The 62,505-nt window shown below is 40.4% G+C and overlaps 2 long non-coding RNA genes across 2 annotated transcripts in view; both read left to right on the top strand.

Annotated features, from left to right (window-relative positions):
• Window positions 1–82, top strand: part of LOC133218560 (uncharacterized) — a 10,454-nt gene extending 10,372 nt beyond the window's left edge. The window contains exon 3 of the long non-coding RNA XR_009727193.1: window positions 1–82. This exon is cut by the window's left edge and continues 956 nt beyond it. This is a non-coding gene — a long non-coding RNA (uncharacterized LOC133218560).
• A 25,512-nt stretch (window positions 83–25,594) lies between these two features.
• Window positions 25,595–48,113, top strand: LOC133218559 (uncharacterized). Its single transcript, XR_009727192.1, has 3 exons — window positions 25,595–26,507; window positions 47,329–47,430; window positions 48,040–48,113. It is a non-coding gene; the product is annotated as an uncharacterized LOC133218559 (long non-coding RNA).
• The last annotated feature ends 14,392 nt before the right edge of the window (window positions 48,114–62,505 follow it).

The raw sequence follows: 62,505 nt of genomic DNA, 5'->3' as shown, positions 1-62,505 counted from the left end.
CTTTATTTTTTTTAAATATTTAAAAGAAATTTTTAACATGATTGAATAACACCAGGAAATTAGTGCTTGTAAACCTGCCTAATAGTAATAAATTATTTATAATTTCAAATGATAACTCCTTGTATTGAATACAATCACAGCCATGTATGGGTGGGAATAACACTATTTCCTCTTTAATTTTTGAAGACGCATTTTTATTTTTCATAGTGCTGTCTCAGTAACTGTTAAGCCTATTTATCCAGCTCTTGAATAACCAGACTAAATGTTTTTCATGTGTGTAATTAGCGAAGGCAATGAACACTTTGTCAGGGTAAATGTAATTTATTTACCATACCTCCATGCTCAGTCAATATTTGCTTTTCACAGTAATAAAAAAGTGGTTGCCTAATACTTTAGTATCAGCAAATGTGCTAAAGGTGTATGATTTAAGGAAATATGGACAAGAAGCTATGTTTGCTGATAACTTGATTAGTGTGTATGGACAGTTTGATGTATCTGGTAAAACCTCTCTACAGGGACATGTTTATGGGGACAGAGTGTTATCTGCATTGTTGTTAGTTTGAGGATTTACAACCAAGCCTTAAAACTTTGATCACAGGTTTAAAAATACACTTTCAGACTGAGAATAATTCTGGAAGAAATTAATCCCACTGAAAACCACCTTGCATTCCTATGAGTCCCCTTAGACTCTAGGGAGTCATCTTTGGCCGAGTGTGTCCCAGAATATCCAAATGTGGCCCCAGATTCCTCTGGTCTGGCTGATTCCTTAGGGGCTGGGCTGGATGGGCAGCAGGACCTCAGCTTAGCAAAGCTCCTGAGCTGTCTCATTAAACCACTTCAATGGGCTGAACCCAATAAAAATACTGTGACTAAAGAAGGGGCAGCACAGGGTGCACGGGTGGGGTGGTTCCCCTGTGTTATGTGCAGGGCTGGGTAATGCTGAAACCTCTCCCAAATCCAGCGTTTATGTCTCCTGTGAGAGACATCCTGTGAACTGTGAGTGTGCCCATGCACTTGAGGCTGTTGGCTTTAGGTCATACTCCTTGGGATGGGCTGGGACTACAGCATTGCCCATCACTTGTTGATTCAGTGGGCTCAGTGCTGGAACAGAGCAAAAAAGCTTTGTACAGATTTTTAAGTATTCATTTTACATTACAATCAGTGTGTTTGCCTTACAGGGTTGAACATCATCTTTCTGGCTATTATATTTGGAAGCCCTTTGTTTACAAGAGGCTCTAATATCTGTGATATTTAAAGAGTTCTTGCTCTGTCGAATTTGTTGTGATTATTCATTTCGAGAAATGGTCAGTCTACAGCTATTTCTCTTCACACCTTTGCCTGATTGCAGTCTATCCCAGGAGAGGTCGAAAACAATAAAGTGCTGTCCAGGTGAGAAAAATTAACTTTTTGACCTTCTGTTTTCTCCAGAGATCTGGGTTAGGCTGAGGTTTAACCACTGGTGCAGAGGGTTGCAGGAATGCTGTGTGGAGGGCTGCTTTTACATAGTTTTGTTCTGTTTGGAAGGGTTTACAGCAAGGTCACTTTATTTTCCACACACAGGCCATTTCCTATCACTCAGAGTGATGCAGTAACTGGCTAAAAAGAAAAAGGAATAATAACTGCTATGACAGAGCTTATATTTTTGTGATGCATTGTTGGTGTCTCTTACTAACTGGTCCCATTTCTTCCAAGATGAGCTGATTAACTCTCTGACCTCCCAGCATAAATGTCAGTGGAGGCAATCCAGGTTTGCTTCCGTCTTGTGTCCCCCAGGGTGATGTGGTCCAGGATGGCAGAGGGATGGCAGGGGGATAGCAGGGAGCTGGCGCTGGTGTCCCTGCGGGCTGTTCTTCCCAGGGCCTCACTGTGTGCTCAGGGGAGCACAAGGAGGACAGGCTTTGCAAGAAGACTTAAGGACCTGGCCTGGACCATCAGTGCAAGTGGGGAAGCTTTTTTAAGGCAAAATTGCTATTCAGAAAGCCTGGCTCAATACCCAGCTTGCTCTGCTTGAACTTGCTTCACCATTGTCTCCCACCAGCATTACTTCTGCCTTTATATGGAGTTGGAGTTGTGAGCCTGCTGCATGGCCTTGGAGGTGACCCACCATGGGGCAGGGGACTGCCCTGGGTGGGACATCTGGGCTCAGGCCCTTGCCTGGGGACTGCAGAGCTGGCGTCACCCTTGACCTTGAGTGCAGCAGAGGGGGGACAGGGTCACCCTGTGGGGCTGGGGACTGCATTGGGGATGGCATCACACCATGAAGCTGGGTACTACAGTGGGTGCCAGAGGTGACCTTGTGGAGCTGGGGACTGCACTGGAGTGCTCCATAGGACTCCCAGCAGGTCTTGGGGCTCTCCCTACAGCACTGCTGCTGACCAATCCCTACACAAAGAGTACTGCTCTCCACCAAACCCCTGCATCCACCTAACCAGACCCTCTGGCCAATCCCAGCCCTACCCGGGGTATTTAATCTCTGACCCAGGCAAGCTCCTCAGTGTACTTGTTGTTGCTGTTCTGGGTGTTTCATGGCTCTTGTATGGGGATTTGTTCATCTGTGTTCTCTGCCTTGACACCAAAGACCATGGAGATTCTGTAGGTAGAAAAGCCTGTCCCAGCGCAGGAGGCTGTACACAGCAGCTGGGGCCCTAGGGAGGTTGTTCTGAGGGAGGGGTCATGGCCATGCAAGAGAGGGTCAAGTCCCTGTTGCAGCTTCTGCAAAATCTTTGCCTCATAAGATGTGCCACATGACGTGCTGTGCTTAATGCTGTCTTTCTGGTGGTACTGAGAAGCACCAAGCACCAAGCTTGCTGAACCTGTAAGTGATTAATCCTTTAACAAGGGGACAACTGCTGCAGGCAGCCCTGTGGCAAGGAGCAGGGGCCTGTGTGGAGCATCACTCAGACTTTCTTGCCCATTATCACCAGCTCTGGGTGGCTGGCTACATCTTAGGCTGGTAGTGCAGTGGTAGCCTGGGGCACAGAAGCTTTACTTGTCCCTTTCTGTAACATCACTAGAACCAGGTGCCATCTCCTACTTGTCAGGTTTCCCCTTACCATGCTCAGCATCAAGTATCTTCAAGGCCTTGTTACATGAAAGTTTTGGTTAAGTGAATATCAACAAGGTTGGCTGATGCCACCTTTGCACACACAAGTAGGAGCAGATTGCATACCACACAAACTTTGCCACCTAACAAAGTACAGGTGAAACAGTGTCATTCTTGCTCTTCCTCTCAGGGTTAGGGAATCAAAATAATGGTAGATCTCATGATGGCAAAAGAAGGAATTCAAGTGGAATTGAGTTGTCAATCCAAAAGTCTGTGTCAAGTAGTGAAGGCTAATACAGTGTGTCCTTGGTAATGTGGTCTTCTTATCTTAAACAAGGTATTTGGAATAACAGAGCTAGTTACTTCCTCAGATAAGGGAGGGAAAGGCAGGGAACTGCAGGTGAGCTATGGAGATCAAAATCACTGGCACTGAGCTCTCAAGTGCTCAGGAATGGGCCTGGAGACAGCAAATGGCCGAAGTGTTGATGTGCAGACACTTGTATGATTCCAGGCTGTTGAGGAGTACAGGCTTCCTAGTGAAAAATCATGGTGGGTAAATCCCCAAATCTCTGAAGCAAGATGGTGTCCATAACTACTGGATATGTATGGCCTTGGAGTAAATACTGGCAGAATAAAGAGGGAAACATGAAGAAAATCTGTTTTGAGGCAAAATTAGCAACTCTTTGTATTTCCATCATGTGAAATAAGTCTAGAATTCTGACAATATGTATGATGCTTTCTATAAAATCCCATTTTAATCAGTGATGACAGTTTGACATTTTTCCAGCTGCTTAGAAGCACTAGACAGTCAAGTATCTCAGTAGGGCATGGGTTGGCATGCTGGGATGTATGCAAGCTTTAACTTTCCTCCCACTCACTGACTTACAATGGTATTCGAAGAACAGGAGGGGGAAAAAAAGGCTTTTTGCAGGCTTCATGCTAGCTTGTGCCATCTGTGGTTTTAGTCTTGCCTTGTAGAAGTAAAATTTTCACTTTGAAAGTGTATCCAGATGCTGCCAGCTAATATTATCATTCTCAGTAGCAAGTGAGGATTTTATTTATAAAGTGTCCTGGCCTTTGCTGAACAATTCATGGTTCTGCACACTTGAGGGACATATAAATAGCAATTAAAACACAGTTTAGAGTAATGCTTAGGCTCTTAAAGAAAGTGACATCAATTTAAAGGAAGGGATAATGTGCTGGGCTGGACATCAATCAAAAAGAGGAAAAAAAATGTTGTCTAAAGCAGCATTTAAATGATGGGATAAAGCACCTGCGAGAACAGGCTCCACAACATGGGGCTGGCAGACAAAAGACACCTGGGTGAGGACTCTGTGCTTGATGAGAGCACCCATCTCACATGTGCCTGCTTCAGAGTTTGTTAGAGGCAGCTCGGCTTCTAAAAAGTACTGTTGTAAGTGTGGTGTTATAGCTGATTTCCCTTGGAAAGAGGTCTTTGGAAGTGAAGGAACAGATGTAGTCTGCAGTGAAAGGGAGATAATTTATTAACAAATATTTTAATTTTTAACTTTTAAATTTAATTTTTTTTTAGCATCTCCTACTAATCCTAGTTAAATTTCGTATCCTAACCTATATTAATCTACCTTAGATATGTCCACATCTTCGGTCACCATTGCCATTCTTTTGTCACCACCTCCTCTTTCTTACTTTTTTAATCTTCTCAGTGTCATTCTCAAGCAGGAAAACACAGAAAATCCCTTTTTATAAATGGAAATCTGACCTAAAATGTGCCCACAGTTCCAATGTTCAAAGTCTTGCAGTGTATGGCATTACCACATACCTCCCAAAGTCTCCAAGTCCCAAGTCTTCATCTTTGCTGTGAACTTTCATGTCATGTGCATGATTATTTCTGTTGCACTATGCTCAATCCCTCTGCCTTACAGCTCCTGTCATCTCTTGTTGTTTGTTTTGCCTCCTTTCTGCTTGTTGGTGAAGACCAGTCCACTCTCCAGTGCACAGGTATTTTGTTTAGTTTGCAGTTTCTGTGGAGCAAGACACAAAGTCTTAACTCAGCCCGCTGTGTACTTGCACAACATTTTGTTAGTTGTACAACCAACGAGAATAAATTAGATTCAGATTATCAATATTGTAGTAGCACAAAGGTTAGCACATAAAATCGATGCTGGGGACCTAACCTGCATGCATAGTTACTGCAATTATACATAGAACTAATTGTTTTGTGGATTGGTAGGGACATTTAACTTGACATGCACTTGCACAACTAGTTAGTGTTCCCATAGGTCTAAGAACAAATGGCCTGTACAATCTGTATGGCACTGAGGATGCTGAAACTGGACTCTCAATCAGAAGCTGTTTGTTTATTTTTAGTTACAGAATTGTGTCACTGGGTTGTTTGGGAAAAATGTAAGTGTTGTTTGAAGAGTATTAAAAACTCACTTCTCCACATATAATCTTCCAGTTTCAGATAGGTGATTTCATAGAGTAATGATAGCACTAGGATATATTAATGCTAACACTATACTTTTATGAAAGTATGCATTAAATTGAGGAAATAGCTATAAATAAATGCAGAATTTGCACCTGCAGATGAAAAGCTTGTTTGAGAAATCAGGAGTATGTTTGTTGTCTTTGCTTATTTCTGTACTCAGTGCATTTTTAAAACTAGTTTTATGTAGCAGAATGCATGAAAAAAACCCCTCAGACACTGAGATCAAGGAGTTAGATCAGAATGTGGATGACTTATTTACAAATGTTTTCTCAGCCACATTGCTTTTCTTTAATTTCTACAGGATATCCTTTTCCTTCAGAGTCTCCAGAAATTACAAGTCAGGCTGCTTTTTTGGGGGCTATTTGTAAGGAGACTGACAAGATGAATTAGTTAAATAATTGCTGCTAAAATTATACAGTAACTGCTGTTTTAAGGTGTTTAGTCTGGATAAATTGTTCACTGTAAAGGCACAATCATTCTCTCTCCAATATATACAATTTTATACATTTTTATCTCTGTTCAGACTTCTTATCTAAACTTTCCATCTCTTCCCCAACCCCCCAAATCCAGATTACGGATCTTCATGGTGCAGGGGGGGGGGGGGGGGAAGTGCAAATCTTTTATTTGAAAATACTGATTCTGGGAATAATTGTTAAATATTTAATTCTTTTGACTTTAGATGAACCATTGACCATGTCCCCAGCTTGTAAATCCAGTTGCTAATGAGAATCTGCATAAGTAGTGAACTTGGACAGAAACTTTGGTGTATGTCTTCTTGGGTTTTTCCAGTGAGGCTGCAGCAGAGCTTGTAGTAGGAGAATCCCCAGGGCTCTGAAGATGATTGATGATACCGAAGCTTTCCTATTGTGTTAGAGGATAGGAAGGAAGGAAGAGTACTCTAAAAAGAGCGTGCATAGAATTTCTGAGTATTGAAGTTCAGGAGTAGAGTTTAACCCCTTAAAATGGTTATAAAATTTCTTCCAGTTATACGAGGAGATGAAGTCTACTTTCTTCACCTTCATAAAATCTGCCTGCTGGCAGCATTAGCAGATTTCTACACCAAGTACATGCAGAGGGAAACTGATGCACTGAGATGTAGCAATGCTTTTGGATGAGTTGGGATACTTGCAATGTAACAAACAGGCACACCCACAATCCACTTAGGTTTAGCTTTTTGAAATGTGTTAGAGATTTCTGCTAATGGGTTTTCCCTGTGGGCAGCATTACCAACCTGATTATACAGGTTTTAGGAGACTCTCTTAGGAAGATTTTTTTCATCACAAGTTTTGACATTGACCTACTAAACTGGGTAATTTAGCATTTTATTTTCTAAGACTGAAAAAGAAAATTGAATATTTCATGACAAGAGAGGGATTATAGTAACGCTGCTCTTTATAGGAAACCTGTCATGTCCGGGGGCCAGATAGTGCTTCTGAGACCTGTGCATCTACATGAAGATCTCAACATCTGCTTTCAGAACAGCAATGGAAGTGCTTTGGTTGTGATAACCACCCCAGTCAATTTCTGTGGAAGTTTCTACCATGTGCGCTTGTGACTATAGCTTGGAGATAAAGCTGAGAGGTGTATAACATTCATCTTCTTACCAGAAGGGTCTCAATGAAAAGGTGATAAATTTCAAGCCATGTTAATTTTTTAGGGACTTTCTATCTTAACAAAAGCAGGGAGATCGTGGCAGGATGGCTCTAGTGGGCTGTGGCAATGTGAGATCTCTGAATGGAGAGCTTTGGCATCCCAAAATCTTGAAGTTCCTCCAAGATTAGGAGCAACTTTCTGAACAGAGGCAGAGAGCAAACCTTTGTCTTTTCCCCCTGTGACACATTGCAAGAGAATCTTTGTGAAGAAATTCTGGTGGAGATTGCATCACAGAAAGCCCCCTACTAAAGTTAATTGGGAGGATGTACGAGGCCTTGGGTGATATGGTTTAGAGAGGGGTGTCCCTGCCCATGGCAGGGGGTTTGGAACTTGATGATCTTAAGGTCCTTTCCAACCCTAACTATTCTATGATTCTACGATTCTATGATTCTATGTGGCAATTTAGCCCTAGTAGTTTAATTGCTGTGCTCCCTTAATAGCAATTGTTCTTTTCCATTATGGGGTACCAAATACAACCTGATAATTGGTTGGCTGAAAAACAGGAGTGCTTTGTTTTACTATGACATGTTACCTGATACACTGGAGATGGCATTAAACTAAAAAATATACTGTGAATTTTTGAACTGGTTTAACAGCAGGTAAATTTTCTCAAAATATTTCCTCTAAAAATTTTCAAATGCTGTAGTACTTGGCCAGCTCTCCCACTAATATGTTGTGATTTAGAATAGTTGATTTGCCCACTCCGACTCTCCAGCCTCATGTATTTGGGCACAATTCTTGTTGTCAATCTATGCAAAACAGTATTTTATAAGAATGTCATTTAGTATCTGCCTTGAGCTTTAGAGTAAAATTTTCAAAGTTTTACTTGCAAGGAATCCATTTGTAGTCAGTGTATTACTGCATTTACTGATTGTTACTAATTTGTTGCTATTATTGGGCATGGAGTTAGAAGTGTATTACTAACCCTCTAGCTGATCCCAGAGAAAAATGGCTTGTTGGGATTGTGATATTTGATAGTTTCCTTCCTCTTAGTCCCTTCATCTTTCTATGTTCTTCTCTTTTCTCTGCTTTACACTCCAGAGTGTCCAGAGCTGGAGGATGTCCAAGCACAGAAGCACACTGTGAGGCTGTGTGGTGATTCAGTGGTCAACTAGGGAAGGGGGAGGAAATATCTCCGAAGAACAACCAGAAAAATAAGAATAATGTGACATTCAATCTGAGTGTATATGTTCACATATGACCATATGTCTGAGTGCATTATTGGTGCATGTGTGGAAAATACAGTGTACATGGCAGACGTAGAACATCTTGCTCTTCAGTAATCTAAAAATAGCCTGGAAAAAAAAAATACTTAGCATTTCTGTGATGCCTGTTATAATGTCTCAGAGCACTTCTCCAATGTGTCTCAAAGTAGGATTCAGGCAGGAGCAGCTGAGCTGAGATTTTTTTTCTACTTTGGAGTTTACATTAGTACCAGTTACCAGAGCTGCTGCTAATAATTGAATCCCACATGTGGCCAGGTCCTTCGTTTTGCAGCATTCTCTGCCTCAAATATAGGGTTAAGATTTCTTCCTGTGCTTTGACCCCATTATGGTAGGTAAACAGGCCGGAGCGGCATAAAAGGGCTGGAAGCTCCATTTCTGGCTGGGGGAGAATTCCCTTGGCTCAAGCCCCGCAGAAGACAGCAATAAGGCACCGCACAGACTCTCCCCCAGATGTCTGGTACCTTTGGTATGCAAATAGGGGGGACCCTGATAGGCGGCCAGCATGGCTCCTTTTAAGTCCTCCTTTAGTTCCCGCTGTGTGTCTTTCCCTTCTTACTGCAGAGAGAACACTCTAGTTTTGTTATGTTTGAATTACGCTATCATTTATATTAGGACAGATCAAAAAGTAACACCCAAACTATTTTCAGTTCACATAGCTGTATAAACAACTGCCTCATAATTAAAATAATTAATTAAAATGTACATATGCCCTCAACAAAAGCAAAATTTTCTGTAGCATTGCTTCAGAGATTTATCAGTTGCTTACTATACAAAGCAGTTCCAATCCCACCTTTAAAAAAGCCCACAAAATTCTTCAAATAAATAAATATTCCACTAGCATAATTCATAAATTACTTTGGTTAAAAATGTTAAATTGCCAAAAAATCTGACTGCAACTGGTCTGGTTCTTCTTTTTTACATACTTCTTAAAAAAAGAAGAGAATGTTGAAACAGCTGAGGTTGGTTTGGTTGAGGGTTAATGTTTGGGTAAGAAGCCTCCAAGGAAAACTGAAGCGCTGAATGAACACCACTCTATGGTAATTAGCAAGTGGTATTTTTCCCTTAAAGTCAGTTTCTGAATCAGTGTAATAGCTAGTGATGGAACTGAGAGGGACACCAGATGGAGAAGATAACTTTCTCAGTGAGATGTAATTTTGAGATTGTGGCTGTTTCACGGAAGATATAGCGTCACTTCTAGTAGAAGAAGGAAGGCAAGTTTTGTTGTGTCGACCAGAGTTTCAGTGATTAGTTTAAGTTGCAGCTACTTCTTTTTTTTTTTTCCCTTATTTTTTTCATATCCTTTACTCATATATGGTATTGTGATGCCATATTAAATTGTTGCTGTCTTCCATTCTTGAGATAACATTTCACCAAACACTGAATTCAGTTCTCAGGTTTATACAGTTCTGTCTGTAAAGTCTGCAGAGCACTTTAGGATCTCTGGATAAATGTTGGTCATTACATTGAACTTTGAAAAGTACTTTCCTGCACATAGACTACTTTTCTTCAAAGATCTGTGAAATATTATACATCCCAACTATTGTTATATACTCTTAAAGGATTTGTCAGCATGTATGTAAAGAGATCAAAAGATAAGACTTTGCTTTATTTAGTTGTTTGGCTTCCACTACAAACACATATATGGTATCAGATCTGATATAACAGTTGTAGAAAATGGTAAAGCAGTTGGAGTTCTTCTTCTCTTACAGCAATTGCTTGGACATGTTTAAGGTCTGATGAAGTGCGGAACTTATTGTAGGTTCATTTCTTTTACTTAATTCAGCTTGGAAGAAATGAGTATTATGTCTGTGACATGAAAAAGGTGACGGTCTTGGTCAAGATGCTGTGAACATTGGAAGAATCACTCCAGTGTGCGGTTCTTTGGCTTCTAATGTGGGAAGCTCATGACCACAGAGAATGAGATTCATAGTCGTAACTGTGATTAAAGGTTCAGACTAAAATATAATTGGGGGAATTTGTCTTCAATCTTGATGGTTTTTCTTCTGTTTTGATAGTTTCAGTTTCTTGCTACTTCAAAAACAACTTGCTGTTTAAATAATACATAAGTAGAATTGGCTCTCAAGACAAATATAATTTACTTTTTTTTTTTTTTTTTCAGAAATGCCAGATGGCTGCGGCAGTCACCAAATTTCAAAATGTGTAACTGAATATGATGCGTTTCATTTCAGAATGGCTTTAAAATGGTGCAAATGTGTAATAAGCCAATGAGTTAACCAGTGAAAGACCTGTGCCTGTCTTTCTCTGTTCCTTCCCAGAACTGCCAATCAACTAAAGGCTCAACATTTTTTGCACAGAAAAATTTGGTTTTTGAAAGGAAAAATGTTTTTTCATTAAAGAGAAATTTAAACAGAACTTTATTTAAAATGTTGGGATGTTTGCTGAAAATCTGAACATCCAATCATAACCTCTTGTGAAATATGAGTGTTTACAAATTGACTGTATAGTGGGAAATTACAGCAGAATACAAGTATCATTTTCTGAGTTTTCTTTTTCCAGACTTGCTTCATGAACAGCTTCGATGCAGGGAAGACTCAGGCCAGCCCAGTGTGGCAATTTGGAGGCTTCATTGGCCTTTCAATGATGATAGAGAGTGGCTTTAAAATGACGTTAGCCACATTCTCCAACAGTAGGGAACACATCTGAGTTTGTTCTGTGGACCTGTGTGAGTCTTTCTAGGACACTGCTGACAGGATCCTAGCTAGAAAGTCTTTGATATTGTGTGGTGGTGGTTTTGAATAGAGCCCCTACTTTAGCAAAATACCAATAGTCTGGGTTAAAGATGGCCATGGTTTGAAAACTTGAAAAAGCATAGGATCATAAAATGATTTAAAATGAAAGAAATCATTACTTTAAATGGAATTAGCTAATTTAAGAAGATATAATATGTGTGGGTTCTGGGGGGATGTCAGGTGGGTTTTTTTTCATAGATAGCATGTTGACCCCTGAAAGAACTGGTTCTCTGGAGCAGAGCACTGAAGACCTGTGGATATCGTAGAGGTCAGGTTTTCTCCAGAATGTTCTCCTTATGGCTGTGACAGCTTCTCACCATTTTTAGGGTTATGTCTTTGTTGCTGTTCCTTGGGATTCTGTATTTACTCCTGATTTTTTGGAGGTGGGCTGAGATTATATACTATGGTACGCCAGGCACAGCTTTGGTAGAGTGCTCAAACTGATGCTTCCCTTTTAGGTCCTTTGAGGTGTTTGGGTGTCAGTGGCTTTTAGGGAAAACGTCACATGCTTGAAACTAGGCATATGTGCAGCAGTGGGTTAGCTAAGGCTGCAGATCAGATTTTGTGTATTGTGGCTGTGGACTGTTCTTTCCATCTATTAAAGTGATATCCTGTTTTCCCAAGAATATCATATTTAGGGGAAAGCTAGTCAAGAATTCTTTTAAGTAAAAGACCCTTTTTCTGTACTTCACATAATAGCAGTTCAGTGAGATAAAAATAGTACAGAAAACAAATTAAACTTACAAATGAGAGGATATTAGAGTTTGGTCATCTTAAAAGTTAGTGTTGGCCTTTTTTCTGAGAGATTTTTGTTGTTTTTTTTTTTCTTTTATTGATCTTCTCTTTTCTTCATGTTGCCAAGGTTTCTCGCTGTTTTGTTGTTGCTTTCTCATGAAACTCTCCACAATTCTTAAGGGAAACATTCTCATTAAGGTCACGGTGGTAAAAGAAATCTTTATGGCAAGGTTAGGAAGTATTTCTAATGATTTGGAAGTATTTTTTTGAGGCAATTTATACTTAACAGTGGTCATTTAAAACTAAAATAAAACTCAGAGGAATAAGACCCATTCTTTTCCACCAAACCGTGCAGAGTTCTGGACTTCAACAGGGAATGATACATGAAACCATTTAAAATACTGTAGAAGAATGGTAAAACCAACTTTCCTCATAGAGAAGAAAGGACTTTTAAAGCCTTGTCTAAATGTAAGTTTTATTACTTTTAACTCTGCTGATAATTAATTTGATACAAATGTGCTGATATTTGCCATATACAGGAGTGGGAAAGTGCTTACCCACATGGAGCAGCAACTGCCAAATAGCTTTGATGTTTACCCTGCTCCCCTGTGCAGACACTTAGGCTACATTTAGACTAGGAAACTAGAGAATGCTGGGGAGCTTTTCCAAGTGCTGGCATGTGGAAAGCCATGCTGGGAAGCTCTCAGGAAGGTTCTCTGTGGGCTTTTCCCCACCCACCAGCCACCCTGAAGGCCCCTGCCTGTGGCTGGGAACTCAAGAAGGCTGGCGGTTTGCAAGCTTCCAGTTGGCTCTGGTGATGCAGAGACATGAGCTCTTTTGGTTTGTCCAGGTTTGCTGTCTTGGAGTATCCCCTAGCACACTTTGTGTTACTGGTAAGGTTACTAGATATAGCCTCAGTGAACATTTGGGAGTGCATTTGTATGAAGTGGTTTGCTCTGTTTAAGCATAAGCGTAAGCTACCTTTCCTCATATGAACATGCAGTTATGTATGGAGTTAATAGTATATCTGAACACTACAGCTTATTATACAGCCATGTTATCATGTAGATCAGCCCTATGTTGTATAAAAGTAGGGCATGTGTATGCAACTGTTACTGTATCAGTGCTACACCTTGTACTACACAAGGTTACAAATACCTATGCTATAGCAGATATAACTAGATGAGCATGCAAACGTCTGAAGCTGGCATTAGATACAATGGGTTGGGAAGAGGACAGTGGAATATACCAGTGATCAGTACAAAACAGACTTACCACCTAAAAGGCCAGCAGATCTGCAGTGAACCAGTATTATGTTAGTTTTGGGGGGTTTTCAAGTGTTCGAAGCATCACTTAGTATGTTAAGGACTTTTTTTTTTCCCTGGACAAATTAATTTGTATTCACAGAGCAGCTTTTCTATTGGAGACTGAAGTCCAGGACAGCACAGATTTTTTCACAGTATGTGCTATACATTAAGGTGCCTGTCGGAACTTTTTTTGCTCACTTTCTCCTGGTTCCCACCAACTGAATGGCAAACTTCTCTTTATGTGACTTCCTTGTATAATGAGCTGGTGAGGTATCCAAGGAAGTAGAAATGAAATGTCATGGCTGTGTAACCATCCGACTCCAAATGTGCTCAAACCACAGCTTGGGACTGTTGCTCAAAGGCTGAAAGCCTACATGCTTTAACAGTGAAATTCTTGAAAGAATTATAGCTAAAAACCAAGTAAGTGTTGTTTAGATGTGTTTGTGTGTGGACACAAGGATATGAGGTTTCAAAAATCTGTAGGTCCATCTAAAGCAAATTAGTCATCTTATAAGTGGTTATAAAGCAGGGAGGGAATAGCAAAAGTACACAGTCCCCTTCACCTGAAGCTCTCGGATCACTTTATAAACATGACTGATCATACTTCTTCACATCCTTGTAAAGCTGGTACAAGAAGTGTGATTCTATTCAACAGATTGGGTGATTCTGTTCAACAGGTGGGTGATTCTCCCTAGCTGGGTGTGACAGTACTGAAGCTAGAGCTGTGGCACAGTAACTGTAAAGACATGGTGCTCCTTGCCGCATACTATACTTAAGGAGCAGCATGCTTTTCCAATACAAACCTGCTGGTGGATGAACAGGCTCTATAGAAGCTTTCTAAGAAAGAATGAAAAGAAAATCAAAATGTGAAGTTGCTGTAATATAGGTTTATCTTGAGCAAGCTGCATAGATACTGATTGTAGGTTTTTTGAAGCTTTATGTTAAAAAATGGTGACAAAATATTGTTCAGAATCTCTGAATACATTTTCAGTATTTACAGTATTTACTATTGACATAACTTTGAATATATCTTGGTACATATTGGGTTTACAAGTCATCAGTGTTGATTTTGTCTGTGTGTTAGAACAGAATTCATATACACGTAAATGTGGTCAGAAAGTATTCTCTAGACATTACTGTATCAATGAGATTTAGTGTTTTCAAATTTAGGTCAAGGTCAAGAGTGTCAGAGGATGGTAAAAATAAATTTGACTTGAGGACAATATGACATCACTGCAAGATTATTAAAAAAAGGAAAGTATTTTCATCCTGAAAACACTGTTTAACTTTTGGCTTATTCACAGACTTACACTGAAAAGAGCATTTCCTGGAAAACTTAGTGATTCAGGTGGATGACTATTTGCAACCATCATTTTGAATTTTCTCTTCTATGAAGCACAGCTGTTAATGTTTTAAGCTCCCACTTTTTCCTTACTTCTGCAGAGCAAGGTGCAAGGTTTAAGCAATATACATGGATTCATTAACCTAGTATGATGGCAGAGCTGTCAAAAAACCCAAACCCCAAAAAATTTCTCTTTGAGAATATTACCACATAAGAACCAACACGATTCTGGGTCAAAGGAGGGGAAGAAAGAGAAGATCTATAATATCTTTGACTTTTGAATTTCTCTGAGATTTTTTTTTAATTCTACAATCCTGTTTGCAGATGAAACTTATTTTCTTGACACTAGCAGTCTTACATCTTGCCTCAAAGGTAATCAGAAGTGTTTCTATTTAACTGTCATTGTGGAAATGCATATTTATCTTTCAGTATCGATGGCATACACATATTTTTTTTCAGTAACTGCAGCAGAGCCTGCTTAGAATCTGACAACTGGCTGGGAAGCTTTCAATTTCTTATGTTTTGACTGCCAATAAAGGCTTTATCATCTGAATTTACCTCCAGTTCTGTTGACAAGATGTGGCCTGTCTTAGGTTTTGCCCCTGCAAAGCTCAGTGGTTCTGCAGTGCCAGCTCTCATTTCGTCTGTGCAGGGGTGACTTTAAGGTGTGCACTAGCTAGCTGGCACTGGTAATGGGGGGATTTTTCCTGAAGAGCTAAGCAGATCTGTACAGTTGGAGTTGGTTGAGATCTGAGGTTTCTAATCCAAAGTCTGCTGGCAACAAGAAGAGTTCCCATTTAGGTTGATGAGATTGAGATCAAATGTTGATGATCCAACTCATCATCGTAGTCACTGTGTCAGTCTGGTGATAGTAGTGCTTTGTCTTCTTCTTCTGTCCTTCCTCACTGGAGCAAAGCGGTGTGTAGGAACAGCAGCACTTGTATTTATTTAGACACTTGAAATCATGGCAAGGTTGAATCCTTGCAAGTTCATAAACTGCAGGTGTAATAATAGATCAGCATTTTACCAGGTTGGATGGAATCCTGGCTGAAAAGCAGATAATCTCGGTATGGCAAGAAATAGAGGCTGCTTTCAATGACCACCTGGTTGGCTTCTGCTGTTGTCTGACATGTTGCCCAACAGTGAATATAGTGACTGATGTCTCTGTGAAGGATCTTGGCAGTATAGCTCTTCCTCTGCATCATGATGTTATTTTGCTGCTGATTGTCTGAATTTACACTTGCTATTTAGGATGGTAAACAAACAATTTTTTGGTTGTAATTGCCAAATTCCCCTCCCCTAGAATGGACTCTGTCTTCTCTTTGGATTCAGAGACCTCTGATACAGATGCTTTTCTCTTGATAGTTACAATATTGCTTGGAATTTGGATTTAGAGCTACATCTGTAGGGAGAGGCTTTCTTGGTAAGGATTTATTCAGTCTGTCAATGCACATGCTGGGAAGCTGCCTCTAGAGCAGTCACTTGTTAAAAGGCATGCCCAAAAGTGACTTTGTGTTCTTTTTGGTTAAAATACCAGATGACTGTCTGGGCAGGATATGCATTTGCTTTTACCTCAGAAGAGCCACAGAACAGCTTTTTAGGTAGTACATGCTGTGTGCTAGCCAGACGTGCCACAGCTGGGCCTGAGAACTATTGTTGGATGACAAGCTGGAGGCTGGCTTAAAAAAAGAAAAGTGTGATCTTACACTCAACTTCTTTAAGGAGAGTGGCTTGATTGTGCACCATGGGAAGCAGAATAAAAACAGCTCTTCAGTGTCAACAGACCACTTGGTTATGGATGGGATAAGTTAAAGCCTTGTCTGAGACTATTAAATAAGAGAATAATTATAGTTGTGCTTTTGGTAGCTTAGTGATTTCATTCTTTGGCTGTAATCTGTGAGGAACATCACAGTTGTTAAAACATATTGGTACCCTGCTAATAGTGAAGAATTGAACTCCACTAAAAATATAGTGTTGAAACAATAGAACAATAATTTATCTAGTGTAGTGTCTCACGGGTATTATGGTTGACTGTGTTTGTTTCTCATTTGGAGCACATTCACTGAAATTTGCAAATGCAGATTGCAAATGGCTACAACAAACTAAAAACGTCTATGTCATATGCACTTAATTCATGGATTGCTATGTGAGAAGTGCTTGTTCATGGGCATACATCAAAGCTGATATCTATCTATGTTGTAAAGTATTCCTCCACATGACTATATCCAATACATGGTACTTATTATTCCATTAGTACTCAAAACACAAACGCTTCCCAATATCCATCTGTGAAGATGCAAATAGCTGCATGCTTTGTTTTATTAAGGATCAGCCATTAGGGGGTCACTGGTTAAAAGTCTGAAGATCATTAGAGGGATTTAAAAATATAAACAAACAGCTGTTGTCATATATCTTGAAGAGTTTCTGTTGTACCGATGCAATTTTTGTCTGTCATGATGATGTTGTCATGGGAACATATGCACAAGGGAATTATGTGATGTCAGGAAAAGTGTAAATGATGCAAGCACACCTCATTTGAAATGTTAATTATCACCCTTCCCACTACTCTAAAGAACAGTTCAATTTTATTTTATTTCAGATGTAGGGAAAAATATGACACTTTTGTCTAACAATAAGTAGCTTACATTGTTGTACCAAAGTGAGTATGAGTCAGTGACTTAATCTGCATTGGCAGCATTTGCACTGGGGACCATCTGCAGCCCTGCTTGTCTGAGCATCAGTAATATTCCTCTGTGAATATCTCATCTTGATGGTCAGGGGAGGCAGGCAGCCTCTTTAAAGAGTTCCATAAATGCTTATAATTGCTGCATTAAACTTCAGTTTATTATTTTCTCCAGGTGCAGGTATGCGGATGATATGAAACCCCACTGCATTTACATACAAATTGAAGATTTTTATTAATCAGCCTGGTAACAGGAATCAAACAGCAACACTCCATCAGGTCTTTAAATACATTTGGTGACATTTTTACCATGCATTAGCATGATAGGGCAAGCAGAATATAATGTACCAATGATTGCTTTTCCATTGAAAGCATAAACGGTTTCATTTTTCCTGTCATCTCAAATAAGTGTTAAAGAGGGTTTGGAGGCTATTGTGTACCTTCCGTATGCTAGGGACTAACAAACACTGATGGCCACATTAAATAACCATTAGTGGCTCGGCTTAGATCATTGCAACATCCCTCCTCTTCAGAATTTATTCTTTGATTTTAAGTGAAAGCAATCTGTGACTGCTTTCATAAAGTCCTTTGGCTCTCTCTTTTTTTTTTTTTTCCTCAAACAAAATGCATTACAACAGTAATTTTATGACTGTTAAGATAACTGCCGTTAACAAGCACTTAATTAAAATGTACAATAAATAGCAGGCTGCAGTCTTATCTCCTCTCATGAGCTCCCAGCAGCCTGAGACTCCAATGCACAGCCCTGCTGTTCCTCGGCTTGTTTGCAGATTAATTGCTTTTCTGTCTGGCAAAAGCTGCTTCTCCTTCAGCCAGATCGTAAATGACCAGATAGGGACTTTATCAATCAAGCTACTACTTTCTGTGATCACTTCCATTCAACACCTTCTGAATTTTGCATTGAGAGGAACAGAAGTTATAGAGATAGGATTTAACATCTTAGTTTTTGTGTGCTTGGAATTTACGATAGTGCTGTCACCATTTGACACTGTTAATCTTTACATACAATACCCTTGGAGCAAGGCTGGGTTTGTTCCTGAACTAGAACTATCCCTTGTAAGAATTGTGAAGAATACATACGAAACGTTACCGAGATGCTGTCTGGAGTGCAAGGTTGCATCTCTTCCATAATCTGTATGCACTTGGTGATGTGGCTCAGCATTGCTCTGTAACCTTGGATTCTACTGAGTTAGTGGTTTACAGTTATAATAATAGAGAACTTTTATTGTGATTACTTATTATTTATATGGGGCAGTTGTCTGGAAGCCTCAGCCACGGATAAAGGCCCTGATATGATAGGTGTTTAATGTGCCTTCAATGCAAACCTAATTATGCTCAAAACAGATTTTGTAACATCAGTAGTTTCTCTATTTAGACTTTGCCTATCAGCAAACCCCTAGTGCATACAGATTTTTGTGAACTGCATCTGTTTGCAGACAAATTGTGATTCCTGAATTTCATCTGAACAAGTCTGATCACTGTAGCAGTGCTATTCTTTTTACTAAAAGGCTTTAGAGAACAACTACTCCCGCTACTTGCAGGATACACAAGAGTTACAAATGTAAATATGATACCAGAGTGCAAATGTGCTATAGTCCACTTTTGAAATTGTAATCCTTGAACTGCAGTTTTCTTGTTGCCTGCTCAGAATATAAACAAATATCTAATTTGCTAGGTTTATCTTGCATGCTGAGCAAACAGAATGGCTTCCATTTGGAGTTCTAAACATGCACTGTATAGTAACTTTGAAAATACACTGTATTAACTTCAGTCTGGTTTCTGAATACACATGAAGCTGCAATGTTACACGTAATTTGTGCAGTGGTGTCAGTGTCATCACTAGGGTCAGTCTTCTTAAGCTAAACCAAAATGCTTGCTCCCCCTTCTTGTGCACTGTTCACTGAATGCAGCAGCCCTATGAACACTGGGGGTGGGGGGGGGTGTGTGTTTGTTGTTTGTTTTGGTTTTTTTTCCATCCACCTCTCAGTCAGAGAGGCAGGAGACTTTCCTTGTGGAACAAACTTACGCCCAAGAGAGCTGAAACACAGGGGTTCCCTGACAGCAGTGGGCAGGTTTATGTTAACAGCCTCTAAAGACACTTGGAACATCTTTGCAAAGGGTCTTTTCCCATCTGATGCTAAGTTCTCTTCTCAGACCTTTATTCTTAAAACTCACCACCAAAAGCTAATTGTACGTGAATGAAAAGGAGAGTAGCATTTAACATGCCATAGCAGCCTCTCCTGTTGGCAGATGTGCTCTCAGATAGTCCCTGAGCAGATCCATCAAGTCTGGAGGAGTCAAGAGTGCTGGGGTGAGTGACACACATGTATCAGTGCAAGAAAACCCCCAAAGCAATGGAAGTGTTCTCAAAGCACAGGAATGGAGAAGCTGCTGATTAAGAGTTGCTATAAAGCTGCTAAAGGAGAAAATATACAACTGTTTGCAACCCTCCAAGCTATTTGTCATGGTCACTACACTGCTACTGCTTAAGTAAGCAAACAAACAAGCACAAAAGATAAAGACAAGAAATAATCACTGAGCATATCAACAAGAAGAGAATGAAGCCCTGAAGACAGTGAAATTGCGTACATAGGTCAACCAATTTGCACTGTAACCCTGCTGCAGATGAATAGCCCCAGTAAACACGTGCATGCATGGACATTTGCAGCTCTAATGTGGTTATGACTGAAATGTTATTATCAAGGTATTTACGTGCTCTAGGGTCAGAACAGCATTTACATCTCATACCTGTCACTATTAGGTGGATAGATTCCCAGAATACCCCTTTTGAAGGAGGGAGAAACACAACAAACTAGTGTGTTTCAAAATTTTTTTATTTAAAGTGGTATTCTTGCAGTTACTCAGCACTTAGTTTCCCATGGCACCTGCATGTTTGAAATTCTGAGTTCTTACTGGTTTCCCTCTGCTTTTATGCAGGGTACAACCATGGGTGATTAATCCAAATCATCTCACTCCACGTGCTATAGCATGTGTGTTTTAATTTTTTATTACTTAAGAATTTATTTGGAAATTATGCTGATTAAAAAAGGTCATATTTCCATCAGTACCTACATTAATTCAACCTTGTAATATTTACTTCACCCACTCAGCTGGGTGGAGTGACTTTTTTATGGATGAGCAGATGTTATAGCTGAGCTGTCAATTTTATATTATTTCATTAATTTATTCCCAAGAAATGTTTTGATCCCAAACACTCCACTGTGAACACGTGGCAGTATTCTTGGGTTCTGTGACATCCAGCAATTCACAGACAACTTCACATTCTAAAATGGAGACATTCTCAATCTGACACAAGCAAATGTGCTGTGTACTGAATATTGTATTTCAACATTGAATTTGGTGTGATGGTCTTTGGTAGTTCAGCTGGGTGAAGCAGTCTTCACTTGTGCAGATCAGTGTCATTCCATGTATGTGAATGAAACAATTCAGCAGATGAGGTTTTCTTGTTCTCTTTCAATATTCTCAGTTTTAACCCCTGTAATGATCTTTATTCTTTCTGTCTCTGTCATAACATAGAAAGGGTACAATAAAGATTTCTAGTTACGCTAATTTGTTTGATACAATCCCATGGATTTTTTATTACTCTTTAGTGAATATATTCTCAGTTTGTGCAAATATCTCATAACAGTTATGGTAGGGTGTGCTGAAGGATTAGATATTCAAGAACAAATGAGAATTTGGAAACTTGAGGGAGGAGAAACAATTCTGGACTGTGGAATTAGCATATTGACTAAATACTTTTGCTGCATGGAGAAGTGGGTATTGGGAAATACTGGAGATTCTTTAGACTTTGTAGTTTTCAGTGAACATGTCCTCCTGTAATGTGTATTTTGAAGATGATTTTCACCATCAAAATAGCCAAAATAGCTATTTCTTGGCTCTATTTTTAAAAAATAAAGAAAAAAATAAAAAGAAAGCTCACATCCTGGATTAGAGTTGTGCTGTAAGTAGCCAGCTTTGTGATGGGTTTTGCTGTAGAGCAATAAACAAACGTGATATAGCACAGTTTGTGAAACCTGGATGCATGGCATACTAGGTATGGTGATGACAGCTTTTTTAGCTCTACAAGTACAGAACTACATACTGCACAACCTCCAAGTACATATTCAGAGCCCTACTCAGCACTGCTGATGGCATTGTGAAACAAAAAAATACCCTTCTTAATGTAGCTAGCGTTGATATTTTTATTTCCTTAAAAAGAAATCTGGAATACTTCCCAGATGAGATATGTGTGCCTCTAACTTCAGAGAATATGACTGTTCTAAGAGACTGTAAGTAAAATTAATACTAGAGGACTTTCTTGTTCTCTTAGAATATTCTCATTTTAGTTCTCCTATTGATCTTGGTTCTTTCTGTCTCTATTAATGCATAACAGGGATAACAGGGGCACAAATCCAAAGCAAAAATATGTTTATTTTTGTGCATTGATTCTTAATTGGCTCAAGATCATGTAATGATGGACAACAAATGGTGAACTTGGGTAGGCTAATTCTAGCTGAATGCTCATTGAAAAAGAAACTAATAAGAATATTTAAATTCACTTAACTATATAACTATTTCACATCTTAACGGATTTTTATTTTAGGAGATTTTGTGAGGATCAGACACAGACAACAGTGAAGGGGATATTTTAGAGACATTTATGACACAGCTGTATGTAGGAAACATTTTAGAGCTCTGCAAGGGAGTCCGTTTTACAAAGGCTGGACCAGACGAGATGTCTAATTTGGAATGTGTTGTTTGTGTTGCCTACAAAGTGAATTCAAGATGTTTGGTGAACCTCTTATCACTGGTGGTTTATCAGATATAAGTCAATTACACTGTACTTTTCAAAGATTGTTTTTCAGTGAAGGATGTAAACATGTTACTTGCTTTGCTGAGTTAAGAAAAATGTTGAATTTGGGATAGAAATCTGGTTTCCACATATTTTCAGATTTTAGTGATAATTAGTCTTTATAAGGAACCAACACCTTTCCCCTCAAAATGAGCAATGGCAAATTTGGGGTGATCAAGTTATGTATCTTTTTCTGCTTTGGTGGGTTGAAGAGTACTTGCAGAGTGCTAATTTGTGAAAGATTTTTGCATTTCATCAGTTCTTTGGATGCTTTTTTCTTACTGGAAATCTTCACTGTGGCTTACATTTAATCTGTATTCAAATTAATTATTGCAAGAGGTTTTGCCCTTCTACATGACTTATTGCTGCTCTTTGGCTGACCAGTGGTCCATGGTCAGCACTCAGATCTCCAAGAGGCCTAAAACATGTAGAATATGTAGAACACTTTGACATTTGGGGAGGTCAAATTGAAGAGGTTGGAAGGAGTGTTTTGACTTGCAGGAGAGCATTTAATGCCCATTTACGTTCAATTGTTATCCACATTCAATTGTTAATGATTGTTATCCACTTTAAAAAAAGACCTGTTTTGTGCTACTGGTATCTACTGTGTAGCAACCAAACAAGAGTCATCTCTTAAACCTTCTCAGAATATTGGCTTCACTTCCAGTTCTTTCCTTTGTCCTGTCTTTGTGTGTTTCAGAACTCTGAGATGCTACTCCATAAGCTAATGAGTGGTAACAGAAATCTTATGGTAAGCAGAAAGCCCTGCTAACGTGACACTTGAGAAAGTTTCCGCTAACAAAGATTGGTCCAGAGGCATGATTTCCAGGTGACAGGTACTTAATCATCTTCTAGGGTAAAGAGAGGGAAGCACTAGCTTTCATCTTCATCTCATGCTGAACTTTTGGGAGTGGACATGCATACAATCCATGAGAACTAGAACTCAGGATCTGAGGGAAAGCTTTGAATTGATATCTGAATTTTGCTGTCTTCCTGCTTTCAGATTTGAATGCAATAGGGTCTGCCACTGGTGTTTCCAATCTGGCAGATTTTCAGGCCAGATTCAGAACCTGTGTTTGGTGTGAACACTGACTTAAAGACCCAGGTGAATTTTCATCTGACTAATCAAAGTGATTCACTCTACTGCATTCCTACATGTGTTGTGGAGATGAGTGGTCTCCTACTCACAGTAAAGTAAGGTTGTGTGTTTTCTTACATGTCTTTTTGCCATAACAGACGCTACCTGATCTGGTATACTTTCATCTGAAAAGTGTTAAGCCAAAATTCATGTGTTTGCTGTGGACATATATAGGTGGGATGTAGCTATAAATTGGTATTATATGATGACATTTTTTTTGTCATGCATTTTTTTTTTTTGGCAGAGAAACTGGTTGTAGTAGTTCTAAGCTGTTTGATGTGATATTCTGGGAAATTTGAGTTTGATTAAAACAGTCTGAGGATTACAGTGGGTATTAGTATTAACCAATTACAAAAAGAATCCTGACAAATTACATGTCAATCTCTTCCCAGCTGTGGCTGTTGAAATTCAGATCCAGATGCAAGATTGGAGTCTTGCTATGCTGAAACACAGTGACAAAAACCAATGGTATTCTCTGTCTCTTAGCTAGCAGTTAATTGAGCTCTGTGGTTCAAGTATCTCCTCAATGATCAGGAGTTCTTAACTGTTCACATTTTTCATTCCTCCCATCACCTGAGAAGGCTTGTCTATTGTTAAACCAAGCAGCAGTGACTTCCTGGTAAAAATTGGATTAAACAAAGCAAAATCTTGTTCTGTGAGGTCTTTTTAATTCTGTTGCAAAAGTTTTTCTAGCTCAGTTATGAGCAGAAAAGCTAGTGTCACTTTGTACAGCATTTCACTGCCAAGCTCTTAAAAGCAGTGCAATTGGAAATAGTAAAGACCTGGGAGGTCACCTAATAAAGGCTATTCCCAAGCAGGATTTTTCCCTATAGTCTATAGTCTCTAGAGTTTTTAAAAAAATCCCTCCATTAATAGGGCTCTACTTGTTTCTCTTGGGAAATTTTTGCCTGTGGAAAAGGTTTCACAAGAATTTTTTCCTATTACATGATAAATCAAAATTCAAGATTCAGTTACAAGTGCAGAGATCCTTGGTGAAAAGTTGTGCTCCCTTACACAAACTCTTGTATAGGAAAGATAGCTTCATCTTTCTGAGCACTGTTGCTGCTGTTGGCATGTCTGATGAACAGTTCTTTTCTCAGTGGGCCTGATCAGAAGTCGCTTGAATTTAGCATCCATTTTCCTGGAGCACCGAGCTGCTTGGGGCAGAGCAGAACAAACCCCTGTTTTTTAGATCTGCTGTGAGAAGTAATCTCTCTCTGCTTCCAGCCACAAACTACGGGCCCAGGCTGCCTGCAGAGGTGGGTGCAGGATAGACAGACTCACACTTGGCTTCAGGGGAACAGTGTCAGGCCCTGAGTGGTGCCTCCCCCTGTCACTTACTATTGTCTTTTCTGTTTATCCTTTATTTTTGTTCTAATATCAGCTGTCATAACAAGTTTCCTTCAATTCAGGGCCAGTCCTAGGACTGAGTATTAGAAGATGCACATTTTGTAATTCATCGGAATTTGGTATTCAGATGTATCTCCTATACAGAAGAAAAAAAGATCAGTAAGAATATAATGGAGAGGCAAGAGCCTAGAGAAACTTAGAAACAGATCTGCAGACTAAGCATGCGACAGTTGGCTTGTACTGGCATTTCCTTGAAATGAATTTGAGCTACTAAACTACTGGGTTCACTTCTGTTCGCAGCTGGTATAAGAACAGAGGACTGTAAATGAAGCCAGTGGAGTTATACTGAGTTTAGGCTAATGTTAAACATCCTGGGTAGTGCACCTATTTAAATAATTTATTATGTGATTCCTTTTTGAAAAGTACTCCAGTTATTTCCCCCCCAAAAAAGTTATTCCATTGTGTTCTTCTTCTAATAGTTTTATCCTTCTCTTTTCTCTCTCATTTATATTTTTTAAACTTCTCAAACCCCTATTGTGTGCTTCAAAGGTGTAGCCAGATTTTCAAATTTGTGCAGATTATTCCACTTTACCTACCATCAAAGGGCAGCCCCTCTGGCAGCTGCTGTTGCCTGACTTGTGAGTGTTCAGGGTCACGATTAGAGAGGAGCTGTACTTCTCTACCCTCGTCTCAGTATCCTGTTTCAGGTATCAGGTGTACATTCACCCCTGGAAATGGGTTTCCATTCAGGTTGGATCAGGTCCTGGCCTGACTGCTTGAGCTCATTCTGACAGATGTTTTCTTCAAGAGTCCGTCATCAGCAGTACTAGGAGACCAGCCACCCCAAAATCCATTTTGCCTTTGATTTAACAGAAGCTAAAGAAAATGCTAAAGCATCAGACACTTCATATATGTTTTTGTTGGTGGTTTTTGTTGGTGGTTTTTGTTAGTATTTTGGGGGTTTTGGTTTGTTTTTTTTCTTGTTTGTTTGTTTTTCTTAAAGACTGGCACTTCTTCCTCTGTGGTGATTCAGTCAGGCCTTTGTTGAGGTTTTAGGGTGTTACAGATCTCAGACTACCACTCTCCAAAGAGTTGCTCTTGCTAAAGGGAAGCATTCTTATTTAGCTTCTTGGGTTCCTTTCAATCACTCTGCAGAGAAGTGAGTTATCTTGCCTCATTTGTTACTGTTCTGTTCAGTTTTACAAAGAGCCTTCATTTAAGGTAAACCTAAACTGTAAGTACCTCAATAATCATGTCAATATTCAATGTTCTTTAATAGTTGAGGGATAAAGCCAAGGCATTATACTGACTGCTTCTGAAAAAGCAGACCAGGACATGAGCTGATGTTTCCAAATCAGTAGATGTTTCTGAAAAATCAGTTGCATATTTCCAGCTTCTTTTTAACCTTGCTGAGTGTTGAATATTAGTCTCTCTCCGAGACAGTCTGTCAGAAGTAGACAAGTATCTTTGTATAGCCATGTCCTCAGGAAGCTATCACCATACCTTTGAAAAACTCCTTGGCAAAGTGAGTGTTAACATTAAATGCTGGGCATTTTAGAAGGTGTCGTCAAGACAAGCGTAGGACTGAATTCCACACCTGGGATATAGAAGATGCTGCGAGAGGCCAAAGGAAGCGAAGACAGCAAACCAACAGAGGAATAAAATGAATCAGGTGTAGGAGGAGGAGCAATGATGATGACTGAAAATAGCGCAGGCCCTGGTTGTGAAGGTAACTGTGACAAGACATAGCTTACTTTTTATTCCAGAGGGACCTCTAAAAAGCAGCTATGCATAAGCATCACTAAAAGACCAACTCTAAGTCTTAATCTGATCCCTTGGTCCATGTGCCTATAATTAAAACCAGAAGTGAAATCTCTGGTGCTTTGTGGACAATACCTAAGCCTGGTGTGCTAAGTCTGCATCCTATATCTTCTAAGGTGAATAGGGTAATATTCTTCCTATAATTTGTTACTTATAGCTTGGATCAAGAACAATTCACTTTCTAAAGGTTTGCTGTTTTAAAAACAACAATCACAAAGCATTAAAGAGCTTCAGATTACAAGATTCTGTGAAAAGCTTTGTCTGCTTGGTGTTTTACACAGACCAGTATAGCTTTCCTTGTGGATTTATAGCAACCACCTCTGAGGCAAAGACAATGAAATGACCAAGGTTTTCCCTGTAGTTCCTCTTCCCTTGTGCTATGTCTCATACGTAAAGATCATCAGACTTCAGGTTATTAATTGCTTCTCAATTAGTTTGAAATCCTCTGGATTCATACCTCGTTCTTTTTTAATGCTTAGCCTTTTTTTTTTTTAATCTTCTAGCACTATAAGAAGTGTGGGCTTGGGGGCTTTACTCAAAGTTAAATTAAAATCTTGTCTTTTCATTGTGGGCTGTGTTCTGTGCACGAGCTGTCTCATTGAATGTACGTCTGTGTAGCATTCTGTGAGTGGGTGCCTGGCACCTGCTGTGTATCAGTAACTTTATACAGGGGTGCGGGCTGTATCATGTATCCCAGCTGGTATTTCAGCCTCTTCTTAATGTCTGAAGAGTTTTAACTGGATGGAAAGCCAACTTCAAGTTTGACAATTTCAGTTTACAGGAGCTGATGCTGAACACAGAGCAAAGGGCACACTGGGCTTTGTGTCTGTGCATATTCAACAAACGAGCAACATATTTTCATAGGTTAAAAATGGACATTTTCCACATCCTCAGATACAAAATAGATAAAATATGTGAGCTAACCTTGAACCTCTTCAGCTTGTCTCCTATGCCTGTGCAGAGGCTCTGCTCCTCTAAAGTGGAAAGGAAGAGGTGTCTATGTTACTGAAGGCTTCCAGGACATTGGAGTGGTGTGGACTGATGTAGGTACATTTTTGTTTAAAAAAGAATCTATCTCTCAATGTGTTAAAACTGCACCTCATCCTGTGCTCTCACTCAGAGGAAGGAACTGGAGTTCAGCTGGCACTGGACTCTACTATTTTGGCTGATAAGGTTCAGTGTAAACAAAAGCAGGTCTGTGAATTATCTGGCATGAGAATCAGTTAGGGGTGCTGTCTTCCTATAGCCTTAATCTAGTTGGCCTAAATGATTTATAAACTGGCAACATGATAAATGTTGTTTTAAGTGGACAAATCACATAGAAGAGGTGTAACTTTCTGTCAGTATGTAACATGACCACCTTTCTAAGGGGAAGAATAACAATCACAAAGAGCAGTAAGGGTAACAGGATCACAAGTAGGCATATTCCTTCTCTACAGCATAAATCATTACAAGGGTACTTCTTTCTTTCCTCTTTGCTTCTCCTTCTTTGTCCTTTCCTTCCGACCCCTCACTCCACTACCCCCCCCCCCTTTTTTTTTGGTGGTATTTTCTAGCACCTCCATATCATTTTGGAAAGCTAAACCCTCCACTTGATTTGTGCTACAGTTTCTTCATAAATCTATGAAGCTTGTCTCCATCAACCTGTATTTTCCATTAAAATATGGTTCCCAGGTGATTTCCAATACTATGAAAAACATGTAGCCATAAGTCTTTCACTGATTGTTTATTATCTGTTTAGGTGCTCCTGAGGATTTTGACAGCTAGGACTTGTATCATATGTAATGTAATAAAAGTGGATGTCTTCAGCATAACAGGGATAGCTGGCCTTTCATTTCTGTTTGCCAGGGCTATATTTGTTTTGTATATGTTTGAGGTTTTTTTAAATGTGAAACTTTGAGTCTACTCCAAATCAGGTCAGTTTAAACTTTGTGTTTTCTTTGCTATATAGTTGAACAAAAAACTCTAACAAAAAGCCGAACAAAACACAACAAAAGCTTTCCTGCTATAAACAGCACAGGAAGCAGTAACCACAAAGCTAGTATTTACTCTGGTGGAGGAGTAGACTTAACTTGAGCTGATTCCCAGCATGAACATGCTGTTCCACCTCTGCTTGCCGGAAATGAAGCAGGACATTCTGTATGTCTGTCTTGGATATGTGTAACAAGCATGTTGTGGGACACAATGTATAAACCTCCTCATAGCAGATGCAAGAGGTTAATTGCTTTAAGCTACTGGTTTGTGGTAAGTTTGTCAAAAGTGGTAGGAACTGGTTAATAACGTCTACCTGTAGGCAAAAGTGCCACTCTTTTGCAGGCAGTTACCTCTGGCCTTAAAGGGAACTTTGTATTAGGATTACAGGATCAGCCCGTATGCAAGCACTGATTATCTGGTGGTACACAGTAAGGCTGGGAAAGGAATAAAACCTTACCTAAACTCCAACAGCATACTGTGAGTTCAGTTTGTTCAGCCTGTATATACCACCTCTATTACCAAAAAGAGGTGTTGCATTTTCCTGACCTCTGTGCTGGCAGGTTCAATACATTGCAAGAAAAATCGTAGGTAGCCTGGCAGAGGGGGCTCTGGAGGGCTCTTGCTTAGGGAACTTGTCAGGGATGGTCCCATCAAAGAGGGAAGGGAAAGAAGAGACTGTCTTGGAGGTGGGCTAGTATTGAAGAAGAGGGCTAGCATGTCTTTGCTGATCCTGTTCTTAATATCAAGGCCAAGCTCATGTGTTGCCTCATATTTTACCCATTGGTAGCACAGGGAAGTATTGATTAGTATTATAAGCCTGTGCGGGACTCTGAAGGAAAATAACTAGTAATTATTAACAAGGTTTATAATTTAAAGGTTGGCTTTATAATAAGCAAGCAAAATTATTTACTATGGCTAGAAAAACTACTCAGCTTGGATTCCAGTGCCTTTATGATATGAAATGTGCTCTCCCTGCCCTGCAATGAGATGTCCTTCCCAATGGTATTCATGCAGTGTGGTTAAGTAGATTTGATGTAACCTTGGGTTTGCATTGTATCTTCTCAGTTGGACCTCAGAACTGGTTGTCCAATGAGAAACTACCGTTTCCTAAATGCTTGGTAAAGCACTTAATTGTGAAAATAACTAGTTTACCTCACAACATCAATTTGAAAAATTACTCATTAATTTTTGAGGTGCAGCCACCTTCCCTGGAGGACAGAACTACTGATCTCATCTCTGCTTAAAAACCTTGGCTTTGTTTGCTAGCAGGCGTGTCTGATCTGCAAATGAAATTTGGCTTACCGTCTCCGTTTCCTTATAAACACCCTTGACTGCACCTTTGGCAGAACACATGACAATTAAACAGTTGTGGCTTATACTCTGTAGGCTGAGCAGAGCTGGCAGGGAAGAGTTTAGATGATTAGCACACCACACAGAAATGTTTCCCTCTACTTTCCAGTGGCACTTGCTAAAAAAAGTAAAGTTGAAACTCTGAAAGGGCTAAGTGAACTTAAAAGGTTTGGAGTTTAGGTTTCTTTCTTACTATTTATATATATTATTATTAATATATCATTGTTTAAGCCTAAATTATCTATTCAGCTGTTAGACAAATAAGTCAACATAAATGGAGCACAGGGATTTGAGGAGATGAAATCTGAATCAGAACCACTACCTGAGAAATGCTTTCTTTGACTACAAACATTCTAATTCATCCCAATCTTGTTTAAATATACTGGATGGTCCAAATCTGTCAGAGGCAGTTAACAGCAGAGTGCCACTGGTGGAAACCCCATTGGTTAGATATGCTAGACACGTTTTTTTGCTCTTTGAGATTATATTTGCTCAAAACTGAACCTTAACTGCTGAAACATGATTTATTTTTAGTAGGGTTTTTTTTTTTAATATATTTTGTTTTCAAAATAAAATTTTGTTGGATCTTTGTTTCCACTGGATGCTGGCCATCACTAGCTAAGTAATTCCACATGGAGACCTCTTGTTTCCTCAGTACTTATCTTCTGTATTGCTTTTAGCCTACAGAATTGCCATTTTCTACTCTCAGTCTTGACTGCAGGGATTTCATCTTCTGAAAGTCAGCCCTCTTTTTGTCCACAAAGTCCAAGAAATGTTCCAAGGCGTACCAGGGAGATTGAACAGGGATGTCCTGAGATTTCCCAAAGCTGTGCATAAAGTGTACAAAGGTTCTTAATTCCATTAGTTGAATGGCTTCCAAATTTACTCCCAATGTGTTCCTTCATCCTTAGTTTATAATTTTAGCACTGATTCAGTCCTGAAATTAAAACCTCTTAAGGAGCAAAGGCTGATGCAGATAAAACCCTCTGGGTTATGATGCATTCATTTAGAGCTAAATGGCCCGCTTGTTAATGTCATTTGCCTTATGACCAATTACTAGATATTTCCTTATTAAGGAGAAAATCACTTTTTTTCAAGTGTTGTAAACTAGCTTAATAGCACTTCACCTTCTTATGCATTAGAGTAGTTGGAAAAAGTAAGTTGGGAACAGAGGGTGCACTTACTGGCCATTTCAGCATTTGAGAGGGTCCTTTTATTTTATTTTTAAATGAAAGTGGATAGTCAGATTATTTGTATTACCTCAGTAGGGACATTAAAACCTCAAGATGTTGGAGCCTCAGCTCTGACCCTCTGACAGGATATTATTACTGAATGTCATGGTGATCCTGTTTTTGGGCTTACAAGACTGTACCCACCAGCTCTGGAGAAAGAAAAAGCTTCAGTTTCACTGGTTGTCTTTCTTGCCCTGACCTTCCTTTCTAAACCAGGCCTATAAGGCCTGTTCCCACCTGTCCTAGTGAACCAGTCTTTCTTGGCTGGAAAGGACTACACAAATTTGGAAGCAACCTGCTTCATCCAGTGTTGAGCATCCACATTATACCGTTCTTTTTTTACATAAGGTCCTGGGATTATATGGCCTGCACTATTCCTCTTGTGTCTCCTGGGAAATTGTTTTTCTCAGCTTTCCCAGATCACTTACTGCCCTTTTTCTCTTCACAGAGAAGGATAGTTGCTTTATACTCTGGGTGTTTGCATGCAGCATTCTGTATTACTGTATATATTCGCAATTTTAGACAACAGCCTTCTTTTTCTAGTTGAGCAAACTGTATGCTTTTAGCTTCCTGCCCTAGAATGCTCTTCATGACCCTGAACGTCATGCTTTCCTTTTCCCGTGCCTATTTCAGTTTGAATTTGCTTTTATTCTGATAACCTTAGTTGAGGGGATCCAAACCCAGTTCTCCAGGCCTGTGTGGTACAGAAAATTAACCCATCTTCCTGGGGCTGACATGCCTTGCTTGTATTCTAGGGCTGTGTTTCACTTCTTTATGGCTACATCAAGCTTGCTTGCCATCCTGTGACAAAATATGCCAAGGTCATGCACTGTCACTGCCAGCTGAGATGTTCACACTTCATTGCAAAGTTAGTATTGTCACTAGTGCCTAAAAGTATTCACTTTTTACACTGTTGTTTTTTAAACCAGTATTTCCAAATCTCTAGTTCATCCCTTTGTTCTTCTGGAAAATGCCCAGCCTTGTCTGTATATTTACTTGTTATATTGCTCCCTTGTGATGAAGCACACTTACATTCTCACCTTTGTACTTCTCATTTGGAAAAATAGATCCATTACCCCAGTGAGACTGTGGTCTGCAGTAAGATAGCATATGTGTGGTGAGAGAATGTAGCAAGATCTCCATAACTGGTTATCAGTATGAGCACAGTTACTTCCAGATATGTGTGGACATTTCCCAGTGGCAGTTTATAACTAATATACTCTGACAGTGACTTTAAAAATATCCTGTGCTCTGAACTAATCTATCTGATGGAATAGGGTGAGTTTCAACTACTAAACCCTCCCTCCCGAGGCCAAAAGCTTTAAAGTAAAATCTGATGCAGATCCTTATCCTAGGACTGTCAATGTGTCTTCAGAGCACGTCACCTCTTTTTCCTTTCAAATGCGGTTTATTCATTTACTGATGTTTCCAAGTCAGCCTGCAGTTAATATACAATATTGGGTAAATTGGCTGGAGCTGATTAATTAATAAATAGCACAGAGTTTAGTTAAAAATTGACATTAGTATTGCTAATGTCAGCTAGTGAAACATCATAACCAGGACCCCTTTCCCCATGCATGCACACAAAAATGAAGAATTTGGTTATAAATTTCTCAAAGATCAAAACTGGAATTCTTTTTTGTGTGTCTTCTGACTCTGGAGCTTTCAAGTTTCAGGCTTTTCTCCACTTTCATGAGCCCTAACAGAAACCTCCTTTTTTAGAATGTTAATTGAGATTCTCATGTAAGCTTACTTGGCTACAGGGATTGCAATTTTTGAACAAAGTGAAACTAGCAAAATCCAAGAAGATGCGGTGAAAATCATGAAATATTACTTACCCCATCAATAAAAAGTTGATCTTTGCATAGGTAGATCTGGAACTATTTCTCTGTGTTTCTTACCATGGCCAATTATTTCCCCAGCTTGTGATGCTTCTGAGAAATGTGTGAAGTGCTGCACAGTAATAAGTTGGTCTACCTGTCACCAAACATTTGAAATGTGGGTTTAATGCTGCAAAGGGGTTCAAGCACATGGGCACTACCACCAACATGCAGTTGGGACTCCAGAGTTGGATTTAATAAAGGAGATATGTCCCAAATTGTGGTAGGACTGTGGCTGCCATTGTTCAGACTCACAGGCTTCTGCATTCTTTATTGTATTTATGAAAATTATTTGATGCTGTGAATAATTCAGGAAATTTTGAAATTATTGGGCTGGCTTTTTAATCTTGTGTTTTCTTTTGTTTTTAAATACATTCATTTTCAAACTTGTGGTTTCCAAATGGTAACAACTGTCATTTCTCTCAGTCTTAACTCAATTAAGGAAAGTCTCATGATGCTTCATATTTTTTGGTTTATATGTAGAAATTCCCTGTCAAGAGTAATAACATTTTCTAGCATGAGATCTTGGGTTTGCAAACTTGGAATGTGTTTTCTATGAGTCCTCATCATTTTTCATACTAGGGTGAACATTCCTGGTCTGCTCTTTGAATATTTGGTAAAGTAAACACACACACACACACACACAAAAACCCAGACGTGAAATGCTAATAAGTGTAGAAATGGGAATGTTACAAGGAATTTCCATGTATTTGCCTGGCACTGGCTCTTGAACATCCTCTGCTTTGACTGAGCAATTGGTCTTACTTTAAACATTCACATTTGAGCAGCTGGATTCATTATTGACCCAACTATCAAGAACCAGCCCTTATCAAATGTAATAAACCTTTGAGGACTGCAGAAAAAAATACAATTTTCTTTAAAGATCTCCCTGTTCAAATGAAAAGTAAACAGAAACTCGGATCAAATTCTTGCTTGTAGATGCATTGTGAAAGCCAGCTGTTTGGTGTTTTGCAATAGAAATTAATAATTTTAAAATAGCATTATATTTCTTTTGATGCCCTATAATATTCATTTTCTCTTTCAGCACCCCCCCCCCTTTTATTTTTATTCTCCATTGACATGGAGATCAGAATGTGGCCTATATGTTGTAATATGCTAAGAGAAGTATACAAATACAAGCATGCCTAAATATGTCAATACAAGTCAGGGTATTAATTCAGAGAGCCTTCCGCATTTATTAATGTTCTATGTTATGAATTAAAGCTATAACATAGAGTTATGTGAATTATAAACATCTCTTTAGCAAGTCATATATTAACCATAATAATTTCTAAAGGGTGGAGTATAATTTATTCAACATTGTAAGGAAAAAATAAGGTAAATGAGTTAGCTCAGGGGTGGGGCGGCAGCAAACTGCTTGTGGAGACTCTTACTCCCTGAGGTGATAGAGGTTAAATGCATTACAGAGCTTATAGGTTTGCTCCCTAGAGAGAAAGGGGGCCAGACGTTTTTAGCTGACATGTCAAGGACACCACACATTTGCCCTTCTGACTAATGGTAAGATACTGAGCTGATAGCAAGGTTGCAGTGCAATTTTCAGAGAGAAAAATGGAACACAATAGGTGGCTCCTAATTAAGAGAGGAGGGCAGTGTGCTGGGACAATCTCAGCATTTCAGAGAAATGCTTCAGTCCACTAACTGAAGGCAGTAGTGAGCCTGAGACCACTATTGCAAAAAACTTTGACTATTATTAAAGCATTAATATCCAAAAAAGGGTTTTTAGGTGAATTTTCCACAAAAAAAACATTCTCCAGTTTAACCTTCATAAGGAAAGCTTGCACAGCAAACTCAGACCTGGTCCTGCATCACTGAAACCAGTGTGCTTCTGGCAACTGGTCATATAGCTGGATTTTCTCTTGTGATTTTCCACCCTAAATCATCTACTTAAGAGAGGTGGAATAGATTTGGACAAACAGGAGGGAAGGATACACTGCAGTGATGGAGAGGGAACATGCCAATGGCTATGCACATGAAAGAAGATGCCTGGGAAATGGTGTGATTAGTGTGCATGACAGAAAAAGTTGTAAAGTGATCAGAGTATAACAATGAGTAAAGGGAGGACTTGGAGTAGGCAGGTGGAAGTACAAGGAGGGAAGGGGAACTGGTGAGGCACAGCCTAGTTGCTTACAGTCTCATGATTCAGAACAAGTTATTTCATACTAAATTTCATAACTCCAGACTCTTTAAAACCCATGACCACTTGTGTGGTGGAAGCAGAGTTCTTCTAGCTAGCAGATGCTGTACAGTAACATGTTAATGAGGGCTGGATCTAGAGAAACACAACAAGTCTAGGCTGTGATTCCTATTTGCAAAGCTATTTTATTGCAGCTATTTTAAGTCTCATTAGAAAGTGATTTGTTTCTTTTAATATCCTTCTAATGTAATTCTTCATGAAAGTCACAGATATAGTGGGGATTACATAGGTAAGCAGATATTCTCAGAATATGGAGCATGCTTAGGAAAGAGATACTATTTTTTTTTTTTTTTAAATATCTTGACAAGTCTTAGACGTTGTCCTGAAGAGCTTGATGAGAAAATGCAGATGTAATAGATAACATGAGGTAAAGAAGGACTTATAGAAGACCAGTGTTCCAGTATTTTCTCCTGCACCTTCTAACAGGGGAAGTGAGAAACCGGAGGTGTGGGTTTTGCAAGTTGGCTCGAACTGGTTTTGAGCTTAGCTGCTTGGTCGCAGATATGTGCAAAATGTTGCAATAGATCACACTGAAAGTTAGGTGTAAGGAAGTGTTCCACTGATTTAGCTACACAACACTCACACAGCAACAAAAAGCATATACATGCTGCTCCTTTGCCAGGCTCCTGCCTTTCCAGCTACCCATATTGCCCAACAAGCCTCAAGAATGCACACTCCCTTAATCCTCTGCTGGGAGATTTGGGGCTTGGTGGAAGAAAAGACCTTTAGCAGAAGGAGGGAGGGTTGTTTGGAGACTGAAATTCAGTAAACTCCAACCTCTAAGTGAACCTGCTGGGGCTGATTTGCTGCCAGCCCTTGGGAATGAAACTGTAGCGCTCAGCTCCTGAATCCCATCAGCTCCCACAGCCTGGAGGGTTCACACTGCTCTATCTGGCACCTCTTCCCATGTCAGAACAAGGCATTGTGTGTGCGATTTCAACATGCTTCTGGTTTTGTTCTAACTGCCAAGAAACACTAGTTGTGTTATTATGAAATGATTGAGGAGTATTTGCCCATACAAATTATTTGTTTTAAAAGTTTAGTAATTAAATGTCAACACACAGTGTTGGTGTCTGAAAAGGTCTTGGGTGAAAGCCCTGCTTTAACTTGAAACTATAATACACTGTTTCTCTTCTCTCAAAACAGATTTGTTTGAAACACTCTATTCAGTAGAACGCATCTCGCTGTAACATGCATGGTCTTTGGCCTTCAAAGACACTCTTGTGCGAAGGGCGTGTTGCGTTAATTTGTTCAGCCAATTTAGGGTGTGTGGTATTAATTTGTTTGGCCAATTTGTTTAGAATTTGGCAGTGAATAGGCACCTAGTGCAATGTCTGCGCATAATGCCTGTGTCATCTCTACACCAGATCTCGAGAGCATGAGATTTACTGTGTGATGGCTGGCCACACCTTGAGTCCATGCTCAGGAGAAACAAAGGTAGGAACCAAAGTGACAAGGTGCTTGTGGGGCGAGTATGAAATGCTTTTATACTTTGAATTACTGATTTCCACACACAGTGCCTGAGTGGCAAGAGTAAGCTATGCTAGGAGTGCCATTCAGTGCCACCGCTGACTGTGGTCACCAGGGATGGGGCAGGTGATAACCATATCCACAGGAAGCCCCACTTTAACTCAGTGAAAAGACATACAATTCAATATGAAATTATCACCTTTTGGTACAATAGTGTGTAGCTTACCGTGGAAGCAAGTTTGCCAATGACACGAAGCTGTGTGGTTTGGTTGATACGCTAAGGGGAAGGAATGCCATTCAGAGGGACCTTGACAGACTTGTGAGGTGGGCTGATGCTGACCTTATGAAGTATAACCATGCCAAGTGCAAGGTCCTACACCTGAGTCAGTGCAATCCCAGGCATAGCTACAGGTTGGACAGAGAAGGGATTCAGAGCAGCCCTGCAGAGAAGGACTTGGGGGTGCTGGCCAATGAGAAACTTACAATGAGCCAGTTTTAGTGTGCGCTCGCAGCCCAGAAAGCCAACTGTATCCTGGGCTGCATCAAAAGGAGTGTGACCAGCAGGTCAAAGGAGGTGATCCTGCCCCTCTACTCTGCTCTTGTGAGACCTCACCTGGAGTACTGTGTGCAGTTCCGGTGTCCTCAACATAAAAAGGACATGGAACTGTTGGAACAAGTCCAGAGGAGGCCAAGAGGATGATCAGGGGACTGGAGCACCTCCCATATGAAGATAGGCTGAGAAGGTTGAAGCTGTTCAGCCTGAAGAGAAGGCTGCGTAGAGACCTTATCACAGCCTTCCAGTATCTGAAGGGGGCTGGGGAGGGACTCTTCATTAGGGACTGTAGTGTTAGTGACTGTAGTGATAGGACAAGGGGTAACAGTTTAAAACTTAAACAGGAGAAGTTTAGATTGGATATGAGGAAGAAGTCCTTTACTGTAAGGGTGGTGAGGCGCTGGAATGGGTTGCCCAGGGAAGTTGCGAATGCTCCACCCCTGGTGGTGTTCAAGTCCAGGTTGGACAGAGCCTTGGGTGACATGGTTTAGTGTGAGGTGTCCCTGCCCATGGCAGGGGGGGTTGGAACTAGATGATCTTAAGGTCCTTTCCAACCCTAACTATTCTATGATTCTACAATCCTATGATTGTTAATGCTGTACACATTGGGCTTTTGATTTGCATAGAAATAATACATTTTAATCCTATATATTTTTGTATGCAGCTTCTCTTTTGTCCTTGTTTCTTGTAATGCTCAAGATAGACGGTAATGTACTTTCCAAAGATTTCTTTGGAAGGACCAGTTAGTAATAACAAAAAATCACAAAGGTGACCAAGGTCTTATTTAAAAGTAAACAAACATTTTTCAAAATGTGAACATCCATGGACTTCAGCAGGAGCTTCCAGACATCCAGGAGTAGGCTTTACATTGAACCCTTGATGAAAATCCTTGTCTTAATTTGTTTTTCCTAGACTGGGATTAGGGCTGATGGGCAAGACTGTAATATGTTATGTTTCCCATTAAAATCTATTTTTCACAGAAGGCTACAATACCAGCTAGCTTTCTTCAGAATTTAAGATAAATGACTTGAGACTTGTGCTGTCATTCTGAGAAAGACTGGCAGTGAGGGCAGTGGTATCAGAGCAGCACTTTTTCTTGACTGCAGTCAGCTTTTTCACCCTGTGTGTCTACACTGGTGAATTTAACAGAGTAAGTAAGTGCAATAAAGCATTTACCTACTAGACATGTATCCACCTAGATCTTCATATAGACGAGTATTGTTAACTGCTGTCAAATAATGGAGTAGGGTGCAAATTCTGTGAAGTTTGTAAGGAAGTCCTTACACAGTGGTTTAGGAAAACATGTACAAAGTCACCAGGCTTATTCACTGGGCAGCTGGGAATGAGTTCTCACTGAGATGGTACAGACTGGAACATGTGCTTTCCACAGCATGGGTGAAAGGCTGAACAAAAAACAGGTGTGTGGAAATGTTCCCTTTTCCCAGAATAAGACTTCACATTTCAGGGTGTGTTAAGGATACTAACGGGTGACCTACAGCAAGCTATACACACTGTGCAATTTTAAAGCCAAGGGCTTTATGTCAGGCTTAGAAATTCTGAATGGTAACACACTTTTCAAAGAGCCTCAAAGTAATTAGCCTTTCACTCCAAATTGAGACACTTACACTTTTAATATCAGGAATAAGGAAAAAGACTAAGGCTTCTAACCTCAAATCCATAGCAGCTTAGGTACTTTCACCTCTCCGGTTTTGTTATGACAGCTCTTTGTTTGGCTGATAGTGAGTGGTGTTTTGAATAGAAGTGCTTTTGCTGCGTGCTTTGCTACTTTCCGGTAATAAGGGAGGACTTGGAGGTTATGCAGCAAGGTGCTAATTGACTTTAACACTCAAGACAGGAAATGCTGACACAATTTAAAATTAACATCCTGTCAATATACTGCTGACCTGTGTTAAACGCGTGCTTTGTCAAACTTTCAGAATTAGATTTTAATACAGAAACAGTGTAATTCTGGGACTATTGCTGGTCTTGAGAAAACTAAATTTGACAGCAAGAAGTCACCCGATTGTTTTCCATGTTATCTTACCTTTTCTCAAAGAACAAAAGTTAAACTTTGTCCCCAAAGGTCAAATATACCTAAAGCAGTCTAAGAGGGAAAATATGATACAGTGTTTGTGATCAATTACTAAAAGAAACTTTCCTTCAGTTCTCAGTTTATTTTAGATGTTGCCTTAGCAATGACAGTGATTGTTGGAAATGGATTTTACAAAAGACTGTAGTGGGTATACTGCATCATGTGCCAAACCAGGCTATCCTGGTAACCTACCTATAAATTAAAATGAAAAGAAGGGTGACAGAAAAAAACATACAGCAGTGGACCGTAACAGTGACTCATTTGCAAGCACATTATTCCTCAGCAAAGCATCTACGGGGATGTTTCCACTTCCTAGTGACTCCTAGGAGAGTTGGAGAAATGAAAACGGTATCATGATACTAGTTCTCAAAGAAAAAAAAAAGTTACCAGGTGATGTTTAGATTGGATATAAGGAAGAAGTTCTTTACTGTGAGGGTGGTGAGGCGCGGGAATGTGTTGCCCATGGAAGTTGTGAATGCTCCATCCTTGGCTGTGTTCAAGGCCAGGTTGGACAGAGCCTTGGGTGGCATGGTTTAGTGTGAGATGTCCCTGCCCATGGGGGTGGGATTAAGATCTTGATGATCTTAAGGTCCTTTCCAACCCTAACTATTCTATGATTCTATGTGGTGGTATTTATCAATAAACATTAAAAGGTACATAAGTAATCTTAAAACACAGGAGAGCTCGTGGATGATGCTGTACTTCTCCTTCTTTGTTTATGGATGATAGTGGCTAATTTCATACCTAAACTGTCCCACTGACTGCACGCATAAGAAGCTCTGGTGGCCCATTCACTAAGTGTTATGTAGCTCTGAAGAAACAAATGGTGCTGTTTAATGTCAAGCAAGGCAGAGCCTTCTCTTTGGAAAGGTGGAAGGCACGAGTTAGGATAGTGCTGAATAAGAGAAACAGCATGCTTGGGTGTGGTCTGATATGTGGAGGAGGCTCTTTGCTGAACATTAGTCAGAGGTTGACCCAGGCATTAGGAACAGCACAAAAAAAAAAAAAAAAAAAAAGGCAGGAAGCCAGGAAAAGGTGATGAAGAAAAAGAAAGCAATCAGAAGAGAAGACTGGGCTGTGTGAAAGGAGCAGGAGGTGGAGCAAGACAGTTTAAAAAGAGAGATGTTGGTGGGGCAGACCTGAGCAGGGGGAGTGTGGAAATGTTTCAGAAAGGTGGTGCAAGCTACATGTCACTCCTGGCAAACTTTCTCCAAGAAAACAGTAAGTGGGTGGCCTGTTGCTATATGTGCTTCCCGCTGACGGTTCCTGGGATCAGGCCAACATTGTGTGTTGCAGTTAAGGTTACAGCAAGACTGGAAAAATATTGGCTGTCGCCCTGGTTCTGCAAGTTATTTGCACAGGTCATCTATTGCCATTAACAACTGAGTGCTCTGAAACATGGCCGCTCCAGACTGTGTGTGTGAAATAGGGAAGGTGCTCCTGTGGGGAGATGCCGCTCTACTGGAAGGTGATTCTTTAGAGCAGCCAGTACATTAGGTGGAAAATCTCAAAGCAACAGCCACTGGGCCATCTTATCCCATACCACAAAGTACTAGCTGGGCTTGTAGAATGGGTGCTCTGAGCTGGAGTGGAAAAGTATGAAAATTAGATGGAACGTACATTAGGGATTTGGACCTTTTCTCTGAAACTGTTTGTCAAAGGACTGTCAGAGCAAAATATTAACCATCAAATGGGCTGTCTTTTGCTCTGTTTCGGTCTTATAAAGGATTCTTATTTCCCATTTTTTTGTGTACAAAAGAATAAAGAGCAATTTCTTTGTAAGGAACTCAACTATCCTGGTCACACTGTGCTCTTGGGGAAGAAAAAAATAATTGCTTTCCACTACAAAATGTTTACATTGGATGCCAAGGTTTCTCCTGATTTCCTCTGTTGGGAATGAATAATTAAGAAGTGAACTGAGAGGTGAAAAAGGCCTCTATGTGTTTAAGTCTATTGTCGCAGCTTTCCAAGGACAAAGCTTTTAGTACATAGAAAGGTTTCTCTGCCAAGCAGATGAATCCAATAGCTAATCAAGAGGCCAAGAAGAGGAGTCAAAGAAAGCGGAGAATTCCCTGTAGGAAGCTTTTAGTATGCATTTACAACAGGTATTGCATGAAATGCATGCAGAGCACACATATATGGGACACACACGCAACGCACATAAGGTGTTAATAGTCTAAGCTGATGCCAAGGAAGAAAAAGAGCAGACAGGGTCAGCTACTGTTTCCTGAGCTAAACGTTCCTTCTCTTATGGTGGTCAGAGCCAGGAGTAGTTTTACAATGTGCAAAACATGCACATGTAATTAAAACAAAACTCACACTGACAGAAAAAGGGGATGGCGAATGTTGACCTCACATGCTGCATCTGTAGAGCATTTAAGGACACATTCTTCAGCAAAAGTGTTGTTGGCTCTTGATATTATTTTTTAATAATAAGTGAACAGGAGTAAGTTCTGTGTTAATTTATATGCACTGCATGAAGCCATTTCTCAGGAGAATGCAGCACTGATGGTACTTAAGAATAGAGAGCTACTCCTCTGTATTTTTTAATTTTCCATCCTTCTATTTAAAAGCAGGGATGTTGCCATTGCTTGTAAACAGTGGACATTAAAACAGTAAATAGGAGAAAGAAAAAATAGAAAGGTTTTGCTTATCTGTTCTGCTTGTTTTCTGCCGTTAGACTTTTCAATATTATGTTCACATAGCTATTTAAGCAGGTAGGCTCCCAGTGTACCTTACGTTCGACTTGTAAATCCCTCTGAAGTCTGCCCTTTTGAAATAAGACTTGGAATAGGAGTCTCTGAAAACTACGTCCACTTTCAGATGCTTCTTGGTTGATATAGGTGGACCTACAGAGAGAAAAATGTGGAATTTCAGTGTTGGAACTGGCCTGCCACTGACGTTCCTCAATGGTGGATGGAAAGGCACTCTATGAATTCAGATGCTCAGATCCTCAGTTGTTGAGTCATGGCTTGAGCTGTGCTTTTCTGCTTGCCTGGTGGAAAATCTGTCTCCTGATCTTTTGAATTTAAGATTCCTGGGGAGGACAGGAAAGTCTGATCTGTGCTCCCAGCCCTCCTAGACTTTTTAATCTCCTGCACTAACTGAAGAATCAAGAAGTGTATAATCTTCCTTGCAGGGAGATAAGATCCTTTGAGAAGCAGAGCACTCTACCTTCCAATAAACTCGTTCAAAAAAGGCCAATTTAGAGCATGCAGATATCTGTCTATGTTGGGCAAATGGAGAGTTGGAGGGATTCTTTTTGTTCCTCCCATTGTCTTAGCGTTGGTTAGTGAGTGCAGGTTGAACATATGACTTTACATTACAGAGCACCTCTCCATCATGCAAGCCTTTTGTCAATTCACCAGATGTGACAATTATAGCATTTCAGAGATGAGACTTTCTAATCCTATTACTTATTCATCAACCTGCGAATGATAGCAGAAGCCAGATTGAACAGTGCCAAAAGAGCAGTGAGGAGCCTTCTCCAGTGCTGTGAAACTAGGCTTAGCTCAGGCACAATAGGTGTGTAATTTAAGGTTTTGTTGAGCTGAAATCCAATCACATACTTGGCTGCTGGATCACAGAAAGACACAGACAAAAAGAATGAGATAATTCTACCTCACACAAACACTTGAATCCGGCTTTGACTTAATAACAAGTGTGTGATCAACCTTACACTGTTTCTTTGATTTTTTTTTTTTATTTGAACCTAGAGATGGGATGGCACTAGAGTCTTTATCTGATACTTGGATATCAGGCGGTAATACTAAAAAAAGAAACAATAGCAAACCCTAAACAACGAATCAAAACAAAAAAACCCAGAATGGTGGAACTTGGTTAGACAAATGGAAAAAGTACAGATGTTCATTATATAAAAGATAATATGAAAGTTTAACTTCTGAGCCTAGCTTAGTGGTATCTTGCCAGCATCTGGTACCTGTTGGTTTCCCAAGGATGTGGAGGATCTAGCAGAAATATAAGGATAGCAAAGCTAAAGAAGTTAAACCTTGACTGTCGAAGTATAAGTCCTCTGTTAAAACCATAGTTTTGGTGCCCACTTTGAGCTCTTTGAACAGGTTAAATGGGATTAACAGTGCACGAAATTTGATACTAATTTGTAGGTGTCATGACACTCAGAAATACAGAGACCCCAAACTAGAGGAGACATTAAAACATGAATGCAAACCCAGTGCTAGGAAAAATAGCAAAGAGATCTAATGGTTCAGGCCTGGCAGAAGAGTAAGTGCTCTAGGACAGTAGTTGAAAATGTGGTTTTTTTTAATTAAAGTTTGCAAATCAAGAAATGCCTTCAAGCCACATGACTTGAATGTATATGTAAGGCTCCAAATGCCTTAGATCCAGTTACATGAGTATTGGGTCACTAATGTGCCATCAGCCCAGTAGGCAGCCCATGAACATGAGCAGGGTATAACTCACATGGAAGCCAGTTGTCAAAGCTAATCTACAGCAACAGGTAACACTTGCACTGTCCTTGTATCAAAACAAAGGAGCCAAGCCCTGGTGTCAGTACTCCAGTAGCTGGGAAAAAAAACCCAAGGAGCTCAGAGAGATAAAAAGGAAGGGAAATCCTGAGGATCAAAGAGTTAAAATGAAGTTTGAAGCTTGGCATTAGTCATAAGAGACCAAAATCCAGACAGTGTTTTGCTAAAGAAAAAATAAATAAATTACCAGTTTGCAGGATTTTAGACTCAAAAGCATACAGAAACAACATAAACTGAATTTTTTTTGTTTATTTAATAAGTGAATTAGTGGGCGGAAAATCCCACGTCAATGAAACTCATATTCAGGCATGATACAGAGATAAATTTTCAGTGGTTCATAGGAATAAAGGGAGATTGAGAAGTGCTCCAAGCAGAGGGAGAGGAAAAAGAAGATATCCACAACATGGTATAATCTGAGAGGCTCAAATGGAGTCTAATGTGGCTCCCAAACTGCAGAGATCTCATAAACATAGAGATTTCATTCAGCAATATAAACTCTGACATTTGACCAGACAATTGCCTGCGGGGCATTAGCTAAAATAGCCTCAGCTTTAAAATTGAAACATGAACTTCTGAAGGCTTTGGTGGTTGCTTTCCAGTGACACTGAGGCAACCAATAGCAATAGTGGCTGCTGGATATATCAGCATCCCTAATTTAGAAAGAGGCTGGAGATTTTGGCTATGCTTAGTTGTGATGCCCTGTCATCTAAAAACAATCTTTCCCTTTGGTTTGCATAGGTAGGTCAGCTGTCTTTCACCAACATGAAGTCAGGTATAGTTTTCATCACCCTTTTGCCTGTCAAGGAGCCAAACAACACAGTTGTTAATGGTGCGTACCACAGTCATTGCATGGGGCCAGTGGTGCTGCTCCTGGGTTGTGGCATTTGCAAAGGTGATCCTGGAGAGGCTGAATCCTTCCCTGGCTTGGGGAGTGCCTGTGCAGGGTAGAATGGAGATTACTGTCATCTTCCATCCTTTGGGGAGGAGGTACCAAGCATTTACCCTCTCCACACGGCATGTGGGTTTTATAATTAATTTTTCTAGTTGAACACAGTTTGGGTTCCTTTGTACTGGGAACCTCAGTCATGAGTGCCAACCCACTGTGGAGAAGACCCTGAGGGTGAGAGGCAGTTGCTAGAATAAATGCAATTGTTGATGGCCTCTGAGGGCTGCAAGTGCTCTCTGTGGGAGCTGTTTGATGTTGCTGACCCCACACTGAATTGGGAGGAGTAGGAAACTGTGTTCAGCACTATCTGTATGAATGCATCTACTAACGACCTGTGCCTGGTAAGGTGTTAACACAGGCACAGTGCAGCCCTTCAGTAAGTGCTCTCCCTTTATAGATGTGTGCACCCTGCTACTGTATTTTCAATAGTTATGCTCTTTTCATGATGTTGAACAGCTTCAAAATCCTACCCAGGTTAAAAGTGAGAAAGTAAACGCTGTTTGTTGCTGCTGGTTTCTCGATATCCTGGAGGAATGAGAATCATACCGGTTTTAGTTTGCTTCAGACTACAGATCAGGAGATTCTGACCTGACCCATCTCTCCTTTAGCTACGAAAACAACTGCCAGGACAGCTATGTGACTTTCCTGCTTTTATCCAGTACAACAACAACAACAAGCTAAACCAGGTTACAGCTCTTGCTGACCACAAAGCAACTTCCTTTGTGTGCTCCCAAGGAGAACTGGAGTTTGGTATTATTAGTATGGTCCCTTAAACTCCATGGGTTCGTTCCCTCTCACACCAGCTCTGTGTCACAGGTCCCTGCTGACTTCAGCAAGACATCATGTGGGGAGGAGAGCCAGCTTAGTAAGATGCCTACGTACTACACATCTGTACTGGTTGTCTGTGGTCAGGTGTTGATAGCAGGGATGGCCTCTGCTAGAAGAGACTAGGGGCTGCCCTGTGCCAGATGCAGCTGAAACTGTCTCTGCAGTGGACCCACCGCAGGGCATTGTTGACCCCATCAGTGAAGCTGGTGGCAGCTCTTTGAAAATGTTATTTAAGAAAGGGCAGAATGTTGTACAGCCAGGGAGGAGTGAGGGGAAAATGGTGTGAGAAATAGCACTGAAAGCACCATAAGTCACAGAAGAGTGCTCCAGGTAATGGAGCAGGTTTTTCCCTGCAGCCTATTGAATGGACCACAGTGGAGCAGGTATTTCCTGGCAGCCCATGGAGGATTATGCCAGAGCAGATACCCGCAGGACAGCCCATGGAGCAGGTGGACATTTCCTAAAGGAACTATAGCCTATTGGTAGCCTACATAGGAGCAGGTTCTCCTGGCAGGAGCTGCAGCCTCAGTTGAAAGCCCATGCAGGAGCAGATTTCTCCTGAAGTACTGCAGTCCATGAAAGGATAAACACTGAAGCAGGGGGAAAGTGTAAGGAGGAAGGAGTGGCAGAGAGGAACTTCTATGGACTGACTGCACCTCCTGCTCCCCATGCTGCTGCTTGTGAAAGGAGGAGGTAGAGAAGTTGGGAACAAAGAAGCAAAATTGAGCTTGAGAAAATGGGGTAGCATGGGGGAAGGTGTTTTAGGTTTTGTTTCGTATTATCCAAAACTATTTTAATTGGCAAATTATTAGATTAATTTTCCCCACGTCCAGCCTGTTTTGTCTGTGACAGTAACTGGTAAGTGATCTCCGTCTTTACCTTGACCCATGAGCTTTTCCATCATATTTTCTACTTCTGTGCTGCAGAGAACAGGGAGTGAGATAACAGCTGGGTGGGCATCTGGCCAAGCTCAACCCATCATAATACAGGTTTCAGTGAGTTTCAGTAGGAAAAGCAATGTGAAGTTGAGTTGTATAACTTTAACCAAGAAGCATGAATTATATTTTGTGTCTATCCTGAGTGTGCAAAGTGTTCAGTTTTGGCAGACAGTAAGGCAGAGTGTGTATTATAATGCAAAACATTTGGTCCTTCCCTAACTTCTCAAATCAAAAGAGCCAGAACAAACAGTGCTTCTTCCCCCTTGCCTTTCTTCCACCCTCCCTTTGCCCTGATCTCTATGGTGCTTTGGCAACCTGTGCAAGCAGTGGCAGACCCAGCTACCTCACTAAAATCCTGCTCTCTGTAGTAGTCTTTAAAAGGTCAGCCACCATGGGCCCATGGTGGATGTTTTTACATGATTCCTTTCTTTTTGTCTTTGTATTCTTTTCCTTGGTTCCTTGTCAAACTTCAAGAGAACTCTTGAAGGCTACAGAACTGGGGGCAGGTTTGGCCTGAAAGAAATTTAAGTGCCGTGTTTCTGTCTCTGTAGATCCCTGATCATTGCTGTCTGTTGCTGTGAAGTGTCAGACCCTGTATTGGTTGGTCACTAACAGCAGCAACACTTAACGAAGTTGAGTGAGGATGATGTTTAAGCATTTCTCATCCTAAGGAGCTACCATGGCAGCTGTGGAAGGCTCCTACAGTCTGGGTGTGCTCTGAATAACCTCTCTCACTATGGTTCACATTAAAAATTTTGATTTTCTGTCAGACTGCTGCTCCCCTTCTCCTGAGCTATCAGAGTTGCAACACTCTGTAGAAGTCATTTACTTGCCAGCGGTACTGTTAGCCCTTTGTGAACAATTAAGCTGAGGTCGGAGGTTGTAATATATCAAATTTGCGCACTGTATTAAATTTTATTTTTACTGAAAGGAACTTTTTGTCTCTTTTATCAGGAGGAAAATTAAGCTGTGAAGTGGAATTCCATCAGGCTGTCTACTGTGAAGCCCTGTGGCTTTAGCAAAGGGGCAGCAGTGGTCAGAAATGACACTCAAAAGGTAAATTTATTTCTTTTTTATTAAAAAAGATAAGTTATGACCTGTACAGTATATCTTAAAGAAGGCGGGAAGTTAACACTGTACACTGTATTTTCCCATTTCTTTTAAAAAGCCTGATCTTGCAATGTGTAGAGAAGTTCTGAGCGGGAGGAAAGGGGGTGTGGAGCTACCACTGAAGTTGCATGGCACAGATGTACACACCCTCCATACCTGCCTCACCAGCAGCAGCCTCTCATTTTGCTTACTAGATGAAATGTTGGAGGCTCTCTTCTGGGCTAAAAAAGGCATGGAAGTGTGAGCTAAATATTCTGCCTCTCTAATTACAAATGGACAAGGGGTTCAGGGTAGGCTTTTGAAAAATACTTTCTGTTTGATTCTGGCACTGAAAATTGCTCAAAGTAGTTTTAAAAACCTTTGAAAAGACATCTTAAGGGAGGGACACTTCTTTCACCAAACCCACCAGGAGGTTTGCTAGTCTGGGTCAGTTTCAAAAGTTCTGTTCAAATTTACAGTCTTTGTGAATTTTTGCCATTGTAAAAAATTGTTATTTAATAAATGAAAATAATTTTATTATAAAACCAAACTACAGTGTCATTCCCTGGTTTCCAGAGGACAGACATTCCCAGATGTGCTGGGTACACTGCCAGGCTGGTGCTGCCTTTTACCTCCCTGGGGTTGTATTCTGTAGTTCACTGAAAGAATTGTTTTTTGGACCTAAAAATGCAAGTATATGCTCGTTTTCTTCATATAGGTATAGGACAGTCCTTTGTCTCTTGCATGCGTATATGTGCAACTTCAATAACTTGCTGATCCTGTCACTGTTTACACAACCTGCCCTCTGCATGCGTCTGACCAGCTGTGGTTTTTACATGGACATGTTTGATTTTGTGCACAGTGTCTGAAGCTACCGAATTAGTCTGCAAAGATCCTCCAACCTTTCCATTTTTCTGTTAGATTAAAGGCTTGCCTTGCTATATTTGGTGTGGATTTCTCCTTCCCTCTTTGCTGCACAGTGTTATGTTCCGCTCATCCATATCTCCTGTGTTTCTGTGCTAAAGAAGGCGGAATTTCAGCAGGAAAAAAAAAAAAAAAGGAAAAAAAAGGATTCTATTGTGCTCTGTATAATTTGAAAAACACCCTGTGGGATGAATTGTGCAATTTTAATATTCATTATCTCAAATGTAGACAACAGAGTAGACTGTAGTAGGAAAGACTGATTAGCAGATCACTGCATATAATTTTCTCAACTCAGCACATTATTTGGTGATAAGTGAGTAAAACAGTTTCTTGAAACCTGAATCTTTGGTATTCTAAAATGCAGTGTAACGCTGTGTGGGTGCCATCCTTCAGTAAACACATACACGGGAGCTCACGAGCCATGCATGGACAGAACTGACTTCCTTTGTAAGTCTTAGGCCTTAATGCTTAGAAGCTGAGACCAGGAGATTTCTGTTGCTCTCTCCAGCTCTAAATGAAAGACAGGCTCAGAAGGAAGAGCGGGAGGGGAGCATGCAATCAGTCCATAAAGTGAATGGTAATGTTTTAATTACAATTCTATTGTTATTCTTCCTATATGGCTGTTTGGGGTTGTGTAGTTTGCATATTCATTCCTTTCATTCTCACAGAGGTTTTGTTGTCGGGTTTTTTGTTTGGAAAAAGTTTGACTCCAAAAAGAGGCCAAAGTTTTCATTAACAGGCTATGAGGGAAAGAAAGAAGAAAGGGCTTTTTTCCCTGTATCCAAAGATTTCTGCAGGGTAAGGATACAAGGATAATTTTGAGGAAATAGAGATACAAAGATTTTTATTTTTTTTTAGACAAGAGACACGTGCAAGTCAAATTGTGCATAGCAGCAAGATTTGGGAGTATAATGAAATTTACCCAAGCAAAAAAACTCCCCTACCCATCACCCAATGCAATGAAAATGAACTGATAATTTTTGTAAAGCTGAAGTACTTGCAAGTTCCTTTTTTCATGTGAACCTTTCAATTCTGTTAAAAACTTCAGCACTACATACTGAGTTAATTCCTTTCCCATAGAATATATGCATTCACAATATTTTTTCTTTTTTCCTTATTAAAAAAAAATAAAAATTATTAGTAAATAATGTGGAATTCATAGCAGACTTCCAGCTCCTGCGGAAGAGTGAAGATGCTTTTGCTTCTCATAACCTTTGCATCTAAGGAAGTAAGTTGATCTCCTTGTAGAAACTCTATCAAACTACAACCTTCTTGACTAGCTCTTTACATTTTCCTGTCAGGCATTATTCTCATTACATGGGCACTTCTCAAGCTTTTGTGTCAGTATAGATTTGTTTCATAAGAACATGCTAAGACTGTGCAAAGCTGCAATGCCTTCCATCTCCATGGCTGCTTTGAGAGTAAATGGGATTCCACTTCTTGTTCTGAGGTCAGAACAGTGTTAGAGGTCTATCTTCAAGCCTAAGCCAACCTCAGATATTCTTGGGAGATACACCTGTGGTGGAGCAGACTGGGGTAGTGCATGAGCATAGACCAGGGCTTGGAAAACGGTGTTAAGGTTGATTTGGGGAACTTTTTCTTTCATTGTAGAGTTAAAGCCATAACAGCCAATTCAAGCTGCAGAGTTCTGATGCCTTTCCAGAATTATAGCGTTCTGTGCACCCACTACACACATACAGTCAGGGAGTAGGGGGAGTCCACTGCAGACTCCACTCATGTAAGCTGTCTCCAGCTGTCACTAGAGGTACTGGAAAACAAGTCACCATCACAGGTATTTCCTGCTGCCATCAGATGATGTGTAGTCACCTGGTTTTGCCAAGGATAAGAAAAGAACAGGCTGCAACAGCCAATATTTAATAAGTGCATCCTGAGATTTTTCAGGGTAATTTCCATATTTATACACAGTATATTTTAATATGTCTGTGCTTGCCCATCTGCTTTTTTCCTAACCTATGCTGTCTGTAGGTCTGAGAACTTTGGCTTTCCGTTGTGTTCTGTCTCACAGGTATGGTATAATGACAAACCAATTCCCTTGCTTCTCAGTTAATGAATAGTCTCTATTTTTTTTTCAGGCAAGAGTGTTAAAGAAAGCCTAGCTTTCTGCTATTAAAAATATTCAGTGATATTTATGACAGATTTTCCACTCCTTCTTTCCTGCTGCACATAATCTTCAAGATCATTAAAGGGAAATTCTGAGATTTTCCATGCTCAGTGCTAATGTAGCACTTGTTTCATAATGAAGCTTGAAATGGTGGGGTTTTGCTCTGCACATGATTAATGCTAAAGTCCACATCCTTATCTGATAGAAAACACCAAGAGCTCCACTGAAGTAAATGAAGTTAGGATAATTTGCATCGGTTGAGGATGTGGCCCTATATCTGGTTGACATTATCATGCCTGCTACAGTAAAGACACCAGCTGGGGTGGTGTTGTTTCATTCCTGTGTGGGGTAGGAAGGGCCTCAGTGGGGGAGAATGAAAGTGGAGAACAGCCATTGCTAGCACAAGCTACAAATGCGCTGCTTGAAGTATAAGAAGATTAAAATAAAAAGGAAAACTCACCATAACATAGTGAGAAGCAACTGAAAGGACGTGAACTTAGTGAGGTTGCTCCGCTTCATGTTACTCAGGAGGGATTAGTGCTCAGAACAGTTCCTTCAGCCCACGTCTGTGATCAGGGATGGGAAACTTCTCCCATGCCCTGGTGTTTTCAGGTCAAACTAAACTGCTTAGGGGCTGAACCTCAAAGACATATGGAGGCTCTAACTACTACTGTGCAAAATGCCCTGTTTCTCAGGTGGAGCTGGCAGGAACCAGTTCTTCAGCAGCTGCGGCTGGCTTTCTATTTGCATTTGGATGGAAACCAAAAGCTTGCTTTTCTTCTCTCCTCTCTGCCTTTGAATACAACTCTCTCTCCTTCTTTAAGCTGCCCTACTTCTTAAGCATTGATGCTGTTTACAGCACTGTAGCTACCTGATTCTGGGCTTTTGTTTCAGAACACTTGTGTCATAATATTCTCCACTAGAGGAGTCTTGCTAGAGGCATTGTCTCTCTCCTCCAGCCCCAAGGACAATGTATCTTGCCTCTGTGGCACAATAGAGACTTCTGGGATTGTCATTCTGTCCAGTATGACTGAAATAGCCGTGAAGTATGGTATGAATTTTTAGTAGGTTACAGCTATGTTCCTTGAGCTGAAGGAAGAGAGCCTGTACAGCAAAAGAAATAATATTTTTACTCAGCATATTTTTTTCCCCAAATAAATCTTTGCAGTAATTTTTCATTAGTAATCTTCAGTAAAATAAAACCTTATAAAGACTTGATCCAGCTGCTATTAAAATAAAAACAGAATTTCTATTGAATTGAGTGAGGTCAGCATAGGGCTCCAAGTGAAGGCCAATACAATTTTTAGTTCCTTCTCGCTCCTTCTTGCCTGATCTGGCAGTTACACATCAGAAAGTTGGCCAGCTGTGAGATGGAGATTCAAGAAGGATGGGTATGCCTCAGAATCCATTGCTCCAGCTGTCTCAGGCTGTTCTGGTGAGCCAGAGTTTTGTGCTCTTCAGCTTGGTAATAAGGAATTAGAAATGTGTGCTGAAATAGAAGCCAGAGTTCAGGGTGAGGACACAGAAGAACAAAGCCCATTGGAATGGGAGAATTATAAATGGCATGAACAAAGCATGATCATTTCAAATACGTGCCAAATGTGACTTGTGATTGTCACTTTTCTTGAGAATACAGCCCTGCTACCAGAAAAAAAAGAGAAGCTGGTGATCTTTTTGGAATTAAAGGTTTAGGATACGACATGGGGAATTAGACATGGGCCTCCTGGTTAGAAGAATGTTCTGAAAATGAGCCCTGTCTTCAACTCAGTTGGGATGTTTTTTTCCACTGAAGAACAGGCATAAATGTCATTGAGGAGGAGAGTAGATCTCACGATTGGAAACTTTTGATGTTATTTTCAAATGCAGTTGTAAAACTGAGTGATGACATGTAGGTGTCCGCACCCAAAATATTTACAAATCAGACTCTGTGAGTGCCTAGTTTTTATGGAGTCAATAAAATATTGCTTAGTATTTCCTGTAAATTTTTAGGCCTCAGTAATTATTATTAAAAAGAGGGAAAACAGGGAACTGTAGCAGAGCTGACAGTATAATTCATAACCCTTACTTTTTTACCATGGCCTTACAGTAAAAACACTGTTTGGTAACATTCAGGCCCCTTCAACAATCTTCAACAATCTTTATCATAAGCATGTACTTTTGGCAAGTAGCTCCACTGAAGTTTGGGCAAGTGATGATGACATTTGGAAGTCAGAAGGAGCATAAGATTGTAAAACACTGTGCAGAACACCAAATTGGGCCTCACAGCATCAAGTCCCAGTGCACTATTTTAAGTGATTTGGATTCTCTCAGCCTCAGTTTCCTTCAGTGTAAGCAGTGATTATCTCCTTTGTGAAGTTCTTTGACATCTGCAGAAGAGAAGTACTGTAAAAAGACTTGCTTGCTATTATGCATATCTTTGAAACAAAGCTTAATGCTTCAGTGCTTTGCTGGGTTGGGGTGAATGTGCTTAGCACTTTGTGTGATCAAGCTGTAGATTACATAGGCAGTGGTTTGTAATAAGAGCCTTATCAGTAACAAAACCCCTTCTGTCATTATCAGACAAGCAACAATCGTATTTTAAAATGGTTGCCAAATGTGTTTATTTGAAGATGGTTGTTTCTAGCATGGCTCAAACCATTGTATGGCAAGGGTTCAATTGCTTCCCACTAAAGCCAACATTTATAGCTTGGAAAACTCTGTAAGATAAATGTCACTTTCTGCCATAATTTGTGGAATCAATACAAACTGAGTCAAGGAATCATAAACAGTAATGTGAAAATAAAATGATCTGTGTTATGGTTTTTAAGTAAATGATGATAAACTAATAAATGCCATTAGCTGCTGCCATTACTTTGTTGAATTTAGCTGATGTTACTGTGTTGACTTTAAAAGCTATCAGCTTAACTATATAAATCCATTTGACGTGTCTTTATTCAGATAAAACTTTAATACTGCAAGTGTAGCAAATTAGATGCAAATGCTCTTTTTATTTTAAGTATATTTAAAGCTGCCTTTTCAATGCAAATTTTACAGGAAATCTCAACAAGCAAGGACAGACATCTTAGCTGTCAGCATGCAGCACTTTCATTTCGGTCTCAGGCATGGGAGCTGCATTTTGTCCCTGCAGACTGAGATAATTAAAACTACAGAGAGATGGTTTTAAATATACATGATACACAGTTACTTAAATTATGGGATAATGCATAAATGTAGCCCTTAACATTTTTGTAGCACAACACTGACCAGATAACATAGCAGAGTGGGTTGCAGAGAAAAGAAATAAAATTTTGTGTTAACAGTTTATTTTTTTTTTCTGTTCACCTAAATCATTGTGGAGACACAGAAATACCAGTTCAAAACCTGGGCTGTGAATGCCCTCGTTAAAACGATACTGATACCATTAACGTTTTTCTTTTTAATATGCTTTAACTTCTTTGGTTTTGAGCAGTCCATAACCTCCTTGGAATACATATCTATTTCAGCTTTCATTTGCTGAACCCCCTGAATGAGTTTATCCAAACAATGTGAATTTACTCAGATCTTTTTAAAATCCCACATCTCTTGTGGTTGATAAAGCTGACTTTAGCTAAGAATAGTTGGATCAGGGTGATTTAAATTTCACAGTGAATATGATAAGGGCTTTACTAGAAATAATAAGCACATTCAAATGCTGTCATGGGCAAACAGTTGAATGTGCAGTGAGAAATTTGGCAAGGCTAGTCTTTTTCAGTGTTGATTTAATGAAGTAATGGATAGTAAAATAGAAAAAAAGAGAGACTTGCATTCAAAGGTAAACTTATGTTAATTCCGTATCAGTAGTTTTATAAAGCTTTATTCATTAAAAAAGCAGCATTAATGCTCTAATAACTTTTAAAATGTCACGCTGTTTAAAAACAACAAAAACCCCAAATCAACCCACCAGCTAGGGAAGAAGAGTATATTCTGGCAGCTCTGCAGACTGCCCGATACCCTGTTAGTGTCACGAACCACCTGATAGTTGTTGAGCCTAAGGATAACTTGCGTTTCAGGAAAAGAAATAGAACCCACATTCACTTAAGCTCTAGGGCAAACAATAACTGTCCGCAGTTTCAAATAGTTTTGAACATTTGCTTGTCCATTTTAACAACACTTTTCTCATTCAAATTGCGCAGGGAACCTGCACAGCCCCCCTCGCAAAGGCAGGCGTGCCTGGAGCTGCTACATGTGCAGGATCAAAAGGTGCCAACCCATGAATCCAGATGGGCTCTGGATACGGCCATTGAGAGGGGCAGCACTGCGAGGAGCAGAAAGCGAGGTTATATTTTGAGGCAGTTAAAACATTCAGACCTTTTACAGCTGTCACTAACGGCTTTTTGTAAGGGAAGGAGCTGGCATCCCGAGTTAGTGAGGTGTGATCAGGAAGGCACCAGGAAAAAAAAAATTAATCTATTGTGCATGGCACTTTCAGGAAAGGGTGAGAGAGAAGAAAAGGGAAGAAACATCACTGTGTTGCCAAAGGGCTGAGGTTAAGAATCCGTCTGTGCCATTTAGCAGTTTTTAATTCCTACATTTTAATGCCTCGCAGGCCATTGTGTCAGTCTACTTTAGCTCCTTCAAGGAGCCATCTCACTCCTGCCAAGTGGATTAGCTCTCCGAGGGGCTGCGGCTCGCCCCCGCTCAGGGACCGCATCCATCACCCCTCATGCGCACACCCGCTGCGGCCCCCACTCAGCCTAGCCCTGGCTCCACCCCACATCTGGACTTCTGAAATCTCAGCACCGATAGTCCCTAACTGGGATAAACTTAGTTTTTCACAGGTGCCCTATGATCTTTTATTTCTCTCTTCTTCTCTCTCTCTTACCCCCCTCCCCCGATCTTTTTTTCTTTTTTTCTTTTTTTTTTTTTTTTTTCCTTAAGGAAGGTGGTAAAAACCTGATGGAAGGCTTCCTGCCATCAGCACAGGCGAGACGCGGTCATTAGCAGACAGACAGAGATCAATATTCCTGCCCAACCTTTCTGGTTGCAGTTCCAGTCAGTAATTACATAGCTGTTATAAATCCATGAATAGCCTGTATAAGGAAAAACTAATCTCTTCAAAACAGCTTATTTCCATAGCTAATGACCAAAGAACTACTATTGACTTTGTCACTGACAACTTCTTTGTGTTTGGTAAACAGATTTTGTAGGAATAAACTGATTCTAAGATAAAAAAACGTACTTGCGAGCTGAAATGCCCCCATCCACTATCACACACGTATTTTTTGCATTGAACTCATTATTGGGCAAGTATGTCCTTTAAGACCCAGAGATTAATGAGGCATTTTACGAGACTAATACATTTTAAATTTTAACACTGGAGTTAGCATCTATAATCGTACAATTATACGTTCGTTTAGATTTTTTTAAAGATAACTAATCACAGGTGACTGGAACTGTTTGAAGAGGCAGAATTTATGTTTCTCCTGCTGCAAGAGTACTAAATCATGCAGGAATTGAAATTGTTTTCCTTATGACAGATAGCTCAGGCAAGATTAGTCAGTCGCTGTTTCATATATAATGCTTTTTTATTACGCATACTTTATGTGGGACTATTATATTTGTAACGTATATTTCTGCATACAACAAATTAACTATTGTGTAATGCTAGGACCAAGGAAGAATATCATTAGTTCTTGCTATCCCGCAGTTTTGAGCAGCTGGTAAAATATATACCAATCATCCAACAGCTAGCTTCATGTTAACGTGTATAACAAAGCCTGAACGGGTCTTGTTTGACAGAACTTTACCGTGTAGTAAATAAATAAGGCTGAATTATTGATGGTGATAACTGCTAATATTATTATGACCTCGATTAAGTGGGTTTTTCAGACACATTAGCCACAAAAGGTCTTCTCTATGCTCATTGTTGGGGTTTTCAAGTTCCACTTTACATTAAAATCGAATTGATCAAACCTATTTGCCATTTCGCTGTGAGTGGATAACCATAATGGGTAATCTATCAGCATGGTGCTCCCCTTAAAGCTATTAACACCTTTTGTTGTTTTACTCAAGTTTCTAAACGTGCTGAGAGGTTCAAAAAGGCAAACCCTACAATCTGTTAGGATTGCACAGAGCTGTGACTTGTGTCACTCTTTTAATTACCATACTTCTTTAACTCCTAGCTTAGATACTGATATTTCTGACACTAAGTAAGTCTTTATTTACTTATGAAGCTGTGAGACAGCTAAATCAAACCTGATTAGCAAGATGGCAGCTTTGCAGCTTGCAGCTGAGGTGAGTTTAGCTGCAGCATGGCATCTCCCCACAGCTCGCTGCTTGACTCTTAGTCGCTGGGGCTAAGATCACTCAGCAGCAAGGCAAATAAAGGGAGCTTAGAGTTTTTTGCCCTATGGCAAATTGGCAAATTGTGTTAGTTACATGGGTATGTGTGTACAATGCTGGAGCGGTCTGTTTGTTTGTGAGAGAGCTTTTAGAAAAGGCAGAGGGAGATAATTTCTAGGGACAGGCTGTGTAGTGTGTGTGCTTGGGGGGCTGTGGGATTACAATCATTAAAAAGTGAAGAGCTAACGAAATAATCAGAGAGGACTGAATAAACTGGAGAATACAAATATGGATCAGCAGTCTCGGAAAGGTTGTCTCTCACTTGAGTTGCTGCCGAAGATTTCTGCCCTTTTGGAACCATTCCCTGGGCTTGAGCATCTGGATTTGGAGACTGAATGGCAAAATGGCTGAATGGCAAAAGATAGAGGGAATTTGTTCTTTACACCATTGCATCAAGCCTAGGCTAGGAGCCCTGTTTGTAACATGCTGATGCTATGGTCAAGTGAAAGTAGGTGGTGCCTGTGTTCATCAGCACAGAACCCTGGTAATATTCTTGGTGATAATCCCAGCAGAAAAACCTGGACATAAGAAGCAGGGAAGTCCTTTTTCCCTCACATGTTCCTTCCCTTTCTTCTTTTTCTCTCTTTTTTTTTTTTTTTTTTTTTTTTTTTTTGGGAGGGTGTGGGATGAGTGTAGCTTTTTCGTGGGTTTTGTTTCATTTCAATCCTCTCTGTTCAGTTGCACTGCCACTAGCATTGGTGAGTGTCCTACTCATGGAAGAGGAGAAGCCCAGCTGGATCCTTGTCCCCTCCACGACTTGCATTGTGGGAGCAATGTCAGCACAGACCAGGGCCTCCTGTTCTGCTGTGGGTTCAGGAGAACAGGGAGCATGCTGGTGGAACACTTTATGCAGGATCTGCATGGCATATGTAGGGCTGGTGAGAAAGCACAGCTCATTTTCTGTATTCTGAAAGGGTCTGCTAGTCTCTGCCTAGCAATCAGAATGCAGCCTTAGGTCCATGAAAGCCTGTTGCCTTTGTCATTTCATGAGAGAATTCATTCATAATTATTCTTACATCAAATTCTTTTAACTGCAGAGTGCCACAAGTCAAGACAGGGATCCTGGTTCACTGCTGGCACAAGGAGAGTCAGCACCACCAATTTAAACCAGGTTACGCCTTCTGTGACGTTAATGCCAGCATTAGTTTGGGCCCTTTTGCTTCTACTTACTTAGTGAGTCAAAAGCAGGGTGAAATGAAGAAATATTTGTGTTGGCTTCAAAACCAGATTGAAGATAAATTACTGTTAAGCTCCAGTTCTGCTTAGCTGTTGATACATGTAATATGGCAAATTAATTAAAAGCTTATACTCACAATATATAGGGATTTCAATTGTTTTAAAGTGGTGGTTAGTCTTTCAGCAACTAAAGGATACACACGACTGAGTTATTCTAGTAGAACAGTGTTTCCAGAAGTGTATGTTTAGTTTACCACACTTCCAGTTTCTTCCTGCCAATCACCTTTCATAAATTTTTATCTTGTGCTGAACAAACCAGAACTGTCCTTTGTGCATTTTATGAGTGTCCTGCCAAGCAGAGTATGAAGTGGGTCGATGACAGCTCATCCATCTCACTGCTTTGGAAAGGGGTTCTTCTACTGGACAACATTCAGAGAAGCATTTTTTCTGAAGCCCACCCACCTAGTACTAGTCCCTCTTCAGGAGTGGTTGTGTTTCCTAAGGCATTTCTTGGAGGGGTAAATGGACTTCACCAAACATCAGCTTTCTTTATGGTGTATTGTGATGTTGACTTTTCTGATGCTTCAGCTGCTGTTGTCTTAATATAAGCTGTCGCTCATATGTCAGATGGAAACAAAAATCAATAAGCAATGAGAATGGGAGTAAAGGGAAAACAGAGGAACAAAATGATGAACAAGAATTTGGTATCTCTCCTCACATACTTTATTCAGGTGGCGTGTGTGTTTTACCATTTCACAGGATCTACAGATAATCCCCACTGCCTCCTGCTCACATGAATTGAACTCTTCCCATTCTCTGGAGAACGACACAGTGGTCATGGTAGCAACTGCTCCAGCTGCCACCAATTTACCTCCAGAGTGCTGAGGCAACTTGCTTAAGGCGAGTCAGAATCCGGGTAACTATTCCGAGAAGCTACCAGGTCCTTGTTCCCGAACTGTCAGTAACCAAGCAGCACACATTTCTGTGTTGTGCGTGTGTGGCAGATACATTTAGACAGCCAACAATTTCATAGACACATGTCAGTATTTAAAACCCAACACAGGTGTTTAGCAGGCTCTTGATGGTGCCTGGTCAAGTTCCTGGAGCTGATGCTTCCGCTACTGTCTCTCTAGGAGCGCGGGCACCCTGCCGTTGCATCCCGGGGCTCTCCGCAGCAGCAGTGGCAGTGGCGAGGCCACGGCAGCGCGCTCCCCGTTGCTCCTTCACCAGGAGGGATTGAGGGTGGGAGCAGCCGCTGAGGTTGAAACGACGTGTGAACGGCTGACGGTGCCCAAAGACTGAGGTACTGACGGGGGGAGGCCGTTAATGAAAGCACCGAGCCGGCCACATCTATGATTGAACACTTGGTCTCTCAGTCCCTACTGCTGTGTTTACTGCTCCTTAATGCGGCATTGTTTACCCGCAATTAAACTCTTTGCCTTTAATTCAACTCCCAGACGCTAAATCGGTCACACAGACCCAGCTGCCAGCGCGCAGGCCCGTGTGCCGGTCCAGGCACGGCTCTCCAGAGGCAGCAGCGCCCTGTGTCCCGCTCCCGGTGCCGCTCCCGTCCCGCTCTCCATCGCAGCGCGCAGCTGCAGCGTGGGAAGCTTTGATTCTCTTCAGCCTAAATTTCACACCGGAGATAACAAACGCCTGAAACCCAGGGGCTGCTTGAAAGAGATAAACGCATTTTCCCCCATTAATTAAAACGTATCTGTAAATGTAAACGGAGATGGTGACTGGAATAAGTTTTGAGCTGGTGACAAATGTCGACAGCAAAAGGCCCAAGATAAGACAAGGTCAGATCTGTATTTGGTGATAGGTGCCTTCACCCTGCAGAGATCTGGAGCACTGCAGCATAGGGCTTTGTGGTCAGTGTTGGTCGGTTGACACCAGATAGTTAGAGTCATTCACAACAGGGAAAACAGAGGCCTGTTGGGAGAAATTGTGGTTTATGCATGTCTCACAGTGAAGCTAGGGGCTTCAAGCGATTGTGAATACATGGTATTACCCCAAATTATATTTTAATTCTTTTTTGCCTAAAATGTACTTCAATCTACATGCTGTGCATATTGATGTATCCAATGTATCTGTTCCAAACTTGACAACTGATGTGATGTCCATCTGTAGAATTAACCTAGACTTCTTTAGAAACTTCCTTTGTCCTTCTCTTTCAGCTATTTGCTAGTCATGTCAGGGACACTGTAGGCAATTATTTGAAGTATTCAACCTATTTTGTGAAGTTTGTAATTACTTCTGGTACATAGCATGGATGAGTTCTATGTTAAACATAAGAAAGCTAATGAAAGATGGGAAGAAAACAATGGCAATGTAATTCCATTCTTCACTAGAGATCAATGCATTTACACTACGACCTGTGGGAAGTGCCTAGTCCTGAATCAGTCAACACCACAGTTGCATTGTAGCCTTTTCTTCCTCTTCTCTTCCATAAAAGCATGTGGTATGTTAGCAAGATGCAGACTTACTAACTGGATTGCTTCTGGGAGGTTCTGCATAGGAACAATTTTAAAGACATATATGTGTCAGGATTTAAAACCCAATACAAGTGTTTAAATTCAGTGAAAATCTGTGAAATCAAATAATTTGAAAGTCTTTAGGAAGTAAACACAAGAGTCATAAAATGACAGAAAAGTCAAGTAAAAATTGCTGACATTTTACTTATTTTTTCACTTACCTTTAATTTGCTTCAGTTAAAAAAATGTGTAAAGATCACATAAAGCTGTTTATCTCACTGTCCTGGAACTGTTACTGATGCTATGCAAATTGTCTTTCCATTCACTTTTGAAGGCATGGAATGAGGTGCAGAGCAGTCGCCTTGTACACTGTGTCAGCTCACTAAAACCCAGCTATGATTTAGAGAAATCAATACATTCACTGATTTTAGTTTCTGTGTTGCTCCTAAAATGGTCCTTGGCCTTTTGCAGAGCCTTAGGAGCTATATCTGATTTGAAAATACTTCCTTTCTCTTCTGATATCTGTTCCCTGAAGTTTCACTGAAATAGCAGATGCTTACAGAATTCCTGCCCATCAATTCCTACGTCTTGCCGTCATGCTCCGCCACTTCACCTTTTTAATAAGCTTATGATCAGTCATCTAACTGGAACATTACTGTTAGCCTTCCCTCACTGGATAAGCACTGTAAATTTGTGCACTTTTCTTCTTGATGGTACTTACCTACAGCAGTGCAGTGTTATTTTTTTTTTTAAGAGTATTTACATGGTTTAGCAACCCAAGCAACATTTTGCAAGTAACCATCAAACCAGGCGGTTGGTGCAAGTCGTGATTCAAAACATTAAAATCACAGGTGACAAACCAGGGAGGAAGGTTGCAGCAGATGATCCCTGAGGTCCCTTTCAACATGGTGTTTTGTGAGCGAAAACTGGGGGAGCAGCAGGCTGGGCATTACAGAGGAGGGAGAGCTCCAGCCAGCTGCTGGCCAGAGGTGTCCGGCTCCAGCCATGGCTGTAGCATTTGGCAAAAACTGTCCTCAGTGGGACACGGGAAGCAAAGAGGGGATGTATTTTGTCAGGCCTGCCATTTCTGCAAGAGAATTACGGGACGTTAATTCTTTTGAAACGCCCTTGCTCCTTCTTGCAGTTTTGTTCCTCCGAGCCCGAGTTTCTTGTCCCTTGAAGCCGACGCATTTTATTGGATATTCTAAGTGGCTACACCTGCAGTTTTAAATGACTAACACAAATGTTATAATGGTCGGATCAGTCAAAGAAAAAGTTCAGAGTTCAAAGGTCATCCTTTTGTAACTGGCGAGGAAGAGCTATGGGGTAATAGCTAGTTAATGTTATTTAATTCATTCAGCTGAAAAACTTTCTGTAGGACTCTGTTGTGTCAAGACATTTACGTGGGCAATTCTGGGCATTGTCATTTGAATAGGGGTTAAATTATTCTGTTTTGTCATTAAGTGATCCTTAATTGGCAATCCACTACACAATGGGTGATCATTACGGAAAGGCAATAAAACTGTTACACTAGTTACAAGTGAATGGTGAATGAAGCCAGATATCTTCGGGACCCACTCCCCACGCCCAGACTACAGCTGCTGAAGAAGCAATTTGAAGTAGAAGCGTTCAGAGGCTTGGAGCAATTTGGAACAATCATTTCTTTATTATGTTTCCCTAATTTTGTTTTGAAAATATTTACACTGAAGTGAACAGTGGATAAACCTGCTTGTAGTTACCTGAAGTGTTTCTGGGATTTTCAGGTCTCCTGGTTCTATTGTATCAGTGTAAGTGGTGCTCTGTTTAAAATCCAGGCTCTTAAAGTACAGAGACTACAGATGATAAAGTTTCAGAATATTAGTCTTAAAAATAAAAGTGAGCCGTGGCATGTTAGTTTCAGGGAAAATAATGAAAATGAGGCAAAGGTCCTAGCAAAATGAGAACTTGAGAGTGGATGTCATAGAAAAAAGTGCATTTTGAAAA

The sequence above is a fragment of the Neopsephotus bourkii genome, unplaced genomic scaffold (assembly GCF_033783945.1).
Source record: "Neopsephotus bourkii isolate Nb327-2 ecotype Australia unplaced genomic scaffold, CSIRO-AGI_Nbou_v1 NB_1272, whole genome shotgun sequence".
NCBI classification, from domain to species: Eukaryota; Metazoa; Chordata; class Aves; order Psittaciformes; family Psittacidae; genus Neopsephotus; species Neopsephotus bourkii.
This window is presented reverse-complemented; position numbering and strand designations above follow the sequence as displayed.